General features: G+C 32.8%; 1 protein-coding gene across 1 annotated transcript; it reads right to left on the bottom strand.

Annotated features, from left to right (window-relative positions):
- Window positions 1–51,528: 51,528 nt before the first annotated feature.
- Window positions 51,529–54,854, bottom strand: LOC120076675 (adenine phosphoribosyltransferase 3-like). Its single transcript, XM_039030569.1, has 7 exons — window positions 54,548–54,854; window positions 54,142–54,249; window positions 53,881–53,991; window positions 53,687–53,779; window positions 52,947–53,096; window positions 52,150–52,208; window positions 51,529–51,973 (listed from the first exon to the last, which is right to left on the bottom strand). The coding sequence occupies exons 1-7, from the start codon at window positions 54,744–54,746 to the stop codon at window positions 51,917–51,919; spliced, it is 777 nt and encodes a 258-aa protein (XP_038886497.1). The 5' UTR covers window positions 54,747–54,854; the 3' UTR covers window positions 51,529–51,916.
- Window positions 54,855–72,089: the final 17,235 nt, after the last annotated feature.

Here is a 72,089-nt window from a genome sequence, read left to right as displayed (position 1 = left end):
GAAATTGACAAAATTATCAATGAAACATTTCATCAATAGTTTCAATCTCATGTGAGTTTTAAAGATTAGATATATCAATTTTACTTCTGTAGTCGTAGTGCTTGTTTAATTATAGATTTTTATGACAAGTTATGAAATTAGAAGATAACGTTGCAAACAAACTTAGATGGCTTGCACAAGGCCCAAAACAACGTGGTGAAAAAGTATGATGGATATAATATAAATGGGTTTGCTTTCCGTACAAAAGATAGAGATGCATGGAAGAAGACACAAAATAATGGAATTTCAGTGACTGCTCAAATAATGAATCATGCAAGCTCTCGAGATAGGAATCCGGTTATAGGAGAGGTTACCTACTACGAAATTTTGAAAGAAATTATCGAATTAAATTATTATGAACATTTCAAGGTTGTCTTATTCAAATGTGACTCGGAAAATCCAACTGAAAGTATTGGAAGAAAGATTAATACATGTAATTTTATTCGTTTAGTTCACATGGGTGAATTGTTGGGGCGTGAACCTTTTATCTTTGATTCTCAAGAAAAATTAGTTTATTTTATCCAAGATCTAATAGTGCCTGAATGGAATATAGTGGTTGATACTAAACCTCAAGATGTGTTTAACATGGGGATGTCTCAAAAGTGAGACCAATTTCAACAATGAATCATCCAATGCTCATCCCTTGGAAGATCTATTTGATGAAGCCTTAACAAATTTAAATTTAATTCGAGATGATGTTGAATGAGTTATTGTTAACCATATACTTAATACAAAAGTAGAGAAGAATATTAACAAAGAGAATAATGATTAGGACTTTTAAATTATATTTGTCAAGCACATGATGGAAGTTTTTTTTTTTATTATTTCACTTAATACAGAAGTAAAGGGGAATTTTAACGATGAAAATAATGATTAGTACTTTTAAATTATATTTGTCAAGACACATGATGTAAGTTTTTAATATTTTACTTCAACATCTTCGTTTTCTTTTTTTCTTTTTCTTTTCCCATTGTTAAAGTTAAGGTACTTATGTTGTGTTTTATTTTATTCAGGTGGAAAATGCATCATTCCAAACGCCTTCGTTGTAGAGTGGTCATAGTACCTTGTTCTGAAGCAAGCATAGAGAGTCAATCTCCTCCATTGAAATCTAGCCATGATCAAGAGGATATTAATAATGATACATAAATTAACTTGACTGTTAATGAAAATGTTGATGTGGAAGGTATGTATATATTTGTTTTAGAATAAAAATGCAATCTATACATTGCTTATCATACTTTTTTTATGAAAGTAATAGATTCATCTGTGATGTGTAGAACACGCGATAAGACACGCATGTCTGACGTGTGGAACTTATCTCAGGATCATAAGATAGTTGTTGAATTTAATAATGCAGACCAACCTATAAAGAGGGGCTCTGGTATATTAGGAATTGTTTTGAGAACAATTGAAAGAAATTGTCAACTATGCCCTTTGAATTATGATGACTGGAGAAGGTACCAAAGATGAAATTCGGGGTTTGTTACAAGTACGTAAAAAGTAATGTTTTGATATAATATTGTGTATCTATATTACAATTTCTTATTTCATTTACTTTTTACTAGTCAAAGTTTACACTTGGTGAGAAATATAAGAAATAGTGTTTATCATCATTGTCGAGAAAGTGAGGAGGTTATAAATGCAATTTAAGAGGGCATTATGTGACCAAATATGACACTAAGGATAGCGTCTACGACATAGGCCAGATAATATCCTAAGAAATCAGTGGGCTAGTTTGTATCTTTTTGGTATTCAATTGAAGGAATGGTAATTCATTTACTTCAAGTTCAAGTTAGCAATTAGTATTATGGGTGATCAAAAAATCCGATGATCCGAAAAAATCGATCAACCCAACCCAATCCGTGTGATTTGGGTTGGGTTATCAACTCATTTGGGTTGGATTGGGTTCAAATAAATGAAAATTTTATGGGTTGGGTTGGTTCATGGGTTCACCTAATATATCCCAAACCAACCCGAACCAACTCGAGTTTATTATTAACTTTAAAAAATATATATATATTATTACATATAAAACATTATTTATACATATATTGATTTTAATTTTATTTAATTCAAATATTTTCTTAATAATTTATTCTTTAACAAAAGTGGTTTTTTTGCACTTTAGAAAGGAAATTTTCAATATATAAATTGAGATTGAGTTGTTAATTTTAATTCAAAAATAATTATAAGATTTTTACATATTTATGTTATGCTTCTTTTTAGAAATTTTTTTTAAACAAATGACCCGATCAACCCGCACCAACCCAAATATTTCATGGTTAGGTTGGGTTGGGTTCATTTTTTAATAAGGGTTGTTTGGGTTGAAGAAATTTACAACCCCAACAATTGGGTTATGTTTAAAAAATCTTTCAACCCAACCCAACCTAACCCATAAACACCCCTAATTAGTAGTTTTTCTTGAAACTAGTGCTTTTCATCTTTGGTAAATTATATAACAGAAACGAAGTGTTAGAAATACGGAAATAAGAAAGAAACAAAAGTTCACTCATTCATGTGGTAGAAAAAATTTAGCTCGCAAAGCAAATGAGATGGTAAACATGTTTTCTTTCTTACAAAGTTATTTATATTTAATATTATTAATAAGTTTTTATATCATGATAGAAAGAAGCACTTGGATGAAATCCTACAATGATGGAATTGTTCATATCATCTCATACGCAAAAAGATGACATTTTCATAAATGATGAGGTTGCAACAATAATTGTATGTTTATCAATAAACTTAGACTTTTTATTTGTTTTATTTTTAAATATTTTTATTAAAATTTGATAGGAGAAATTGCAAGATCATGTTAATCAAAATCAAAATAGCTCTGAAGGCAATCTTTCTAAAAATGAAAATTTTGCTCAAGTTATGGGTCAAGAGCATTCAGGACGTATTCGTGGGATGGGGTTCGGACCTGTTCCCACTTAAATGTTCAAATATACATCATGTAAATTTGCTAGGATTGAGATTCGTAATGAGTATAATATGCAAAATGTAGATGAAAGCTTTAGACTTTCGTTTGTTGAGTCATATACAACTGAGATATTTTCAATTTTGAGACAATAGATCCATTGAAGCTAGTAGTACAAGCAAGACACATACAAATACTACTCCAATACAGATAAAAATTAGTTATGTATGTATTAAAGTTTTGTTATATCTTAATCAAAATTAGTTATTTATTATTATTTGAACTATCAAGAATCTAGAGTAAGTAGTGTAACTTCATATACTATTTTATTTATTGTGTTAGGATCTTGAAGATAACACACATGAAAATGATGCATCAAGTGTGTGAAGCTAAAGCAATCATTTTTATGATACTTACATTATCTCAATTTAGTGGCAAGTTAGTTCTATTTAGTTTGTGTTATTTCTTGTACGATATTGACATCTTGCAGAAATATTATTTTGTTTTGAATACTTTTTAGTTGAATTTTTATAAATTTTAGTGTTTGATTTTTTTTTAAACTTTATATATATTGTGTTTTAGATTCAATTTGGAATCATTTATATATCCTAGAAGTTCTAATTTATTGTGTATCTATCCAATTAGATTACATAAAAAAAAAACCATTGAAGTAACAAAACAATTTTAAAAAGCATTAACAAACATTTGATAAGAATTGTTACAAAAACACATATTAAAATGTTGCAATAATAAGCTAATTACCGCTTTATTAAAGATTATATTGAAGCAGTTATTCTTTTTTATTATTGCGGTTTTAAATGTTGATACTATTAATCTTGTAGCAATTTAAACTGTTCCACTATGTTGAGAAAAAAATGTTACATAAACTTGTAACCATTTTTAAATTGTTGCAATAGGACACATATTATCGATACTACTAAAGGCTATATTAAAACGGATTTTTATTGCAATTATGACATATTAACTAATTGCTACTATAGTCTTGTAGCATTATAAAATTGCTACAACAAGTAAAGGAAAACCATTGCAATATTTTGCAATGTATTTACAAATTGTTGCAATAGAATTATAGTACAGTTGTTATTAAAGCGGATATTGATGTGATTTCTAATTCAATTCCAATGATTCAAAATGTGTTGCTATTTTTCGTGCAACGGTTTTAAAAATGTTACAATAAGTTGCTCTCGACCGTGGCTATTGAAGTCGCTATTGCAACGGTTTTGACTTTTGATTTCAATGATTTTAAAAACCATTGCGATTAAGCTTTCAACACCGTCTTCCCAAGCACTTTCAAAATTGTTGCTATATCGGTTGCAGCAGTTGTGAATCGCCACTAAAGGTCATATAAACCACTGCAATAAGTAGTTTTTATATAGTGACATGTCTCAAAATATTGCTAAAATTCTGTTATAAAATATTATTAAATTTTACTATATTTGTGAGTTATTAGTTACGTAGTAGACTAATTTTCTAAATTTCTTTTGTGATAATTAGAGATGGAAGTAATATTGAAAGGATTATTTAAATTAAAATGAGCTAGAACCGTTAGATTTTATTTAAATTTAATATTATCATTAATATGACCCATGTATATTATCTACTATTTTACCTTTTAGGCTTATTATTTTATTGAGCCAATTAAGTAAAAGATAATCCCAATTTAATAAAAATAATTTCCTATATAAACACTTGATGAGCGATATCTATATAAATATAAAACACTAGGTATTGGTTCTAGGTATTGTCTTCTCTCTACTCATTAAGTAGTTCTTTTCTCCTCATCATGAAACCTAATTAAGTTCTAAAGGAAGGTCAAGAGAGAGAAACACGATCGACCATTATTACAGATCAAGGTATGTTATTCTAACTTATATTGTTTGTGAAAATCACATAGTTCTAAGATCTTGGCATTTATTGTCTTATACAATATTAAAATTTTATTGTATAAACATCAAATTAAAACTTATAGATGATATCAGAGTCTTGATTGAGAACTCGTGATTTTCTAGCATGTTTTAGTGTAGGATTGATATAATGTATGTGCATTCTCTTATTATTATTTTTTTCAATTCATATAATTTTAAGTTGATTTAAGTTTATCGATATTCATGTTTTTTAGTTTGAATGTTGATATTGATGTATCTATATTATATTTGTTTAATTTTATTATATTTTAAGGAAATATATTATGCTTTGATTTATTTATTATGAATGTTATAAATAAAGTTTGTTTTATCTTTGTAATTTAATTTAATACAATTTAGCTGTTGTATGAAGTTTTTGATAAAATTATTTGCAACATTAATAACGTTTTGCAATGTAAATTACTTGGATTATGTTTTTAATGATACCTTTATGAATAATTTGTTAGTCATCAAAGTGTCCAAATTAATAAGCTATATAAATATCAAATGAAAGTTAATTTGTGAAAACAAAGAATTCTATATAGATATCAAAATGAAATTTAATTTGTGAAAATAAAGAAGGTTTAGAAATGGAAGGAAAACTTTTATCTTCTTATTTAAAAAAAGATAATGATAATAAAAGATAATCACTATCAAGATTATAGTTTTCAAAATTTAAATTATTGCTTATCTTAAATTCAAATTTCTTAGATTAACGTTATGTAAGTTTAATTATGTTATCCATTAATGTTTATGTATTTTCATATGATTAGATTATTCTATTAAGTTCAGAAGATAATAAATTATGCATGTTTAAATTACTTAGAGTTTGCTTTAACAAATTATGTATTTGTTATCTTTTATGTGTTAGGTATATATCACAAGAATAATTTAAATTATGTATTTATCTGTCATTATTTTATAATGATATCTATAATATAAATAATTTGTTAGTCACCAAAGTGGTCAAATGTAAGTTCTATAGATATTAAATTAAAGTTAATTTAATTATGTAGAATTGGTATGACAACTCTAGAGAAGTGAATAATGTGTGATTAAACTAATTAAAACTTTTTTCTAATGTGGGTCCAATTAAACAAATTAATAAATATTTTGCTAACAAGTAATTTAAACAATAATTCATGCAAATAAATTCAATTTAAAATAGCCAAGTAAATAGAACTGACATTATTAAGTACTTTGTACTTTTGGAACTTTTTGCTAGTGTAAATCTTTTTAAATATTTTTTTATATTAAAAAATGCCCCTTAATTTCATGTAATAAAATATAACAACAAATTAATCGTAAAATTAAAGTAGGAGAGAGATAGAGAAATAAAAACCGAAAATTTTATAGTGGTTCAGCACAACCAACCTACATCCACTTCCCAAACTTCTCTTAGATACTTCACTAAAAGTCTTTCACTCTTTCCACACTTAGATTCGAACCACTATAATGTTCTTTTTCCGGGCGCAAGAACAAATTCGATTCTATCCACAGTTGAGGATCAAATCGTTAGAACGACTCTTTTTTGAAGATCAAGAACAATTCTTACAAAATGTTTATAAAAATAAATAGCACACTTGACAAACTCTCTACAAGAGCGAATTTACAAATTTTAGCTCACAATAAATTAATCTTCACAATACATAAGATATCTCTCTAAAAAATTCAATGAAAAGAAGAAAATTGAAGCTTAGAGGGAAAATAACAATGGTGGTTTTGAGTTATGGAGAAAGTGTAAAATTGTTGTTGTGATTTGGAGAAGAAGATAAGTTTAAATAGAAAGAAAAAATTGTTGAAAACCATATTTAATTTAAACCATTGGATCTTAGAAAGAAAAACCAATGGTGGAGATTTAAACTAAACTGGCCATAAAAAACAAACAAAATATAAGATTAAATTATTTTTCTTTTTAAATTCATTTTCTTTTTTAAAAATCCAACAAAAAGCAAAATACCACAATCTGTTTAAAACTAGTAGTTAGACACAAACATATAATAATATTAAATTCATTTTCCTTTTAAATTATTTTTCTTTTTAAACCAATCCAAAATCAAAAGCCCACCATGTGTCCCTCCTCCATTGCTCCAAGTGGCACATTTCAATTTGTTCACTTTGATGAGAAAACTTATGTCATGTCATCAACTCGGGATTTTTCCGTTAAGCTTGTTTTAGTCATATCTTTTTCGTTTGAACTCCGATTTGAGTAATTCAAATTGTAATGGAATCGTTGTTCCGAGCTCTACGAAGTGGAAACTTCAAAACATTCAAAATGTTAATAAATAATTTGTTAACAAGTTACTCATGTTTGGGATTTTTTTTTTATTGTGATATATCTATGTTATGAATAATTTGTTAGTCACCAAAGTGACCAAATTAGTAAGCCTTATAGATATTCTATTATGTTTTGCACATTAAGGTGATGAATTATTTATGATTATTTTATTATGATATCTATATTATGAATAATTTGTTAGCCACCAAGCCAAATTAGTAAGTTTAGATATCAAATTAAAGTTAATTCAATTACTCATATTTATGTGATGCTAATGAAGGAGATGATATCATGAAATACAAGAAATATTATCACAAGTATATTGATTTGCATTATCGGAAAAAGCAATTGGATGACTCTACACTCAAAATATGAGTGTTAAATGGAAAGTACTGGCAATCACTACAACAACAAAAATACTAACAAGAAGTAAACAAGTAAAGGTACACAAAATTTGGTAACCCAGTTGGGTGATAATCCACCTACGTTTGGGTGGTAGTGTGCCCAGGAAAGATTCCACTAATGTTAAAGAGTTATGCAATCAACAACGTAGTACTTATTTGTAAGACACGATCACTACAATTACTCACGTATAGCTCAACTCACTAACTACCTAGGCTCCTCCTAGATGTGAGACTCTCACTCAAGTGTACTTAGGTTCCCCTTAAGTTTGATAATATTAGTGTTAGACACTTCAACTTCTGACAGTGTGTGAGACTCCTCTCACTAAGATATCTTCCCCCTAGTCAGCGAACTCCCTTCACTGATGAATCGTAGGATATCCCTAAGATGGAGAACTCCTTCTCTAAAGTTGACTCTTAGGCTCCCACAAAGACTGAGAATCCATTCTCTGCCAGCAATGACTTATGCTCCCTATAAGACAGTAATTTACTTCAAAGTGTTGAACTTCAACAGATGAGGTACTTGCATACGGAATAGTAAGCAACAAGCAAGAAAACAACATTGAATAACAATGGCCATAGAATAGAACATGTCTTGTTTGATTAACAAAAGTTGCAATCCTAAATGATCAGCATAAATCTCCTTCAATAATCGAATCTATGAAAGGAAACAAATTCTCATTTGAATAAGATAAGTTGCACCTCAATAAAGAAAAATATTGGACAGAAAATACAGCCGGATATTTTCAGTTAAGAAAATTATTCTAGAGGAAAATAAACTGTTTTCTGAAATAGATGTTAAGACTTTATTTGAGACAACTACAGAAACCACTGTCTTAGATAATTATAAAGCAAACTAATCAAATCTCTAGAAAAACTCCTCATTTAGCTTATATATATATATATATATATATATATTTTTAAAAAATAGTTAGAACAAGAAACAAACACCTATTCAACAACAAAGATACAGATGTCCGAAATAAAGTCTTGGCAAGAAGAAAAAAGAACATCACCAGCACCAGCACAAATTTCACAGAACAAAATAATAGCTATACAAATCCAACTCAAAAACAACTTCAGCGCACAGCACCAAACTCTCCCCCTTTTTGCCTTAAAAGAAAAAGAAACATCAATTGATCCCTTGAGAAGTGGAAGCACCACCAGGTTGGAAATAATAGAGCACATCATCTTAAAAATATCATCAATCTTAGTCTTTATTTCCTTGAGCTTTTGTATCTAGGACTCAATATCACGAGAGTCATTAGATAGTAGTTGGAGAATACGACTACCAAAGGAAGACTCAATAAAAGCTTTTCCAGGCCCATGAATATGCTGAGTCGAGGTGGTAGTATCAATGTCAGGAACATAGTGTCCCTACAGAAGCTTGGGATGAATAACAAACAGACTTGGAAGAGAGCTAGAGGGTTCTATATGAGCAATCAGATTAGATTTTTTAGAAAGAAGAATACCACAAATTAACCTCAAGAAGCAGATGAGGAAACAAAGGGCTTTAGACCTAATGTATCACTTAATTTGATTCAACACAAATGCACCATAGTTGAATGGAGACCTAGTACCTATCTAATAGATCAAAGTAGTAAGGGAGCATTAGAGACCAGAATTGTGGGAAGAAGGACACCAATTAGAGATGTCTATCTTGTTGAGGGGTGCATATTTAACATTGAATACTACTGTGGGAAGTTGACCCTTTCTAGGCCAAGAAGATCGAGTACCCCCTGATAATTCAAATACAAGATCCCTTGAAAAAGGATGTTGTTCAGTCACATCCTTTGGCATATTTCTATGAAAAATTTATTTATAATAGCAAGAGATATAACGAAAGAATGATGTCTGATACGGACTTTCTAAAAGTCAAGGCTTGTTGGATCAACAAAATCAGATGTCAAGTTCACAATAATTCTCTAACGAGTTGGGTATAATAATGCCCAAACTCAACATAGTCTTCTCAAGTCTAGCATCAAGCAACAATTCCATAAGTTCTAAACACTTCTGAAGACGCTCTGACAATTCTTTTTCATCGACAATATTTCTCTTCACAACATATTTTCACAGACTAGCACTCTCTTAGTATGGAGTATTTGAATTAGCATGCAATTAGCGGAAGAAATTAGGATCTTAAGCACTCTAATTCCATCAATTTTAGCATTGAAACATGCAAGTTCATAAATTAAAAATAGGGTTTTAAAGATATACCTTTGAAGAATCCTTCAATATTCAAATCTAGCTTGAATCTTCACTCCAAATGCTTATAAACCACCACTTGATATTCTTTAGTATTCTCTAGGACCTTAGTTGAATTTAGAGAGCATAGGAGAGGAAATCTGGTTTGGTGTTCTTGGTGATGGAATGTAGAAGCATACAACGAAAGCAATCAGAATCAATAAGCACTCTAATTACACTTAATTTGAGTTCTAAATGCATGCAAAAACTATTTTTCAAAGGTGGATTAACCTACCAAATGCTCAAAGAATGTGGATTCTCCACTATTTCAAATAATTTTCAATTTTCAATTGATTTAATTCAAAATTGATTAAATACAAAATTCAATTTCTAAAGTTGAATTTAAAATTGAAAAGTAATTTTATTTTAAATTAATTAAAAAAATTTAATTAATTAAATAATAATTTAATATCAAAGATTAAATTAATTAAACACCTATATCATACAAGAATCCTATACATGTAATTAATTATTTAAATCAATATTTAAATATATTTTAAACTCTCGGATTACGTTTAATTTTGATAAATTAAATATTAATTAAATCGAATATAATTATCCAAACCCAAATTGAATTTGAACATTTCAAATTTGAAAACCCTAAATGAAAATTTGAACACTTCAAATTAAAACCCAAAATTTGATTTTGAACATTTCAAAATCACTCAATTTACTAATCCAAGATTTACGAGCTAGTAGAGGGACCTTATGGACCTACAGATCATGATCTCCAATGATTTTAGTCAATTTGGTAAACTCTTTAAACCGAATTAATCAATATTTGTTAACTACCGAGACACACCACTATAGCTCAGTAGTTGAACTTTCCTCACTGTAGATATATTTCTGTTCACTTGATTTAACCGTAATTAGTAAGTCGACTCTTGACACGTTGTTCATAATAACGACTGGGTAAAATGCTGTTTTGCCCCCGAAATTACATCTTGCTCTTTAAATCCCACTGATCTTTTAATGAACAATTACTTTACGATTCAATCACTAAGCTAAGTCCCTCTCAGGCCAATGAGAGGGTAGGGCCCCTTGTTCAAGACCTAAATTTAGTACTTAAGAGAACAACCTCTCTACTATCCCTAAATCGGGTAGGTGTGAATTTCGTCTTGCACCCTATGTCCTCAGCTATTTACCCGGTCTTACCCTTGAAATGGGAGACTTATTGAGTCAACGCTGTTGAGCTAACCCCCACCTACGTAAATATAAGAATAATCTCGTATAAACAGGAGTTCATAGTTAGCTCAGGATTAAGGTCGAGTTACCTAAGTCATCGATTTGAAATAGTCAGTCTTAAACAGTAAACAACGTTATAAAGTAAGAGTGACTTATTTCTTGGTTCGATCTTATGCAAACTCATTGCATAGGACGCCCCCGCTCCTCATGTCACTACATGAATGAATCAGGATCACTTCGTTTGTAGCACTTTACAACAAATTGTAATAACTACAGAGTGGGCCACATTCGATAGTGTTACCAGAATATGGTACCCAACCTTATTCATATACTATAGACCATTTTGGCTATTTCCTTGAACTTGATCCATCTTTATGTCACCACATAAAGTTCAAGTATTCATATAATAGCCATGGATATTTACTTTATTGGATTTAGTCTTTACAAATGCAATTCACGTATTCAACAACAGTTTTATTGAATGTCAATAACATCTTTATTGAAAATAGAGTATGTAAAACATTACAAAACCGTGGGTTTTAGGGCATACAACCCAACAAACTTCCATTTGGACTAAAACACCATTGGATTTTACATATATACAAATATATATACAATGTTGAGTAATGAGAGAATAAATACAATAAACTAGGGCATCAGATATCCAATATTTCTCCCACTTGCCTTAGTTCTATCTATCTCGCAGGTCTAATGCCACTAGGTGACCCTCGAACACTTTAGCCGGGAGGGCTTTTGCAAATGGATCAACTAAGTTATTTTCAGAGGCAATCTGCATAACAATCATGTCTCTTCGGTGTATGATCTCCCTAATGAGATGGTACTTGCGCTCAATGTGTTTCCTGCGCTTATGGCTTTTAGGTTCCTTTGAGTTAGCAACTTCTCCACTGCTATCATAATATAGGGTGATCGGCGGATGTACATTTGGAACTACTTCCAAATCAATCAGGAACTATCTGAGTCACACTGCTTCTTTAGTTGTTTTGCATGCAGTTACGTGCTCAGCTTCCATGGTGGAGTCAGTAATACAATTTTCCTTTATACTCCTCCATACTATAGCTCCTCCATCCAGAGTGAATACTGACGCCGAAGTAGATTTCCTAAAATCTATATCGATCTGAAAGTCAAAATTAGTGTACCTAGTAAGGATTATATCCTTAGTACCATACACAAGCATATAGTCTATCGTTCTCCGAAGATATTTGAGGGTGTTTTCAACAGCTGTCCAATGATCATATCCAGGATTGGACTTATATCTGCTGACGGTTCCAACTGCATAACATATGTCGGGACGATTACACGACATGACATACATTAAACTCCTTATAGCTGATGCATATGGAATTCATTTCATTACCTCAACCTCTTGAGGTGTCTTAGGACACTATTCCTTAGACAAACGAATTTTGTGCCTAAAAGATAACACACCTTTCTTAAAATTCTGCATTTTATATCTAGAAAACATCTTGTCTATGTAAGATGCTTGAGATAATGCTACAGTTTTGTTCTTGCTGTTTCGAACTATTTGGATCCCAAGAACATACTGTGATTCTACCAAATTGTTCACTTGGAATTGTGTTGCTAGCCATCTTTTAACGTCAGGAAAAAATTATACTTCATTTCCTATGAGTAGAATATCATCAAAATACAGAACTACAAAAACTATAGTTTTGTTGACAATCTTCTTATAAACACAAGGTTCGTCAACATTTTGTTCAAAGCCATAGAATTTGATCGCAATATCAAATCTCATATTTCAGGATCGAGATGCTTGTTTTAGCCTATAAATGGATCTATTAAGCTTACAAACTTTTTGCTCTCGACCCTGTTAAATACACCCCTCTGGTTGAGATATATAGATATTCTCTTCAAGATAGCCAATCAAAAAAGCTGTCTTGACTTCCATTTGTCAGATTTCATAATCATAAAAGGCGGCAATGGATAATAGTATCCTAATAGACTTAACCATGGCAACAAGAGAGAAGGTTTCTTCATAGTCTACCTCCTCTCTTTGGGTAAACCCTTTTATCACGAGTCTAGCTTTATAGGTCTATACCTTACCAGTTTGGTCTCGCTTTCTCTTATAGATCCACTTGCAACCAATGGGTTTTACCCCTTTTGGTTGATCTACAAGATCCCAGACTGAATTTAAGTACATTGACTCCATTTCGAGGTCTATGGCTTTTATCCACTGGTTGTTATCCACATCTTCCATTGCTTGTTTGAAAGTCAATGCATCCTAATCCATCATCAAATATGATGATTTAAGTCTCAGTTAAACTCATGTACTGGTAAGACTGTTGCATAACCCTCCCACTACGTCAAGGCATTCTCAACTCTTGAGAAAGATGTAAAGTATTAATTTGATGAACAACTTCTGATGAAGGTTCTACTCGATCAACAACTCTTTATGATCTATCTATAGTTTCTCTGGACATCTTGCTTAATACTAGCTTGCTGCGAGGTTGATGATTTTTAATGTGGTCTTCCTCTAGGAATGATACATTTGTCGATACAAACACTTTATCTTCCTGAGGATCATAAAACTAACAACATTTTGTCTCTTTAGGATAGTCTACAAATATATATAATTTTGCGACACATGTGTTAGGCATCCTCAGATCCTTAAGTGATGTAAACTACTTTTACATCATCTACATAACTCGTAAGGTGTTTCTGAAATACTTTTGAGGGAACCATATTCAATACATACACCAAAGTCTCTACTGCATGACCCTGAAAAGAACTTGGTAATTGAGCATAACTCATCATAGAACGAAACCATGTCTAACAGGGTTCTATTTCTCCTTTCTACTATACCATTCTGTTGAGATGTGCCAGATTCTGTGAGTTGTGATTGAATTTTGTGTTCTATCAAATACTTCTGGAATTTTAAGTCCATATACTCACCATCTCGATCTGATTGAAGTGTTTTAATCTTTTTACCTAATTGGTTCTCAACCTTTGGCTTATATTCCTTGAACTTTTCAAGTGTTTCGGACTTATGATGCATTAGGTAAATGTAGCCATATCTTGAATAATCATCGATGAAGCTGATGAGATATTCATACCTTCCTCTTACTTTAACATTCATTGGACCACAATGGTCTAAATGTACTAGTTCTAAGGGTTCTTTGGCTCTAAGGCATTTTCCAATAAAAGATCTTTTGGTCATCTTACCCTCAAGGCAAGATTCACATAGAGGTAAAGAGTTATCTTCTAACTGGTTTAAAAGTCCACTCTTAACCAAACTCTCAATCCTATTGAGATTGATGTGACCTAGTCTTAAGTGCCAAAGATAGGCATTTGGAGAAATTTTTCTTTTTTTGTTATGAGTTTCAGCTATTTTAAACATCTCTATATTCAAAACAGCTTTTACCTCAGTCGGTTCTAACTCGTATAAGTTATTTTCCAAATTTGCAGAACATATTTTAAGATCTTTCGAAATAATGAACACTTCATTATTTTCAAAAGAAACTTTATAATTATGTTCTAGAAAACACGAGACAGAAATTAAATTCATTTTCATAGAAGGAATATAATAAACATTTTCAAGTAAAATGTATCTATCTCTAACAAATAACTTCATATCTCACTACTTTTAGCTGAAACAATCTCCTAGGTCCCTACCTTAAAGGTTGCTTCGCCTTCTGTAAGCTGTCTCCAGGAACTAGTTTCCTTAGTGAAAGCACAGATATGATTAGCGGCACTTGAATCTATGATCAAAGTCTTTTTATCATTTTCCACTAAGCACGTCTCTATGACAAGTAAATCATATTTACTTTTTCGTCCTACTCTTATATCCTTATTTATGAAGTTCAAAACTTTTTTTTTTTTGAAGATGAGTTGGGAGATAGAGGACATTCCTCTGTTAAAACAAATTTAAAATTATCGTCTGCTAGTATATTTGATTTCCATGTTGAATAATTATTACCGTTAACAAAACTGAAAGCGTGTAATTTTGAAGAATTCGACGTGTTGAAATTTTAACCAAAATCTAATTAGTAAATTATTTTTAAATCCAAATTAATTTTAGCAAAAGTAATAATGTACCCGAAATTCAATATTTATTTGCAATGTTACTATAGTGAGTCAGAATAAGTGCTACCAAGAGCCAGTCAAATGCTCATTCACTAAAGTAAGACATTCTTGACTAAATACTATCTCCATAATAACTCTTATTCCTATAATCTCTTAGTTTCCATTTTCGGTCAAGAAGTTACTAACATTTAGTAATTCTGTAAGTGTAACCCTCCATTTTCAGACTTCAGAAGTCGGCTTCAACGATGCTATCGAATTGGAAAGTCAAGGTTGGGAATGGATCTAAGAAATCCATCCATTTCTGGAGTTTGAGTTGTTCTGAATTCTACGTTACAACTCTACGAGGGGATAGTTATGGTTAGCTACTAGCTAATGAGGCACAACATAGGAATTTCACAGTTCAATCTAATGGAAGAGACCGCAGGACACGTTGACACAAATTCTTCACCCACTTACTATGAACTACTTCCCCCATTCACCTTGCTATTAACTCATGCAAACACTTTCCGATGGAAACCGGTGACACGAAGATGGGTATGAATCTCACGGTGTGAATTCTTTAGAGACGTGAGAGTTAATGATTAATATATCATATATATTTAATTTTACTATGAACTACTTCCCCTATTAACCTTGATATTGACCCATGCAAACACTTTCCTATTGGAGGTCACTCCTAGGGTGACACGAAGCCAAGCATGAATCTCACGGTGTGAACTCTTAGGGACATGAGAGCTAAGAATAACATATCGTATATATTATTAACCTCCCAATGAAGGTTCTAACAACATATTATATATGTTACTCAACTCCCTCTGAAGTATTCTACTTGTTTGGGTATACTTTTACTTAGGTTTATTCCGACTAAATAAACATCCTAAGTCTATATGGTTTATCCAAGTATAATGTTTATAATTGGATTTAACGTACAATGTCTATGTGATAAACCAGTTTTAAAACCTCACACCGCTCACGCATGCTCATAAAACTGGTTAACAACACTCAATTATTCGGCTATAATCCCCAGGTAGGAGGCATTCCGTAGACCGTCAACTTAAGTACCTCCAGCCTTAGACAAGATTATATACCGGTTGAGTTTGTAACCTAAGTTTTATAAGATAATGACCTATTTTAACTATTGAAACAAGTGGTTAACCTACATGAGCATGCAACTTTATTTTGTTATGAATTTTAATGTCTAATCCAATTTGATAACAACTTATAAAATAATAGACATGCTTTGCATCCATAATATACATCAAAGGCATTCAAACTTTAATATAACATTTATATTAAACTTTAAAAACCCTAAACATGCATACTATATATTATAACTCTTTATAATATATTTTCAATGCATGTAACATGCTTCCTATGATAGGATTTTAAATCTACATGGTATACAATATGCACATACATGTTTCAATTCAAATATAACATATATCACATGCATAAATATTTAAACAACACTAATATGGTTCAACTTTGGCATCCTAAGCAAGCAAAATGACTAAATATTACATCAATAACTATAAAACAGCTTCAACTTGAATCTAGACCGCTTGAATTGACCTGAACTGGACTAAATTGCCCAAACCGGCTCTCCAAGGCTCCAAATGAGGTTGAATCGGACAAAAAACCAACAAAATTGGTCAAATCGGCTTCACCCACGTGAACCGGCTCACAAGCGCGCACCTTTCTGGGTTGAGATGAACATCCCAACATTGTAATGCCTCAGGCTCCAAGATGAACGGTGTCGTTACACTCTATGAACATCGATGTGACGTTGCGAGGGTAGTAGCTCTTTTCCAGTTTTAGTAACTGACCATGCTTGCTTTGATCTTCGATTACAACCTAATTTTAACTTTATTGACTCCAATAAAATTACAAACTTAAAAGTACACATATAATCTCATCAATCAAAAGCCAATTACAAAATAAACTTCATAATCAAAGAGAAATCTAATGCCAAAGTTGAATTTCAACCATATCAGTCAACTAAACATGCATCCATAGAAATGCACCCACCAACTCAAATTAATGATAATTTGAGTGGTTAAATCATGCTCTGATACCAATTGATGAAATGTACAAGCATACAACAGAAGCAATCAGAATTAATAAGAACTCTAATTACACTTAATTTGAGTTCTAAAAGCATACAAAAACTGTTTTTCAAAGAAGAGGGTTTCAAGAACACAATATCTTTGAAAAAGTCCATAAAAACCAAGCTGCTTTCCACGAATTTGAGCTTCAAATCAACAGTGGACTACCAAGAGATCTTCACTACTATTCTCCAACTTGGATTTGAGTGGTGGACTCACAATTTAGATCAATTAGGTGAAGAAGGTGAAGGTTTTTGGAGAGTTTTTAGAACTTCAGCAAAACAAAAAAATCTATCTCCAATTTCTAACAAATTGAAGTATTTAAGCACTTGATACATGCAAGCATTACCTCTGCAACAACTTTGACACTTCAAAGGGTACTTAATTGAAGAGCTTAGGTGTTCAAAGGTGGATTAATCCACCAAATGCTCAAAGAATGTGGATTTCTCCACTATGTCAAATTAATTTTCAATTTTCAATTGATTTAATTCAAAATTGATTAGATATAAAATTGATTAAATATAAAATTAAACTTAAAATTGAAAAGTAATTTTATTTTAATTAATTAAATAATAATTGAATATCAAATATTAAATTAATTAAACATCTATATGATACATGAATCCTATACATGTAATTAATTATTTAAATCCATCATTAAATATATTTTGAACTCTCCGATTACGTTAAATTTCGATAAACTAACGTTAATTATATTGAATATAATTATCCAAACCCTAAATTGAATTTGAACATTTCAAATTTCAAAACCCTATATGAAAATTTGAACACTTCAAATTGAAACCCAAATTTTGATTTTGAACATTTCAAAATCACTCAATTTACTAATCCAAGATTTACGAGCTAGTAGAGGGACCTTATGGACCTATAGATCATGAGCTCCAATGATTTGAGATTAATTGGCTAAACACTTTAAACCAAATTAATCAATATTTGTTAACTACCGAGACACACTACTATAGCGCAGTAGTTGCACTTTCCTCACTGTAGATATATTTCTAACTGGGTCCCCGATCGGAGACGAGGAGGGTATTCCCGCCCCGTCCCCATCTCCGACCTCGTCCTCGATTAATTTATTTTTATTTTTTAATATATATATATATAATGGGGATGGGTCCCGTAGGGAATCCCTATCCTCGTATTCTTCATATTAGAAAGGATGGGGGCGGGGATGGGGGAAATATACCCATGAGGACGGGGGATAGGGAGTCCCCTCCGCCTCCCCCCTTCACCCCGCCCCAGCCCGTTTTCCAATCTTAGTAATTAGTAAGTCGACCCTGAATGAATTCTTATTCAAGAGAGCCAGTGAGCAAAAGCAAGATCGTTCCAAAACCCATTGTGAAAGAACAAAGCATTTACAAACACACAACCACAATTATGCATCATAGAGTAAATTACAGCATGCTTTCATTTAAAACCAAAGCGAATCGAGTATCATACCATTGAAGAACTCTTCTTCAAGTATTCCCTCGATCTTCACCAGTCACGTGTCCTAGCAAACTCGATCATGAGCATGAATGCAACAAACAATCGGTGTAATTCCACAAACTGTCAGATCCTCGAACCCAATCGAGTAAGACTCAAACCTCGACCCTCGCATAGAAATACTTGACACTACCACTCGGTTGCCTTGGTATTCTTGGTGTGAGAATCCAGGAGGAGTAAGCTTTGTATGGATTTGGTAAAAGGAAGGAGGATGTATACGATCGAGTTGAATGATCGAGTAAGTGGGAGATTGAGAAATCTCTATCGTATAGAGTTAGATCCTCCATCGTGTAGTAAATGAGAGGTAGTTGTCTAGTAAACTTGCTCGTCGTTCACTCTCTCAAAGGCTATCGTATAGCTCTTTCTTTTCACTCAATCAAATACTAAACGATTATGAAAAATGAAAAACTTTTTCACTTTTATCCATCGGTTATCGAAACTGATGGTAACTTCCCACTTGCAACGGTTAAAAGAGAGAAAACCAACCAAGAAATATCATATAACTTTTTATTATAAATAAATATAATAACTAATTTATCATATTATATTTATAACATTGAGTTTTAATATCACATTATATATAATATATAAACCATAGTTTTGTTTTCCTTTATGACATTTAATATAAATCATATTTATATTAATTCCTCTAATCGATGTATCTAATACATCAAATCAATTATATCACATATAATTAAAATAATTTAATTAAATCATATATAATCAAATTCTCTCTTGTTAATTTGAACACTTCAAACTAACCCATAAACTGATTCAAACTTGATTTCATTGAGCTACCAAGGGGACCTTATGAACCTGTAGCTTGAAGCTCCAACGATACGTGAATAACTGACTAAACTCTTTAATCACAATATCCACCATCTATTAATTTTCGGACACTTCATTAAAGACTGACAGCTGCACTCTACGCACTATAGATATATTTCTTGTCCATTGGATATAACCAATCAACAGTACGATTGTTCGGATTGGTGTCCTAATTCTCTTGATAGTCTCGTAGTTTGATTTGTGTGTGTGAGAGTGACGAGATTGCCAACTCAATATGTCTACTATTTTCGGGATTTGTCTGATTAGGCAGCTGGAAACTCAGCTACACAAGATGGAATTCACTCCTACCCCGAAGCAGAGGTAAGTGGACAAATTGCTCCCTTAAGGGCGGATTCTGGGTCTTGAAAATAGTAGCCATACCCTCTCTTGGGAAGACACGACTCAGTTATAGTAGGACTATCACTTATTGTTCATTAGAGGAATTAATGATACTTAAGGAGTTAATTGTAACTACAGGGGCAAAATGGTAAATTGGCCCAACTGTACTTATGAGCGATTTGTGAACGGTCATCGCACTATTAACTGGTTTTATCCAACGGACACAGAAATATATCTGTAGTGCGAAAAGTGCAACTGTCGATCTTTACTGGAGTGACCAACAGTTAACGGATGGTGGATCTCATGATTAAAGAGTTTAGTCAGTTATTCACGTATCGTTAGAGCTTCAAGCTACAGTCCATAAGGTCCCCTTGGTAACTCAATGGGTTCAAGTTGAGAATCAGATTTTGGGTTAGTTTGAAGTGTTCAAATTAACAAGAGGAAATTTAATTATATGTGATATAATTAAATTAATTCAATTATATGTGATATAATTGATATGATGTATTAGATACATTAATTAGAGGAGTTAATATAAATATGATTTATGTTAAATACCATAACATAGAAAAAAAACTATCGTTTATATGTTTCATATGATGACCCTTCATAAATCGATCATAAGTATAGGTATGCCAATTTACCGTTTTGCCCCTGTAGTTACATCTAACTCCTTAAGTACCACTGAATCCTCTAATGAACAATACATCATAGTCCTACTATGAGTGAACACTTCTCGGGCCATGAGAAAGTATGGCGCCACATTGTTCAAGCCCCGGAATCAGCCCTTAAACGAGCAATCTATCTACTTACCTCTGCTTCTGGAAAGAAGTGAATTTCGTCTTGTGTGGCTGAGTTCCCAACTCCCTAATCTGACGAACACTCAAAATGGTAGGTTTGAATCGGCGATCTGGCCACTCGCACCTCTGCAAATCAAAGAACCGCCCTCATAGGCAGAAGTTCCCAACTCACTTAGGATTAAGGTCATGTTACCTATGATCATCCTAGAGAAATGAAAGTCTCTGTCATGAACGGCGTTATATAACGAGACTAAATATTTTTGGTCTAGTATTATACAAACTCTTTGTATAGGATACCGCCCCTTGCATGTCTCCACTTGAATTATCAGGATCAGACCATTTGTAGCACTTTACAACACTTATAACATCTACAAAGCGGGTCGTATTCGTAGTGTCACCAGGATAAGGTTTTCCTCCTTTATCCATATACTATAGACCATTTAGGTTATCACTTAAGGCATGATCCACTTGTATGTCTCCACATACATGCTTAAGTTACAATAATAACTAGGGATCTTAATTTACTAGTTTGTGGTTAATGCAACTAAAATATCTCATATTTCATAGACAATGGTGAAGAAAATATCTCATATTATTACCTCATAAATGTTTGTTCATACCGTGTTTACAAACTACAAGACCCTACGAGATTTAGAGCCTCAACCCCAACAATCTCCCATGTGTCCTAAACCTAGTGGAGTGTACAAGATAAATACAAGTACAAAACAATAAACTAGGGCACAAAGGCCGAGTACGAAATCTCCCATTTGCCCTAGTCCAGCCGCGGACGGTCCCATAGACCCACACTCTATAGATGACCCTAAAAAACTATAGTCGTGAGAGCCTTCGTAAACGGATCAGCAACGTTGTGCTCCGAAGCTATCTTCGTGACTATCATGTCCCCTCGATGCACAATCTCGCGGATGAGATTGTATTTCCGCTCTATATGCTTGTCGTGCTTGTGACTCTTAGGCTCCCTAGAATTTGCCACAGAACCACTATCACAATAAAGGGTGATAGGCCTAGACATGTCTAGAACAACTTTCAGATCAGTCAAGAACTTCCTAAGCCAAACAGCCTCCTTATCAGCTTCACAAGCCGCTACATACTCGGCCTCCATAATGGAGTCAGTGATGCACCTCTGCTTAGTGCTTCACCATATTACAGCCCATCCGTTAAGAGTGAACACTAATCCTGATGTGGATATTCGAGAATCCTTATAAGTCTAAAAATCAGAGTTCGTGTATCCAGTAACGATCAAATCCTTAAATCCATACACAAGCATGTAGTCCCTTGTTCTCCGAAGACACTTGAGGATGTTCTTGACTGCAGTCCAATGATCCTGTCCTAGATTAGACTGATATCTACTGACTATCCCCACAACATAGCAGATGTTAGGTCGAGTATATAACATCGCATACGTTCACACTGCCAACGGCAGATGCATAGGGGACCCGTCTCATTTCCTCAACCTTTTGAGGTGTCTTAGGAAACTGTTGCTTAGACAATGTAACTCTATGCCGAAAAGGCAGTAGGCCCCTTTTGAAGTTCTACATCGAGTACTTGATCAACATTTTGTCAATGTACGATACTTGAGACAGCGCTAACACTTTGTTCTTTCGATCTCAAAAGATCTGAATACCGAGAACAAACTAAGCCTCTCCTAAAACTTTCATTTGGAATTGGGTCGCTAGCCAGTTCTTAACTGAAGTCGGTAAACCTACATCATTCCCAATGAGTAGAATATCGTCTACATACAACCTAGGAAAACTATTGAACTGTTGATGATTTTCTTTTAGACACAAGGCTCATCAACGTTTTGGTCAAAGTCGTACAATTTGATCGCAGTATCAAACCGAATGTTCCAAGATCGCGATGCCTATTTCAGCCCATAAATGGACGGAATCCAAAAATTCTCCACTCTGATCTGATCGAAGTGTTTTAATCCGTTTATCTAATTCATTTTCAACTTTAGCCTTGAACTCTTTGAACTTTTCAAAGGATTCTGACTTATGTTGCATTAAATAAACATAACCATACCCCGAATAATCATCAGTAAAAGTGATGAAATACTCGTAGCCTCCCTGGCTCACACATTCATTGGATCACAAAAGTCTGAATGGACTAACTCTAGAGGATCTTTGGCTCGATAACGTTTTCCAGTAAAAGGTCTTTTAGTCATCTTGCCTTCAAGGCATGACCTGCACACAAGTAAAGAATTTTTCCCTAACTCGCTTAGAAGTCCAATCTTTACCAACCTCTCAATCCTATTAAGATTGATATGTCCTATCGAAGGTGCCAAATTTGAGCATTTTCCTTAGGAGAAACTTTAAGTCATTTATTTTGAGTTACGATAGTTTTATACATCTCTATGTTATGGAGGGAATTTTTTGCTAACGACCTTAGCACATACAAATTGTTTTCTAGTTTAGTTGAACATATCTCAGCACAATCTTTCAGAATAAACACTTTATTCACCAAGCACTTTGTAGAAATTAAGTTCCTCTTTAACTCGGGAACAACATATATATCATTCAAAATGATAAATCTATTCTGTAAAGTAAATTTAAGGCCTCACACTGCCACAACTGAGACAACGTGCCCGGTGCCTACTCGCATCGTCATCTCACCAGCCTCAAGCTTCCGCCAGGATCTAATGCCCTGAAAAGAAGAACAAACATGATTAGTGGCCCCAGAATCTATAATCCAGGCAGCATCATCATTCTCCATTAAACAAGTTTCCAAAACCAATATATCACATTTAACATGTTTGGCCTTGGCCTTGGTCTTCTGCTTCTATTTTAACCAATATGGACAGTTCCGCTTCTAGTGCCCATCCTGGTTGCAATGGAAACATTTTCCTTTTTCAACTAGCGTTGGTCGCCTACCCCACTGTGCGGCAGGTTGTGGGTTAACTGGTGCCTTCCCCTTCCCCTTACTACCCTTCTTATTTTTTCATTTATTAGTGGTAGAAGTAGAAGGTGCAGACTTAGTTCCTGAGGTCAAACCCCAATGGAACTTCTTAGATGATAAAGCAATATTTGCCTCACCAACCTTCTTCTCCTTGTTTTTAGCAAGGATTGAAATGTCTGCAACTCATTGAGGAGAGTTGTAAGAGTATAATCAACTTTGTTCAGCACAGCATTGCTGACAAATGGTACGAAGATTTCCGGCAACGTTTGCAGAATAATGCTAACTTGGCTACCCTCATCGATGCGGGCCCTGTTCATCTCCGACATATTAAAATGGACCATCATGTTCAGAACATCTTCTCGAATAGATGTACCCTCCTCTATTTTAGAATTGAGGAACACTTAAGAGCTTCGTGCATGAGCAGCCCGAACGGTTGTTCAAACATTCCCCTCAGGGACTCCATGATCTCACGCGTAGAGACCATGGGCACATGCTTCTTGGCCAAGACATCATTAAGACGGGTCAAGATATAAGCTCGGGCCTTCTCGTTCACCCGTGTCCATATCTCATATGCTTCTTGAACAGTTCGAATGGTAGTTTAAGTCAAAATAGGAGGACCTTCTCCATAAGGACGAACCTGAGGTCACGATAATCAGAATTGTATTAATCGTGTTTTTCCAACTAGCATAGTTTTTGCCATTTAGTTTATTGGCTGATAATAGGGCTAAAGTGGTGGTTGCCATTATAAAAGTTGTTAAAAAACACGAACAAACTTAATAAGTCTATGTGCACTATCACTTTTAATACCAATTTTAGGTTTTAGCAAAATAGTTCTAATGTACCCTAAGTGAAATGACATCTATTTTGTAAAGCGCCAACAAAGCAAGACAAAAATCACCGATGGGGTTATCAGGTGCCCCTTCACTGGGATGAGACATTTTCAACCATTAGACAGAAACAACTTTTGTAACTACTCTAACAGTCACCATTGTTCGGTCCAGAATATGTTAACCTTTAACAATTCCGCATAAGTGTAACCCCTCATTTTAGGCCCTCCTGCCCTAATGTGCCCATTGTAGGGAAAAAGCAGATTAGGACAAGAGACTAAAGCGACATTATCCTTTACAGGAGATTAGATAAAGAGTCGTACAAAACTACCATCCTTTAGGGGGACACTTTTAGGGTGTCTCGAGCTGATGCATAAAATGTTATCCAACCTAATGAGAGAGATTGTGGGATAGGTTGTCACACGTCCCGCTCTCACTTACTATAAACATTCTCTCCATTCACCTTGGTATTGACCTACCCAAACACCATTCTTTAGGGGGACACTCCCAGGGTGCCTCGAGGCCGAGGATAGAACTTACGGTGTGGACTTTAGGGAGAAACGTGTAGAGGTTTAAGTGAAGTATCATATACCCCAAGTACCTCTCATTGAATGCTCTACCTAGGGATTCATTAACTTAGACAATCTGGCTACTAATTTTATTTAAATGTGAGTTTTATTTGCTAAAAAACAACTCTTGCTTTTGATAATTAAACAAGTTCAAATCAAGTCCCATTAAACATTTTAACAGACTATTATCAAATTTGCATGCATACAACAAATCTATCTAATTTATCTTTCCAGGTAGGTTCGTAGGTAGGGGTTTTTCGTTTTCGTTAGCTTAACTACCCCAGCCTATATAGAATCTGACTTAGACAAAAGGTCCCTTATAGATAGATTTGGTACATATTTAATCTTTTATTAGTCAATTTAATTCTATTAAACTGATTAAAAGATTAAACTTAGGTTTCTAATCTCATTAGAACCGTGATCTTAGGTCTATCTCAATCAAATTTTAAAATTCTTTTAAAACATGATTTAAGCCTAAGTTTGCATGCATGTCTTTCTTATTGATTTTAGTTCTAATTTCTATTATAACTCTTATAAAAGGAAATAACTAAAACCATCCATATGCTAAGCTAGACTAGGTATTTATAACTCTTATAAATTTTAACCTGCGTGTCATGCTTCATGGAATGTTCATTCATTACTGTATATAACTCTTATATAATTTGTAATGAACCAAGCATACATGCTTTCATACACCTTTATACTATAACACTTATAATATAAAGATGATGCATGAATATGCTTAATCCATGCATATATTATAACTCTTATATTATATGATGCATGAGCATGCCTTAAAGTAATTCAATCATGCAAGATACTATATTATAACTCTTATAATATAAAGATGATGCATGAATAAATACATAACCTATGGTGGGATTTAAAACTATATGGCATACTTTATGACATATAATTTAAACATACATCTCATGTACATTAAATAAAGTCAACCGGTCCAAACAGGGAAACCGAAAATTAAATCTATCTATTACATAAATCATCGAGTCAACTGGTTCAAACAGGGAAATCGGGTCTTGAATCACCCGGGCGAAGTGTAAAACTTAAACCCTAATTATCTTAAGTAAGGAATTGTAAGTTATGTGATGTCTTCCAATGAGTTGTAATGAGATTATGTTTTGGTTAGGAGTGATGGAGAAAGAAAGCAAACTAAAGAGCAAGAGAACTTTTGGATGGCTATGTAGGAGAGAATGGTCATGCTATCCAAGAGGAGGTCATGCTATCCTATGAGATTTAATGCTAAAGTGTGCTGTGAGTGGAGTGGGAAGAAAGTGGCTTAATCAAATCTCAGCCATTAGTCTTCATTTAGGGGCTAAATGATCGAAGGAGATTTCATGCAAGCAGTTTGACGGTAGCATAGGAAGGAAAGCCAACTTCATTTGAATGGTTTGGACAAATTACTCAGGTTATTTGTGTAATTCCAGTGACATTCAAAAGCTTGGTATGTCTTCTTTCTATGGTTGTGCTGCTGGAGGGAAAACTCGTCGGAATAAGACCAGAGGAGAAAAATAAGGACAAATAGTTCGTTTCTCGGGTGAATCTAGGCCATCAGTGAAGAATTAAAGCTCCAGGACGAATCACGAAGAGTTTTTAGCTAAAACATTGAGGTAGCTACTTGAATTGGAGCCAATGATGAAGGTTTGAATCTTCAGATAAAACAATGGGGAATTTTGAGCTGAAATTTTAAGGTAGTGTTGCTAACTTGATTCTAAGCAAGTTTGTAGAAGGAAGTTACTTGAGATAAGTTCTGGAAATTTAGTTATGAATTGTTGAAATTGAATCTGGAGTTTAATGCTCCAAAATTTTTCTAAGTGTGGGGAGTGTGGACGATCAAAGGGTGCATTCTTTTGGCACCCAAGCCCTCCAAATTGGCCAAGTGTCTGACCCTCAAAGTGAATGGTATGAGGCACAATGTGATGGTTTGGCATGTGAGCTTGATTTATTGAGTAGGCCTAAAAGGAAGGCTAATGTAAACTATAAGTAGTATGCTTATACATGTAGGTTCAACGCCCATTGGAGAAGCTTATCAAGCCTTAAAGAAGAAAACTTGAAGGGCCTGTGAGTGACTATAAATGATTTATAAATATTTTAATAATCCATGTTTTATTGACAGTTACTTTTATGCTAGTTATTTTACAAGAAGTTCCAAGCAACGCATTTCCCTAAAGTTTATAAACACATGCTAGTTACAAAGTTTATGAAATATACTTTGGTACAATGGTTGAACCATGGTAGTTCTTAAAAGAAGATTCTATGACATGTTTAAGTTACAAGTATTTGTATTATTTTTTAAAGCATATGTGCTCTTAATGTTGTTGAGCATGCGTTAGCAAATGCTATTCTTATGAAAACTACGTTTTATGAGATCAAGCTTTCAGTAAGCTTGTTTTATGAAAATGTTTTCCTATCAGGTATTTTCAGCTCAATACTGAAGTACAAGGAGAAGGTATCCGAGTTGTACTACCTAGTTTTAGTTATGTTATGATTCTGGTACTGAAGTACTTAGAGAAGGTATCAGAATAAGTCACTCAGTTCAGTGATAAGCAGTGGTACTTTGCCTCAGTTATGATCCCTGACATCAGGATCCAATTTGCTATACGTGCACGTATGACAGTTAATCAGTTCAATAGGATTGAACCATGAGGGTTCTTTACTAAACAAAAGGGTTTTCACCCCAGCCCAAGCTTATGTTTGAGAGTTTGAGCAAAAGAGTTCTCTCTTAAACAAGGATATTCAACATTGAGAGATCAAACAAAAAGGTTCTCTCTCAACCAGGAATCAGTTCAGTTATGTTTTCAGATACAATGGTTTTAAAAGTTTTATGTACACGTTTGCTTGGCATGTTTTTAGTTCCAGTATTCAATTTTCTAGCTTTCAGTTTAAGCATGAGATTTATGTTTTTATTAAGTCACTCACTAGGCTAGTAGCTTACCTTGTTTTTAAATGTTTTCCTTTCCTAGGTAGCGGTCAACTCCCAGAAGCTAATTTTGTTGTTGCTCTATCACTCAAAGACTCAAGGCTAAAAGAAGACTAGGTGTTTATTCTATAACACATGTTTTGTTTGTATAAGGACTAAATTTAGTCATGGGCTCACTGGATTTTATAGTTGTACGTAGTTGTGAATGTGAATGATAGCTATGGAACCCTGTTGATGTAAGAATGTTAAGTTTTGGTTAATCTATTCCGTACGTTTAGTATGTTAAGCTCTGAGGTTGTGAATATTATCGTTATCAAGTCATAAATGCATATCAGGGTTCTAAAGAAGGTTTTAAATGTAAGTTAGGCAATAAGTGTCGACGAGAGTGTCGGTAACTGTTGTCGTCACATGCCCTCTTAGGTTAAGAAGGTAATCTGGGAGGGGGTGTGACACGAAACCTCGCTCCCTGATCGTGTAGCTTTTCCTTGTGATTGTTGAGCAACATTGGTCGAGTGGCCACGATCGTGCAGCATGGATGGGTGCCTTTGACTATATGATGAAGCATGAAGGCCACTAGATCGTGCAACACACCGAGTATTAACACTTGCCTAAACGATCGAGTAGATGACAACTATGCGATGAAGCATGTTCGTCTAAACGATCGAGGAGCAAACGTTGAGTAACACTTACCGAGTGATCGAGTAGACAGTAACTATGCGATGAAGCATGTTGGCCTACTCAATCGTTTAGTGCGCATGCCTACCATGCAACGAGTATCCCATACTCTGTAATCATTTACCCCATTTCCACGATCGAATAGCCAATGCAACATGATCGAGTAAACTTTTTACTCGATCGCTAGCATCAGCCATATGGTCATTTAGCAAATGCTAGATGATCGAGTAGAACTTTTCTACACGATCGTCTAGCCAAATCTAAACGATCATTTAGCCTAGGCTATACGATCTGACCAACCTTTGGTCTTCTTCTTCCTTGAAGCTTCATCACGAGCGACTCTTACAGACTCAAACACTTTGAATACATACTCGATAGCAAGTTAATATGCCCAAAAACACATGGGCCCTTACAAATTAGCTTTGAAATGTAAAAGAAAGCAATAAACAGAGGCAATCATCCCAAAAACATCCATTAACTCACATCCACAAATACATCTAACACTTACACATAATGTAGACATGCTTAAAACTCACTAAGCATGTACATGCAATTCAATACATCAATGAAATTTGGAATATCAGAACAACCTGGCTCTCATGCCAAATAAAATAATTCTTATAAAAGAGAACCATTGAGCGAAAGCAAGATCATTCAAACCCATTGTGGAAGAAAAAAGCATTTACAAACATACAAAAATAGTTATGCATTATATAAGAAACTACAATATGATTTTTAGTTAAAAACAAAGGGAATCGAGTAGCATACCTTTGAAGAACTCTTCTTCGAGTATTCCCTCGATCTACACTAGTCACGCATCCCAGTAAACTCGATCACGAGCACAAATGCAATGAACAACCAGTGCAATTCCACGAACTGTTTAATTCTCGAGCCCAATCGAGTAAGACTCGATCCTCGACCCTCGGATAACAACACTCGACACTATCACTCGGTTGCCTTGGTATTCTCAGTGTGAGAATCCAGGAGGTGTGGGCTCTCTGTGGATTTGGTAGAGGGAAGAAGGAAGTATACGATCAAGCTAAACGATCGAGTAAGTGGGAGAGGGTGAAAACTCTATCGTATAGAGATGGAAACTCGATGGTTTAGCAAAGAGAAGCTATCGTCTAGTAAACATGCTCATCGTTCACTTTCTCAAAGGCTATCATATAACTCTTTCCTTCACTCAATCAAATTTTAAGCGATTCTTAAAAACCAAAAACCTTTTTCACTTTTATCTATCAGTTATCAAAACTGATGGTAACTTCCCACTTGCAACGGTTAAAGGAGAGAATAACCAATCAAACAATTATCTCATAATTGTTTTTATTGTAAATAAATATAATAACTAATTTATCATATTATATTTATAACCTATAATTTTAATATCACATCATATGTAATATTTATACCATAGTTCTTTTCTCCTTTATGACATTTAATATAAATCATATTTATATTAATTCCTCCATTTAATGTATCTAATACATCAAATCAATTATATCACATATATTTGAATCAATTTAATTATATTATCTATAAACAAATTCTCTCTTGTTAATTTGAAAACTTCAAATTAACACAACAATTGATTCTCAATATGAATCATTGAGCTCCCAATAGGACCTTATGGACCTGTAGCTTGAAGCTCCAACGGTATGTGAATAACTGAATAGACTCTTTAATCACGATATCCACCATCCGTTAACTGTTGGGCATTCCACTAAAGACCGACAGCTGCACTCTTCGCACTACAGATATATTTCTGTGTCCATTGGATATAACCAATCAACAGTACGATGACCCTTCACAAATCGCTCGTAAGTACAGCTTGGTCAATATACCGTTTTGCCCTTGTAGTTACATCTAACTTCTTAAGTACCACCAATCCTCTAATGAACATTTGGTTTCCGATCCAATCACTAAATCGAGTCCCTTTCAAGCAAATGAAAGGGTAGAGCCCCTTGTTCAAGACCTAGATTCAATACTTAAGAGAACAACCACTCTACTATCCCTAAATCGAGTAGGTGTGAATTCCATCTTGCATCCTATGTCCCTAGTTATCTACCCAGTCTTACCCTTGAAATGAGAAGATTATTGAGCCGACACTGTTGAGCCAACCCTCACCTATGCAAATCTAAGGATAATCTCAAATAAACAGGAGTTCATAGTTAGCTCAGGATTAAGGTCAAGTTACCTAGGTCATCAATTTGAAATAGTTAGTCATAAACAGTAAACATCGTTATAAAGTAAGAGTAACTTATTTCTTAATCTGATTGATAGCACTGAAAATGTGTTATTTTTCTCTTCTTAATTTTAGGTCGTTACTATGTTTAATGTATTTATTTGATGATTTTGTAGGTGTTGAGCATCTTGAAGGTAAAATCTGACATTACGAGCTATTCGAGGTTAATTTGGAGTAGTTAGGGGCTAATTTGAGCAACCGGGCTTCAAAAGGACGTGAACGGATGAAAACACCCCTAGATGGAGCGTTGCAATATTACGAATTAAAGACGAAAGTGTGCTGCAAGGTAGAGTAGCATTGCAACGCTTATCTTTGTAGCATTGCAACGCTCATCTGTGTAGCGTTGCAACGCTGCGACACTACCCTATATATATGTTTCTTCACTTTACTTTAGATGCGAACGCCCACCTTTGGCCTCCAGCCAAATTGCCCCTATTTTTTCTTTTTCACTTTGTATTTTAGGCATTTCTTTAATAATTTATCAAGTAGATGTACGATTGTAGTCTCTCCATCTCCATGGGAAGGTAAGATTTTGGTTTCTTAGCTTAGGGATTCGGAGGAACTCGATATAATTTTGTGAGATTTTGATTTATTAATGTAAACAAACTTGTCATGGGTTTTAATCTGAATTCACGTTTATGAATTGCATGATTTTAATTGCTGATTGACGCCCAATAATTTTGTTGTGTGATTATAATGCTTGGAAATAACTTGTAATATGTGACATATAATTATAAGTTAACCCCCAATGGAAGCAATAGATTAGTTAGGCAAAAAGGATTGTTCCTATCAACCTAGAGAAAAACCATCTTAATTGTTTAATTAGACGTTGGAAGTTAAACACCCATCTTAGTGTAATCCCTAGAACTTAATGTGATTTGTTAGTTTGTATGGAGCGGATTCTTTTCCTGTGCATTTTGATTAATTGGTTGGGATTCCAATCAATTGAGCTAAGCATAAATAAGAATTTTAAGTCATAAATTGGTCAATGATCTAAATTACATTGGGTGAATTCCTCTAAACCAAGATATCTCGATTAATTGCGCTTCTATCCTTATTTTATGCAATTTCATTTATTAATTCACACCAACNAAAAAGAGTTTCGATGAAGTAATCTTTCGTAGTTCCCTAAGGTTTGACCCCGGACTTGCCACTTGTACTATTAGTTAGTATAAGTAGTTCGTTCGGTGATTTATAAATATTATTTGTGTAGTCAGGGTTTATGGGCGACAGTAAACTCAACCCTGCCACCGATCTTATGCAAACTCATTGCATAGGACGCCCCCACTCTTTATGTCACTACATGAACAAATCAGGATCACTTCGTTTGTAGCACTTTACAACAAATTGTAACAACTACAGAGTGGGTAGTATCCAATAGTATTACCAGAATAAGGCACCCAATCTTATTCATATATTATAGACCATTTTGGCTATTTACTTGAACTTGATTCATCCTTATGTCACCACATAAAGTTCAAGTATTCATATTATAGCCATGTATCTTTAGTTTATTGGATTTGGTCTTTACAAATGCAATTTACATATTCAACAACGGTTTTATTGAATAAATAATAACATCTTAAAAATTGATTCAGAATAAACTTTTATTTGAATTTTAAATAAAATTCAATTAAATAAATTTTTAATTTTTAATTTAATTTTTCAAAAACCAAATTAAACAAAATTGATTTATATATTTGAATTTTCACAAAAAAAAAAATATAATTTATTTTTAATTTATTTTTTTAATGTTTAATAAAATTAATTCAAATAATTAATTTTAATTTTAAATAAAATTTAATTAAATAAATAATGACACAATTTAATTAATTAAAATAATTTAATATCCAATATTAAATTATAATACCAAATTCCTTCTTCATGAATCCCTATTCATGTAAATTATATTTAAATCAAATTTAAATATTTTTTAATTCTCCAATTTCATTTAATTCGATAATTAAACGTGTAATTATATCGTATATAATTACTGATTCCCTTGGTTCGAATTTGAACGCTTCAAATTTACTCATCACGATATTCTAAGGTTTAATCTGTTTGTGAGCTAGTAGGGGGATCTAGTGGACCTACCGATCATGGGCTCTGACGATCCGAGATTAATTGGCTAAATCTTTAAACTAAATTAATCAACAAATTAATCAACATTCGTTAACTATAGGGTCACTCCACTAAAGCCCAATAGTTGCATTCCCCTCATTATAGACATATTTTTGTCCACTTGATATAACCATAATTAGTAAGTCAACCCTCCATAGGTTGTGCATAATAACGGCTGGGTCAAAAGTTGTTTTACCCCCGAGTTTACATCTTGCTTCTTAAATCCCATTGATCCTCTAATGAATAATTGGTTTGTGATCCAATCACTAAACCGAGTCTTTCTTAGGCCAATGAGAGAGTGGTGCCCCTTGTTCAAGACCCAGAGTCAGTACTTAAGGGAACAACCTCTCTACTATCCCTAAAAGCGAATAGGTGTGAATTCCATCTTGCACCTTATGTCTCTAGCTATCTACCCAGTCTTACCCCTGAAATGGAAGGTTTATTGAGCCGACACTGTTGAGCCAACCCTCACTCATGAAAATCTAAGGAAATTTCGAATAAACAGGAGTTCATAGTTAGCTCAGGATTAAGGTTAAGTACCTAGGTCACCAATTTGAAATAGTCAGTCTTAAACAGTAAACAACGTTATAAAGTAAGAGTGACTTATTTCTTGGTCTGGTCTTATACAAACTCTTTACAAAGGATGCCCCCACCCGTATGTCTTTATATGAACGATTCAGGATCACATCGTCTGTACAGAGTACAAAGTGGACTACATTCGATAGTGTTTCTAGAATAAGGTGCCCAACCTTATCCATATACTTATAGGGCATTTTGGCTATCTACTCGAACTTGATCCACTCTTATATCTCTAGATAAAGTCCAAGTACTCTATAATAGTCATGGATCTTAGTTTATTGGATTTAATGCAATTTACATATTCAATAACAGTTTTATTGAACAAAACCTCAATAACATCGTTATTGAAAATAGAATATGTTTAATCTTACAAACTGCGAGTTTGAGAACATACAACCCAAAAAAAAGTACACTTCACCTAAAGGAACATAAGGAACATTAGACCCAATAGCCTGTTCCCTTACCTGTAGGTGTTGCACGATGATACGGACAGTACCAGCATCCTCATTATCAAAGTTATTTTGTAGACCCTAGTTAGAATCCTCCTCAGAAAAAGACTTTTTAAAAGAATTTTCGAGTGTCTCATGTGATGCCTCAACATCATATTCAACAACACCCGCACAAACCTCCTCACTTTTCTTCAATTTGAGCTCAGCGAGAGGAACATTGTCATCAATGCCTTGATCAAAAATATGGATAGAGCTAGGATAATATTCAAGATTTTCTAGATTTTGATCAAACATTTCAGGGTCAACGCCAGAAGTGTTTGCATCCTTCAATTTCTCACCATTCTCAGCAAACAAAGGGTCATTAAAGGCAGATCATCATTTCGGAGTCAACTACAGATATATTATGTTCCATCTTAACCAATCAGTAATGCGACAACCCTTCATAGATCGCTCACAAGTACAGCTCGACCAATAACCGTTATGCCTGTATAATTACATCTAACTACTTAACTACCACTGATCTCTCTAATGAACATAAGTCATAGTCCTACTATGACTGAGTTCTCCTCCAAATAGAAGTTGTGGCCACCATTTTTAATCCCCGAAATCAGCCCATAAGGGAACAATCTTTCTACTTATCCCTGCTTCAGGAAAGAAGTTAATTCCATCTTGTGGATTGAGTTCCCAGCTCCCAGATTAGACAAGTCCCCAAAAAGATAGGCATGTTCAGTTGGCAATCTGGCCACTCTCACCCATACTAATCAAAGGACCACCCTCAAAGGCAGGACTTCCCAAAACATTCAGAATTGAGGCTGTGTCACCTATGGTTGTTTAGGTGAGATGTAAGACTCTAGTATCAAACGTTATATATAGAGTCTAGTCATCTCGTGGTCTGGTCTTATATAAACTCTTTGTATAGGACATACCCGCTCGCATGTCTCCACATGAATGGTCAAGATCTACCATTTGTAGTAGTTTACAACACTTGCAAACCTTTACAAAGCAGGTCGTATTCGTAGTGTCACCAAGATCAGGTATCCCACCTTAATCCTCATACTACAGACCTATTTATGTTATTACTTAAGGTATGATCCACTTATGTATCACATATACATGTTTAAGTTTACACAAGATAACCATGGAGCTTTGTTTCGACTACGAGTAAATGCTAGAATGAAATAACTATTATTTTATTCATCAAACAATGTGTATCATTACAAACAACAAGACTCCGGGAGCATTAGGACACCAATCCCAATAACTTCTATACAGATTCTCATTAACATGAGTTCCACCTGAGTCTTTTGATGTATTCACGTGAGTAAGAATAGAAGTTCTTTTAAAACTGGTATTTTCAAGCTCAAATTTCTTCATAATATTCTTAGCATATTTGCTTTGAGAGATAAAGATTTCCTCACTCAATTGCTTGATTTGAAACCCTAAAAGTTATGACAATCCTCGTACCATGCTCATCTCAAATATCTCTTGCATTTATTTCACAAAGAGCTCAACCATCCCATATGACATCCCATAAAAAACAATGTCTCGACATAGATTTGGACAATCAAAAAATTCAATTGAGATTTTTTTAACAAAAAGAGTTTTATCAACTCCTCATCATCTATACCCATTTTTTTCAAGGAACTGGGTAAAACGTTCATACCATGCCCTAGTTGCCTGTTTGAGCTTATAGAGGGCCTTTTTGAGTTTATACATATAATCAAAATGAGAAGGATTTGCAAATCCTTTGGGCTACTCAACATACACTTTCTCATTCAGATGGTCATTCAAGAATGCACTCTTTGCATTTATTTGGTATAATTTGAATTTCATAAGACAAGAAAAACTAAGAAAAGTCTGATAACTTAAAGTCTTGCAACTGGAGTGAAGGTTTCATCATAATCTACATCTTTTGTTCGAGTGTACCTTAAGCCACTAATCTGGCCTTATTTCTGGTGACATTTCCATTCTCTTCAGTCTTATTTTTTGAAAATTCACTTTGTGCCAGTTAAATAAATAGATCCAGGCCTGGAACAAGAGTCCAGACATCGTTTCTCATAAATTGCTCAAGCTCTTCTTGCATTGCATTGACCCAACATTCATCTCCAAAAGCTTTATTTTTGGTGACATTTCCATTCTCTTCGGTCTTGTTTTTTAAAATACACTTTGTGCCAGTTAAATAAATAGATTTTGGCCTGGGAACAAGAGTCCAGACATCGTTTCTCACAAATTACTCAAGCTCTTCTTGCATTGCATTAAATATTCATCTCCAAAAACTTCTTTGACATTTCTTAGTTCAACAAGGGAAGTGAAGCAAATATTACTGATCATCTCCAGGTAATTAACTTTATCTTTTCTTCTTGTTGTCACTCAGTCTTCAAGATCACCAATTATGTTACTAGACAGATGATTTTTACACACCTCAATTGGAAGATTGCTTGTTACTAGCTTCAGCCTGCTCAGAAGCATTCTGATTATCCTCTACAGGGATTTTTGTATTCATGTCAGAAGACATGTTAGACGAGATGTTAAGGACATTAGGACTGACAAGCGGAGTAATGTTTGAATTTTCTTCTTCCATAGAAGTAGAGCCAAAAGAGCCTGTTTCATCATTGATCACAACATTAATAGATTCCATTACAATACGAGTTCGTTTATTGTAAACATGGTAAGCTCAACTATTTATGGAATATCCAAGAAAAATCCCTTCATCCGATTTGGAATCTTATTTCCGTCTAGCCTCTCTATCAACAATGATGTGGCAAGTACTTCCGAAGATGTGGAAGTATTTCACAGTTGGTTTTCTCCCTCCCAATATTTCATAAATTGTACTCGAGGTACCTGGTCGTAAAACAACTCTATTGTGGATATGACATGGTGTGTTTAATGCTTCTGCCTGAAATTAGAATGGCAAATATTTTGCAGGTAATATCGCTCGAGCCATCTCCTAAAGTGTCCGATTTTTCCTCTCCACAACTCTGTTCTACTAGAGAGTAGTAAGGGTTGAGAATTCATGGTGAATTCCAGCTAACTAGCAGAACTCCGTAAATTAAGAGTTCTTAAACTTCCTACGATGATCACTTCTAATTCGTATCACACTCAAATCTTTCTCTCGTTGTAATTGAAGGCAAAAAGCTTTAAAACTAGTAAATATGTCTAATTTTTCATGAAGAAAATGAACCCCTGTGTATCTGGAGAAGTCATCAACAACAACTAAAGCATATTATTTGCCTCTCAGACTCTCTGATTGTATGTGACCCATAAGGTCAATATGTAGAAGTTCTAGTATATGTATTGACCCTAAGTCACCTACCTGCTTGTATGAAGTTTGAGTTTGTTTTTCTGACTGAAAATCTCCACAAGTCCAGTGGAGGCAGGTAATGAGAGAAGTACAGATACAACATTTTTGGTAAGTTATAGTCTTCATGCTCACATTCCCAAGGCATTTATGCCATAGGATAGGTTCATCTTGTCTAGAGCGATGAAAAACCTGCGTAGTATTATCAGAACTCCACAGATAACAATTATCAGAAGCACACATACATGTCATGACAAGAGCTTTGACATCGTCTGTGATAATACATTTTTGTCTTTGGTAAAACTCACGTTCAGACCTTGATCACATAGTTGATTGATGCTAATAAGATTGACAAATCTTCAATCAACATTACATTATTCAATGGTGGAAGACTCGGGTGATTCAGGTTCCCCTCCCAATGATCTTACCCCAAGAACTATTTTCAAAAGTGACCTTTTCTTAGCTGACAAATTTTGAGCCCATACAAATAACATTGGAAAAAGAAGAAGAGCTACTTTTCTGACCTCAAATCACGTAGTTCGAGAAAGGTCACTTTTGGAGATAATGCTTCTGGAAAGATCATTGGTAAAGGAAAACTTAATTATCCTAATATTCATTCCTTGAATGATGTAATGTTGGTTGAATGACTCACTGCCAATCTTAATAGCATCAGTAAGTTATGTGATCAAGGTCTGAACATGAGTTTTACTAAAGATAAGTGTGTTGTCACTGAAGATGTCAAAACTCTTGTTATTACGTGTATACGTTCATCTAATGATTGTTACCTATGGAGTCATAATAATGCTTCAATGGTCTATCATCTCTCTTGATGAGATGAAGAAAGCCTCTGGCATAAACACCTCGGCCATGTGAGCATGAAGGCTATTTAAAAGACACTAGACAAAAAATGCTATATCTAGTCTTCCATCATTACCTAGTTCTATTGGAATTATTTTTGGAGATTGTCAATCAGGTAAACAAACCCATACTCCCCATAAACAGATATCACACTCTGGCTCAACACGTATCTTAGAGCTTCTCCACCTAAACCTTATGGGCCTTATGCAATCAGAGAGTCTGGGAGGTAAATGGTATGTTTTAGTTGATCTTGAAGACTTCTTCAGATACACCTAGGTGCATTTTGTTCATGAAAAATCATATGCATTTACTTCTTTTCAAGCTCTTTGATGTCAATTAGAATGACAGAAAGGTTTGAATATGATAAAAACTGAGAGTGATCATGGTAGGGGGTTTGAAAACTCTCAATTGTTGCCTTCTGTAATTCTACTGGAATACATCATGAATTTTCTACTCTAATCACTCCCAGTAAAACGAGGCTGTGGAAAGAAAAAATCAAACACTTCAGAAGACGACACGAGCTATGTTACATCCAAAACATCTACCCTTTCATTTTTTTAGTAGAGGCTTTAAATACAGCATGTCATATTCACAACAGAGTTGCTTTACGTCCTGGGTTCTCAAGCACAAATTATGAAATATACAAAGGGAGAAAACTGAATGTGAAATACTTTCGTATCTTTGACAGCTCTTGTTACATCCTGCTGGATAGAGAAGCTAGATGAAAATGGGATTCTAAATCGAATGAAGGCATATTTCTTAGATATTTCACAAATATTCAAGCTTACGAACTCGTCGTGTAATGGAATCTATTAACATTTTGATTGATGATGTTGGAGATCCATCAAGCTCCCCTACTGTGGAAGAAAAAGATTCCAACACACTTCTACTTGTTAATACAGATGCCCTAACATCTCCCCAGACATGTTGTCTAACATAAATTTTAAAACATCAGTGGAGAAAAATTAGTTAGTTGTTGAGTAGGCTAAAGCTAGTAACAAGCAACCATCAGCATTGTTTGTAAGGATCATCTCTCTAGTAACATAATTGGTGATCTTGAAGAAGGCATGACAACTAGAAGGAAAGATAAAGTTAACTTTTTGGAGATGATCAGTAATATTTGCTTCACCTCCCCTGTTAAACCAAAAACTGTCAAATGAGCTCTTGATGATTAATATTGGTCGATGCTATGCAAGAAGAGTTTAGACAATTTTTGTGAAACAATGTCTAAACTCTTGTTCCCAGGCCGAAATCTGTTAATGTAATTGACACAAAATGGATATTCAAGAACAAGTCTGATGAGAATGGCAATGTCACTAGAAATAAAGTCAAATTAGTGGCTCAAAGGTATACCCAAATAGAATGTGTGGATTTTAATGAAACCTTCACTCCTATTGCAAGACTTGAAACTACTAGACTTTTGCTTGGAATATCTTGTCTTCTGAAATTCAAATTGGATGTAAAGAGTGCTTTCCTGAATAGATGTATGATTGAGGAAGTGTATGTTGAGCAGCCCAAAGGATTTATGAATCTTTCTCATCCTGATTATGTGTACAAACTCATTAAAACACTTTATGGACTCAAACAAGCACCTAGAGCCTGGTATGAATGTTTGACCAAATTCTTTGTCAACAATGGGTACATTCAAGGGGAAGTTGATAAAACTCTCTTTGTTGAAAAATCTCAAGATAATTTTTTTATTGTCCATATTTATGTTGACAACATTGTCTTTGATGTGATGTCACAGGAGATGGTTAAGCTCTTTATGAAACAAATGCAGCAAGAATTCGAGATAAGCATGGTAGGTGACCTGTCTTATTTTCTGGGGTTTTAGATTAAATAATTGAATGAGGGAACTTTTATCTCTCAAAGTAAATATGCCAAGAACATTGTGAAGAATTTTGGTCTTCAAAAGGCTAGTATTAAAAGAACCTCTGCTCCAACTCATGTGAAAGTGTCAAAGACTCGAGAGGAACTCAAGTTGATGAGAGTCTATATAGAAGTATCATTGGAAGCTTGCACTATTTAACAGTCAACAGACCTGACATTGCATTTTCTATTGGTGTTTGTGCCAAATATCAGTCCTTCCAAGATCAGTCACTTGATAGTGCTAAAAAAATAATCAAATATATCAATACACGAGTGATTATGGTTTATTATACATGTATGATACAAGTAGCTCTCTTGTGGACTATTGTGATGCTGATTGGGCTGGAAGTTTTGAAGACGAGAAAAGTACATTTGAAGGTTGTTTCTTTCTTAGGAATAACTTGATTTCGTGGTTTAGCAAGAAACAAAACTGTGTTTCTTTGTCAACAGTTGGAACTGAATACATTGCAGCAGGAAGTAGTTGTACCCAGTTAATATGGATGAATCAAATGTTACAAGAGTATGATGTCACACAAGACGTCATGACTCTTTACTGTGACAACATGAGTGCGATTAATATATCCAAGAATCTTGTTCAGTACAACTGTACTAAGCACATCTACATCAAACATCACTTTATTTAAGATTTGGTGGAGAGCAAACAAATTACGTTGGAGCATATTAGTACAAAAAAATCAAATAGTTGACATTTTTACCAAGGCTTTAGCTGCAGTTCGTTTTGAGGTCCTGAGAGTAGCTTTGGGCCTTTGTGTTCTAAAGGCATAGGAATTATTTAAATGACCCGAACTGGGATGTCACTTGGCTCATCAAGCTTGGAAGCCAAACAGTTTATTAATGTTTAAATCATATTAATTACAGCTGGTAAAGGCGTGAGGAAGTTTAATTGGTGCTTAATTTCAAATTTTCTTTTGAACTTAAATTTCTTTCAGTTGAAGAGTGACAGGTTTTTGCTTGAAATCATGGTTGTTTCTTGCTCTTAACTATTCTGAAATAGTCCCTTGCTTACGATCTCTATGATTTCCCTTCAAATGGTTAGCACTAGACAAGAAACACACACTTCCAATAGCAAAATGATGAGATACAAAGAAAAGGCTAAAAGGAAGATGCATGTTGAAGAAGATTTTCCTCCGACTACAAGAAACAAATATGGAGCTCGTGAGTGTGGTCTTCCTACCACAAAGAAAGAAATTGGAATTCCTCCTCATTTGGCAAAAATAAGACAATTTGGAACTAGTCAGTTTGTTGAAACGAATGGAAAATAAAAGGTGAGTACTTCATCTCTCACTTTGACTGATCTTGTTGGTTTAGGAGTCGAAATTTTTCCAGAAAAAGAAAAATTCACCTCTGGTGATCCTTCGAGTCACTTGCATGAGTTTATTGCTTTACCTAGAAACCCTAGATATAATGTTGTTTCATCCAATTCTGCACAAAAAGAAGTTAGGATTCTTGAGGGTAGCACAGTGGCTGATGATAATCTTGCATCTATTTTCGGCAATGTTGAGTCTGATTTACCTGGCTCTAGTACGATAAATGAAGAGAAAGTTGTTGTTCTTGGTTCTTCTGAGTTGGAAAATAGGAGTTTGTTTGAGACTGGTGAGAATGTTGTACATGATTTTGTTGACATAGTAGTTTCTGGAATGATTGCTTCTTTATCAACACTGTCTGTAATTAGTCCTTCTAAAAATACTGCTAAGAATGTTAATCTTGATGTTTCTCCTAAAATCTTGCAACATGGTCAAGACAATGCCAATAATTCTCTTGAAACAAACACTATGACTGACCAAGGAAATGTAAATGATGAATTTGTTGATAACCCCTTAGCTACAAAGAATAATGAGAATTTAAAGGATGTTGTATTGTCAGATGTTGACCTTGGTCCGAGTGAACAAACTGCTGAAATTTTCCCTGAATCTGCTCATGCTTGTGATGAAGCCATCAATGTTGATACTCATCATATTGATCTACATTCAAAGAAAACTAAGGATGTTGGTGCTAGTGTGGTTACTGGTTTTGTTGCTGATAATGGAGTTGTTGTTGGATCAGACGTTGATGCTTCACATGGTCTACAAAATAGCTTTAATAATGAGGACTCTGGTAATATCTATGTCACTCGTGCAATAGCTAAAGGCAAGGGAAAGTAGGCTACCAGGTATAATGTACCTCATGTTCCCTTGGATGTAGTATCCTTCCATATCGAGGAGAGTGTTAGTTTGTTGAACTATGTTGTGAAAAGAAATATTGTCGATGAAAAAAAGTTGTTTGAGTATCTTCAAGTGTGTCTAGCTCTTATGAAATTGTTACTTGGTGTCGGGCTTGAAAGGACTGTGTTGAAATTAGGGTTCTATTATCCTCAAATTGTTTGAGAATTTGTTGTGAACTTGACCTTTGATTTTGTTGATTCAACTAGCCTTGATTTTCAGAAAGTCCATATCAGACATCATTCTTTTGTTATATCTCCCGCAATCATCATTTTTAGAAAGTCCATATCAGACATCATTCACAGAAATGTTCTAGAGAATGTGATTGGACAACACCCATCTTTAAAGGACCTTGTGTCTAAATTATGAGGGGGTGCTCGGTCTTCATGCCCAAGGAAGGGACGGCTTCCCGCAGCAATGCTCAGTGTCAAATATGCCCTCCTTCACACAATAGGCATCTCAAATTAATGTCCTTCTTCCCACAAGTCTGGCTTCTCAGTCTCTCTTGCTACTTTGATCTATCATATTGAAACTGGGTCTCAATTCAACTATGGTGCATTTTTGTTGAATGAAATTAAGTGGCATATTGGGTCTAAAGCCTTTCATTTACCCATTTCCTACCCAAGGTTAATTTGTGGGATTCTTCTTCTCAAAAACCTGATCCTATTATACTTACTGAACCCTCTGGCTCACCACCTAGTCATTTTATCATACATCCCAAACTCCTACAAGGACATCATATTTCTGATATATATATTTTCACCACGACCTCTCATATTAACGGTCCAAATCAATCTTTCATTGATTCTTCTTTTGGTAGTCATGTTCTACAAGTATTATCTAATGAGTCTCGAGACATTGAGACTTTGATGTAGAGTCTACAGGCACAAAAGTCTGAAGTTGATGGGTGTTGCAGGTCATGTGGGCTATATTGTCTAGGCCTTGAGGGGTTTCTTCTTCCCAAAGGCGTGCTTGATTTTTTTTTTCACCCAAAAAGGGGAGAATCAGTGTTGTGTTAGCAGTGTATTGATCTGATCTAAAAGGAGGTTGTTAAGCTTGCTTTTGGTTTTGCTGGTTTTGGTGATTGTTTTGGTTGATTAATTGTTTGTTGTTGTTTGGTTTTGTGATTGACTGACAAATTGACTTTGTTTGTTTATTTTATGTTGTAAAATCTTCTGCTTTTCCAGTTGTTACTGACGATGTAACATCTTTATTTCTGACATTCATTTTTTTGTTGGTTGGTTGTTAAATATTCTTCTTTAAAAATAATATCAGCCAAAGGGAGAGCTTGTTGAAGATTTGTTGATTGTCTTTATATTTTTCCTAAGGCGGTTTTTGGGGGTTTTCATAGTTGTCTTAAATGAAGTCTTAACATCTTCCTCAAACAAGTCATATTTCCTGCATAATATTTTTCTTTCCTAATCTAAAATTTATATACATATATTTTTATTTCCAAATCTGTTAAATCTCAGCAGATGTATATTTATCGATATTTTCCTTTTCTATGATAGATTTTATTTTGACAAAAGAAAGGAAAATATTTTTCTGAAAATTCTTTCTTTATTTGGCTTGCTTTTAAAAGAAGAAGTATAACCCTAATTTAGGGTTGCCGATTTTGTTATTTGAGCAAGACGTTTTCTAGTCTGTAGTCAGATTGTCCAATATACTCTTTGCTTACTATGTTCTGTTATGCAAGTTCCTCATCCATTGAGTGCAACGCGTTGAAGATAATAACGGTCTTAAGGGGAGCTTAAGCCATCACTGTCGAGAAGGGATTCACACGATCTTAAAAGGAGCCTAATCCATGGTTACGGAGAAGGAGTTCTTCATCTTAGAGGGATCCTAAGATTCGTCAGTGAAGGGAGTTCGCTGACTTGAAGGAAAGATAACAATGTTGAGAGGAGTCTCACACACTATCGAAAGCTGAAGTGCTCAATACTAATATTATCAAACTTAAGGAGAACCTAAGTGTTTGAGAGGTAGTCTCGCATCTAGGGAAAGCCTAGGTGATTATTGAGTTGAGCTCTGCGTGAGTCATTGTAGTGGTCGTGTATTACAGATCAGTAATACACTGTAAACTGATTAACTTATTAATATTTGTGGATTATCTTTCCAGGCACACTGCCTTCCAGGTGTAGGTGAATTTTACCAAACTGGTTTACCAACTTCTGTGTGTCTTTATCTATTTACTTGTTATTGGTATCTTTTGTTACAGTTGTTGTCTATGCTTTTCATTTAACATCCGTAATTTGAGTAACGAGTCGCTAACACTTTTTCAGGTATCTTAAGTTTAGGGTTTAGGGTTTAAGTTATACTACCACGTTTTATAAATTTAAAGAAATCGTCGTTGATTGGTATATATATTTAAAGATCAGTAGGAGTAAATTTATAATTCTTGTTTTGTATGTTGAACATTTTGCTTGTTAGTAATGACTTTAGTTTATCATGTCAAACCAAAGAATTTCTCTCTAAGAACTCTGAAATGAAATATATGAGATGCATCCTATGTGATTGGAATTGAAATATCTCATGATTGAGCATATGGATGGTTAAGGTTGTCTCAAAAGCATATATTAATAAAGTTTTAGAGAGATTTAAGATGAATAAATGCTCTTCTAGGATAGTTCCAATTTAGAAGGGAGATAAGTTTAGTCTCATGCAAAGTCTAAATGATGAATTGGAACAAAATCAAATGGAAATCATTCCTTATGCTTCTATTATCGGAAGCTTAATGTATGCACAAACTTGTACCAGACTAGACATTATTTTTGTTGTCAATATGTCGGACAAGTATCAAAGTAATCCAAGAATGAATATTTGGAAAGTTACAAAGAATGTGTTAAGGTATCAACAAGGAATGGAGGATGCTAACTTACCGAACATCTGATCTTCTCGAGGTGATTGGATATTCAGATTCAAACTTTGCCAGGTATGCAGATACATGAAAAATCCACATTTGGGTATTTGTTCCTATTATGTGGAGGAGCAATCTCATGGAAGAGTGCGAAATAGTTTATCATTGTTGCATCCACTATGAAAGTTAAATTTGTAGCATGCTTTGAGATTACAGTTCATGTATGATTTATGGTTGTGGTACTTTATTTCAGGACTTGGAATTGTCGATAGTATTGCGAAGATGTTGAAAATTTATTGTGATAATTCCAAAGTAGTCTTCTTCTCTAAAATCGACAAGTATTCTAAAGATTCTAAATAAATGAAATTAAATACTTTGTTGTTAAAGAAGATGTTCAGAAACAAAGGGTATCAATCGAGCACATTAGCACTCAATTTATGATTGTGGATTCACTTACTAAAGGATTGCCACCAAAGACATTTAATGAACTTGTCAAATGTATGAACATTAGTGGAGACCATTATTGATATTATGATTATGTGATTTGACTCTTCGAGCTTATTTATTTATTGTTTCTGATTTTATCTTACAATCATGTTTCTTATGATTTGTATATACATAAATGAATTACGTAAATTAAATAGGACACTATCTTTAATAAAGACACTTATTGTTTAACCATTATTGATTATCTTTATTATAGACCATGTTAGATGAAGAACTAATTTTGTGATTCATGGAAGGGAGTACATTAATGCAATGATGTATGACCGCCATGATATTTTAGTAGTTTCTTTGACTTGACATTAATATCATGATATGAAGATAATTTTTTGTTATCTTCTCTATGCATTACGTTTATGAGCTTATGTGGCAAATAATGTCAAATGGGCCAAGTGGGAGAATGTTAGATTTTATTTAAATTTAATATTGTCGTTAATGTGACTCATATGTATTATTTGCTATTTTATCTTTTAGGACTAGTATTTTATTGGACCAATTAAGTAAAAGATAATTCCAATTTAATAAAGATAATTCCCTAATTAAATAACTTGATGGGCGATGTCTATATAAAGATGAAACCCTGAGATTTGTCATCTCTCTGTTTTTTTAAGTGGTTCTTTTCTTCTCATCAAGAAACCTAATTAAGTTCTAAAGGAAGGACAAGAGATAGAAACACAATCCTTTAGAAAACCATTATCATAGATCAAGGTATGTTATTTTAATTTATATTATTTGTGAAAATCATCTTGTTCTAAGCTCTTAACATTTATTATCTTATACAATATTAAGATTTTATTATACAATCATGAAATTAAAACTTACAAGAACAACAAATAAAGGAAAGTCCTTGAGTTAAAAAAACATCTCACGGGAAAATAGATTTAATTCATTTTGAGCCAAGCATAAGACATATTCTTTCATTCAAATAAGTACCAAGACAAATTAAAAGCATAGTCTAACGAAATGTCAAGCGCCATGGAGAGATAATGTTGCAATCTAAAAAATATGCATTAAATGAGAGATTTTGATTAATTATACCGTTGTAATATTATGATTATCAAATGGAGTTTTAGCTAATAATTTTTAGTTTTCATATCATAAACGGTTATGGTTATCAAATGGTTCATTTATTTTTCAATATTTAAGAGTTTATTATAACAATAATTTTATAAGTTTGGAAAGGTAGTAGATAATTTGAAAGTTTGATGGTGTGTGATTATAACCACCTTTGTAATTCAAGTGTGGGCTTTGGGAATTTTTTTTTTTTTTCCTCAAATGGAAGCATTTGAAATTATATTTGTATTAAAGAAAACAATAAACCAATATGTCCATGAATTAAACGGTACCTTTACATAAATAGTTTAAAGTAAATAGGGTGAAATTCTATGATACTTTGAATATTGAGAGTCATTATATAATTTAAACTACAAACTAAAAATAGTATCGATTAAAAACTTAAATTTGAATTGATTTAGACACTTTAGAAAGATTTCATTTTATAATTTGTTAATAAATCTTCTTTAAATACATAGATTATGTATTTTTAAAGAGATATAGTAGCGATTTTTTAGATATAATAGCGATTTTTTCTTTGATATGAATTATTTTTCATTTTCTCTTTTTTCTCTATCTTTTGACTTATTTAAGAATAATGATGTCATAAATTTTTTATACTTTACAAGATCTTGGAATAATACTACTTTTATTGGGTGATTTTGAGTCAATCTTTAATGGTATAAAGTGAACAAATGGTGTGTTGATTCAATTAAAAAAATTTAGAATTTAAATTGATGTCATTATGAATTTGATATTTAACTAATAGTTACAAAAGTTTGAGAGTATAAATTGATTTTTTTTTCTTTAAATATAACAAAAATAGGATAATATAAATCAAACTCAAATTGAACCCACCTAAGAAAAGTCACACTCATGCCATAGTTAAACAAGAAAAGTCAATGATATTTATAGAATATGTGCTGTGAAATCTCTCAATTATAAATGTTTCTTGAGAATCGATTTTATTATTGTCGTTGCTAATTATTTCATAGAAAATCATTTTCAAAAGAAGTTTTTTAAATAATATTTTTTAAGAGCCAACAATTTATCATTATTTAATAAAATATTTTAGATTATTTTTAAATCAACTATTTCATAATTTGTCAAAATATAATTTTTAAACCATTTTCTTATCCTAACCACTTATTTTTTTAAAAACAATAATAATAACTATATTATTTTCATTTTTAAAGGAAAAAAACCTAGGTGTAGCTATTATCAATGAAAAATTGTCATGTGACAATTTTTTTTAAAAAAAAACATTAGATTAATATTGATTTTTAAGGTAAATATCAATTTATATCCCTGAACTTTGGGTGTTTGTATCAATTTTAATTGATTTTTGGGTTGTATCAATTTTAATTCTGAACTTTGGGAGTTGTATCAATTTAAACGTTAAACTAATAATTGTATCAATTTATACCCTAAACTTTTACAAGTTTATCAATTTAAACCCTGAACATGTGATTGGATCAACTTAAACCCTCCATTATGTTTTATTTGGATACACTTATGAATATTTAAGGTTTAAATTGATATATTCATGAAAGTTTAAAATGTCTAAATTGATACAATTATGAAAGTTGTGAGTTTAAATTAATACAATTACTAATTTGGAGTTTAAATTGATACAACTCCCAAAACTTAGGATTAAAATTGATATAACTCCTAAAGTATAGGGGTTTAAATTGATACAATTCTTAGTTTAAATCGATACAATTCCCAAAGTTTAGGGGTATAGATTAATATTTGCCCTAATTTTTACTATCTTACAAAAGGAAACATGATATAGATGTGACTTAAGTTACCTAATCATTATCTTTTTTAAATCCACACATGTGATGAAATATTCAACTAAGTTTGTCTTCAACTGTTCAATATATTATCTTTACTCAAGAAAAAAAAATCAAAAATTTTCCTTTTTCTTTTTCTTAAGAAAATTATAAAAGAATTCAAAAGTGTGCGAAGGATTTGGCACCAAATATATTATTGGCAAATTATAAATTTAATTCTTAAACTTTCGTCCTTAAATTTCTAAAAAGTAAATTGAATATGTTGTTTAACCTACTAATATTTCATTGATTTTATGTACAAAGTTACCTTTTATATTAGATTTCAAATAATAATAATAAGATGATTTTATACTTAATTATACAAAACATAATTATTAGCATATATAACGACATATTAAAAGTAAATTGAATATATTGCTAGAATACTAAAAAAAAATTGGAATATATTTCAATGTGTTTTCTACTTTGAAAATTTTTCATTTTTTAAACTTTTAAATAATTATTAGCATATATAACGACATTTATAACTAAATTTCAACTATATTAAATATTAAAATCATTATTATCATTCACTTCATCTCAAATGATTTAATTGATATTATTTAGAACATCTCAATAAAATTCATTTATATACCTTCAGCTACCATATCAATTTACATAAATATTCATATAAATGATGTCATGTATTCATTTTAATTTTTACACCGTGGTTATCACACCAATTTTTATTCATTTTAATAGAAAATCTGTAAATGTTCTTTCCAAACAATTTTCAGAGTTTTTTTTATTAAAATGAAACTTTTTAAAGTTTAAAAATAATATTAAGCATAACTTAATGTTTAAAAATAGAGTATAATTTAGACTTTAGCCTACATAAAATATGAAATAAACAGGTAAGTTTTGTAAATTACAATTTTACCGATGCTTGAACTATTATAATCAATCCTTTTTTTTACATATACTCCACAACAATTTTTTTTAGTATTTGAGCAATATATTTTTATTATTCAAATCACATATTCTTATATCATACATACAAACGAATAAAATTTTGAATCTAATATTCAAATGAGATATAAATTTTTAGGTTAGAGTTTTGATTCTCCTATCCTACACGAAAAAAATTGAAAATATTTTTTATTAAATCAAATTAAGGATGATATATAAAGTTAAGAATATATCTCTTATAAAAAGTTAGAAATTACTCGTTGTTGAAAAAATTTCCATTGAGCAGTGGGTAAAAAAAATTTGTCAAACCTAAGTGACAGACAATCACCCGTGTATAAAATTAAAGAATCTCAATTAATTTATAAATAGCATTCCTCATGCATGCTTTGGACTTCCAACACATACATATATTTCTCTGTTTTTTTAAATTGCAATGTTGTAATTTTCTTATTTAAAAAAATAATCATTAATTAAAGCTACGGTATTTCAAAATAATAATAATAATAATAATACGCCAGGTGTGCATTAATTGACATTTGAATTATCTTATGTTTGTAAATCGTTTAAAATAACGTATAACACTTTATTTTAGGATAATTTAATTTTATTAATAAGTTGTCCCTGATTATTAAAAAATGATATGGGCATGGAAGAAAGTTGAATAAATATTATTATAATTTTTTTAAAAATGTATTAATTGTTAATTGCATACCTAAATTATTCCTCTATGTTAATTAATGGTTTTTTTAATGATATGGGCATGGAAAAAAACTATATGAAGATAATATCATGGCTCTTATTTGTTTTTGTTTTAGAGAAAGGCTCAGATTTGTTAACTTTTTAGAGAGCGTCTGGGGAAGGGTTATCATCAAAATATAATAATCACCTCTTACTACAGTAAAAAATATTTCAAAACCAATTAGCTACCGTTAACATTATTTCAAAACTCTCATTTGCTAAAGTATTTATTATTTACTCTTTACTACAGTTTTTACTATTTTACATTTATCACTTTTTTATTATTTGTTAAAGTGTTTACTATTTTCTTCTCAAACTAAAATAGTTTACACCTCAAACACATACTATTATAACCCAAACTAAAATAATCTACACCCCAACGTAAAGTATCATAATCCAACTATAATAACCTAAAACTATAATAACTACCCCAAATATCTCCTTAGTGTTTTTATTTGATTTTGGATCACTTGAAAACGACAGAAGAGAAAGTTATGAAACACGTCCATGTCATTTATAACATTTATAACATTTTACATGTAGGATAAAAGTAATCGAATGTTGAGTTTTTAGTCGAAGTAGAATAATTTCAAAGTTAACTATGAATGCAATAGAAGTACTTTAGAAGATAAAATAGAAATTACCTTATCCATTATGAGCATTTTGCATAGTTTAATTGAATAAACTGGGAGACTCACGTATATTATATATAAGAGACATTAAAAAGGTTTAAAATACTATTTTCGTCACTTTTAATTTTAAACTTGTTCAATTTTAATACACATACTTTCAAATATCCATTTTTAGTCTAGTATTTTCTAAATCCCCTTTTGATTTTTTTTCAAGAACTTTTTATTGCTTATTTACATTTTTAATATAAATTTGGAAAATATGCTCTCATATTGTATTTTATTGTATGACAATTTTGACCAATTTTGACCAAAGGTTAAAAATCACTTTTAGTCCCTCAACTTTTATAAAAGTAACAAATTGGTCCCTAAAGTTTAGTTTATAACAATTTAATCCATATACTTTAAATTTTATAACAATTTAATTCCTGAACTTTACTATGTAAAAAAAATTTAGTCCATGTACTTTAAAATTTGTAACAATTTAATTCCTAATATAAAAATTAATGATAAAGTTACATAAATGAATCGTTACACTAATTAGGGATACAATATCTTTGCAAAATATAAAATCTACATCATAAAACATTAAAAATTGACATGATTTTGATATTAAAAAAAATTACATGAGTAATTAAATTGTTACAATTTTTAAAATACAAAGATTAAATTGTTATATATTATAATTCAAGTACCAAATTGTTACAAAATTAAAAGTAAATGGATTAAATTATAACTTTTAACAAACTTCGATAAAAACTAGATGAATTGGACAAAGTCCAACATAATAAGGCACATTCAGAAAAAGGCATACAAAAACTAATGTTGCATTGGGATGTGGGGGTAGTAGGCATTTTTATTGGATATAAAAACTAATAAACTGGAAAATAAAGAAGTTTCTGCAAATATTCAAAATTAACTTCAACCATCTCTCTTTTTCCTTCCCATCTTCAACAGCTAGGCAGAAATGAGAAAGCAGAACAAATACATTACCACCACAGAATAATCAAAAGCTAATACAGTCCCTACAGACCTTTTTTTCTTCTATTGTTTAATCTCTTCAACTCTCAAACTAATACCAACCCTTTTATTTCTAGCCAGACTCTCCGCTTCAAAATTATGTAACACTTTGAAACTTCGACTTTTAGCAGTGATACAATCTCAGTATCATCATTTCCAAACATGGCATATGCATAAAAAGGCTACGATCATCCCACTGCATTAACTAGAACGAATAGAGGTTTGCCTCCCAATCGTTCACGGCCCTGATAAAATACCAAAGGAAAAATGGCAGAAGTTCATTTCAAATTTCCAAGACTACAGAAATGAGAATCAAAATCACTTCATAAACATAAAACTAGACAAAAGCCATGGGAAGATCTGTAACTAGCATGCATAGTAAAAGGTTCTGATTTGTTCTCAGATTTTTGCAAATGCATACCTTTAGTCCATCCAGCTCGATCACACATGCACACTCGACCACCTCAACGCCAACTCGCTCTGTCGTTTGCAGTTCACAACCAATTAATATAAACAAACACAAGATTATGAAAAGATCATGCTCATTAAGAAAAAAAAAGAGAAGGATCCATCTACAGAGCAGCCACAAAGGGTTGAGTCTAACAAAGAATTATCATTTCTCAGCAGATTCTTAGTAACTTTAAGTTATGAAACTGTTCAAATTTTGTTTAGAAACTGCAGAATGATAGTTCCCGAAATCTTATATTCACTATTTTGGCAAAAGCCAATGGAGATCGAGATCTCCCCCTTCTCCACAATGCCCAAAAGAACTACAAAACAAATATGCCAAAAGATGAAAACGATACCCTCCGCTCACTGCCTATAAAAGGATTGTTCCCTAACTAACAGAATCATAAAGGGCCCTACACAATCAGGAAAACACTAACAAAATGCTCACGCCCACATAACAACTTTTATTCCTTACTCATTACATCATTTTGCTTACTCCCTTTCTCTTTCCTATTTCTCTGGGTATATACCCTTGTAATCCAGAGTCTATCACAGCACTCATAATTGAATTGGCCAGATTCAAAGAATAATCTGAGGCCTATAACTTAGCAAGTTTTGGATACCACAGCCAAGATAGGCAGTGTCATTGTGCAAAAAACCGAGAGAAAACAAAGATGCTTCATTGTTTTATTTAGCTGGTCAGTGCATGTTCAACTAATAAGTAATATATCACTGAAACAAAAAACATCGGCTTTAAAAGTACCCTACCAAGTAGCCTTATTGCTGCACACAAGGTTCCCCCAGTTGCAATGAGATCATCTATCACAAGAGCACGTTCTCCAGCTTCAACAGCTCCTACATGCATCTCAATTTTATCGGTTCCATACTCTAAAGAGTACTCTTCTGAAATGACTTCACCTGTGAAAATCATCAAATGAATGCATTTCAGATACAGAATCATGATTTTACATTATTTGAAGATGAAAGAAACATGTTAATCCAACACAATAGCCCAGACTCTACTAATATCAAGTTTCCTAAGACCCGATTACATAACCAATTCATTTTTAGTTTTTGGGTTTTGAAAAAATGTGCTTGTTTTCTCCCAATTTCTTTACAATAGTTTTCATCTTTCGTAGGAAATTTTTGAATTCATAGTCAAAATTCAAAAACAAAAACTACTCTTATTGGTTTTATAAACGTGGCTTGGATTTCAAAACCAAAATACAAACCAAAGGGTTATCAAACTATGCCTAAGTGATCAAGATACAGGAATAAATTTGAACATCGATTAAAACTTGAAGTTTCTTCATCGGAAATGAGATTAACCATCGAAGACATGCAGATTGCTCACTTCTTTACCATCGGATTATAGATAGCAAACTTCAAATGTAATAGCATGTGCTTGAAGAATTTTTGTCAGATGCAGAAACATTATGCTCGGTAGCTGAAACTATACATAGATACAGAAGGGTAAAAACAAAGGTGAGTCCAGCACAAAATTGTACCAGGCAACTTCTTGGGTTTTCTCATGGGAACAAATTTTGCACCAATAGCCAGAGCTATCGGAGGGCCAAAAATGAAACCCCTCGCCTCAATTCCTGCAGAACAAAAAAGATCAATCAATGGTTCAAACTTCATGTTAAACCACAAAATAACTACCCGTCCTGATGTAAATGATCCTTTTGAAGCTAGAATTTACCAGCAACGACAGAGATATTCTTCCCTCTGTACCTCTCCACGAACAAATCGATAGCGTCCTTGAAGGCCTTTGTATCAAGAAGCAAAGTTGTAATGTCCTGAAACAAAATCCCTACCCAAAAGAAGAAGAGGGTGTTGTTTATTCAAAGAAATTTGCAACAAAAGAATCTGTTCGGCTCAAAACTCAATACCAAACAATACCCCATCTCAGCCTAGAAATGGCCATTCGAGGTTCTCGAGGTTCCAATGAAAAGATGAGTACCTGGTTTAGGAAAATCTGGGATAACTCGAATGGCCTTGGAGATTTTGGCTATGCGTGGGTCTTGTTCATCGGTTGACGCCATTTCTTGATCCGGCACCGTCTCCCTCACTGCCAAGCAGCCGCCGGACAGTCGATCAACACAGTTTCACGGAGGTAAAACCAGAGAGAGAGCGAGGGGCAGCGGCCAATACGGAAAGCAAAAGCATAGGTTTAATTTATTATTTATTGTACAAAAAGTTGGGGGGAGAGATCGTTTCACAATCACAACAGAGAATCCAAATGACCAAAATGCCCCGCCATTATAAAAATTCTTACCCCCGTTACCAGAATTCCCGCACACAGTAGTTCAATTTTGACCTGTGTCGACGAATATTGACTAACACAAGAGATCGGAAATTCGAATTACCATTGCATCGCAGAGGCGAAAACGAAGATCGATGCTGTGGAAAGAGAGTCAAATGTGTACGACACGACGAGCAAGCGCCGCCGACGGCTGTTGACGAAGAAGCGATCCGTCGACGAGGAGTGAAGACGGCGGTGGTCCTGTAGTGCGACTGTGACGGCGAAAGAGAGAGTGAAGAACTGAGATTGAAGACTGCTTTCATCGCCGGCTCTGATCTCAATTAGAAACCAAAACGAAATAAGGAGAAAAAATTTGTAATAATTGTTGATAAATTCTGGAGGGCAATTTGGTTCGAAGAAATTTGGGGGTCTTTCGAGTGTAAGCCACGTGGAGAGTGAGAAAGTTAAAAAAATATAAAAGTGGAGGGTTTTTCTTTCGGTAAGTTGTCAACTAGCACGTTCCTTTAGAACCCGTTAAAATAGTTTTTTCCTTTTTTTTTTTTTTTTTTTTTTTTTTTTTTTTTTTCTTTCCAACTTAGATTCACTATCAAGATTTGTATAAAAAGTTAGTTTTTTTAATTTATATTGAAACTATCGGTTCTTCTGAAATTTTTGGTAGAATCTTGACAAGGATAATAATCGAGATTCACATCATTTTTTCAAATCTTTCTAATTTATAAACCAATTACATACTTTTTTTCAAATCTTTCTAATTAGTAAACCAATTTGAAAATGAAAACATAAACGGACATAAGATTTATTTGAAAAGAACATAGGAAAATTTTGAAAAGATGTAAGAGTTGGTATAAATTTGGAAAGATTGCATAATATTTAAAAAATAATGAGGATGTAGATGTTCATTCCGGACAAAACTTCATCGAGAAAACTTGGTCTTAGTGTTCATTTGGACCAAAATTGTATTGAGAAAACCCAAATATAATATTTTGTTATAGTGTTACTATGAAAATATTATAAAATTAGAATTGGTAACATTTTATACTAATGGTAATAATTATTTGTCATTAGTGTTTGATGTCAAAATACACCTGGATGCCATAAAAATGTGATCATAGAAAAAAAAAATTCTTCTTAAAGCTCATCATAAATGAATGTAATTAAGGCTCAAAAATTTTAAATCAATATATTAGATATGACATTTTTCTATATTTCGGATATGCTCCTGCAGTAGAAATATCAAGAGAATATTTTAAAAGCATTATGCACTCATTTAAACAAGTTATTGATAAAAAGTCATAAATCTCGACTAACTAAAACAACCGTTCCTTGAAGTGAATGTTGTGAATGTTAATAATTGTGGTCGAGGTCGTGGTTGCAGTGGAGGTCGTGATCGTGGCAGAGGAAGAAATAATTATTATTTTTGTGATGTTTGTTTAAATCATTCAAATTTCAAAAGAACCACACAACATAATGATCATAAAGGAAAAGTTCCACAAGATAAGAGTTCAAAAAGTATTGAAAATAAATGCTTTTAATGTGGAATGATTGGGTATTGGTAAGTACCTATCGTACATCAAAACACTTAGTTGATCTCTATTAATAGGGTTGACAAAAATCTTCGCGAAATCGAGTCCCCGAAGGTACCCGCTCCGATCAGGGCGAGGAAACCCCGATTTGACCAAGGACAGTGTCAAACCGGGGACCCAACAGGGATGGGGAGCATATCCCTGCTCTGTCCTTGACCTTGACCCCGCCCCGAATACATATATAACAGTAACTTTAAGTTTAAGCCACTATTTTTATTATTTTTTTTTATTTTATTTTATAATAGTGTTATATATATATAACAGTAGCTTCATTTTTTTTACTTTTTTTTTCATAATATAATTAATTTTAACCTTTTATTAAATTTTAAAATAAAGAAATGTTAAATTATTTTTTATTTTTAAATTAAATAAATAAAATTAATAATAAAATTAACTTGTTACCTAAAAAGTGTATCATTTCAATAGAAATACAAAAAAATTGATTTTAAATAAAAAAAAATAAAAAGAAAAACTAATGAGCGGGAATTTTTTCCTGCGGGGACCCGATCTCCGAATAGGGATTCCCCGACCCCGACTCCTCAAAATGGGGAATGGGACAAGGACGAGGACTAAAAATCCCACAGGGACAGGGACGGGGAGTACATCCCTGACTCCGTCCCGCCCCATTGTCAACTCTATCTATCATGCATTCTTGAAGGAAAATGAGAAAAATGTGGAAGTAAATTTTGCATACCAGGATAATAACTTACTTGACCCATCCCATATGATAATTTTTGATGTGACACATTTTTTCGAATCTCTTGAAGAGAAAATTGGCACAATCGATGGCATAACACGCGATTCTTTTGATTTTGGGAATATTTAGTATTAATATTGTCCTTTTTTTATTTTCATTTTTTTTCTTTGGTTAATATTAAATTTTGTATATTCCAAATGTTATTTTTCTTATTGTAATTATTTTCTTTTAATGAAGAAACATGGATCATTTTCATATGTTGGGTGACTGAAAAATGTGTAAAGAAGATTTATGTCTACAAACAGTGCAACTACACATACAATACTTACAAATAGAAAATATTTTTTCAAACTGACAATTCTGAAAGGAAAAGTCAATACAATATCAGGTTTGCAGGTTTTGCAAACCTGATTGAAATATTTGAAAAAGAAAAATATTATTTTGCCTAGAGGAACAAAATTTACGATTGACAATGCATTGTTCTCCAATCAAAGAGAAATCTACTTAGTTTAAAGATATACGTTGTAACGGTTATCATATTGAGACTAATAGAAAGAATAATATGATGTATCTTTATACATATCTACTGTCTCATATGAAAAACGTATATTGGAAGAGTTGTCTGCTTTATCTTCTGGATTATATTATACTCATATACGAGTAATTGAAACATATGCAACAATGAACTTAAAGTTCATGAATCTATACATATTTACAATTTAGCATGACAGATTAGGTCATCTAGGATTTATAATAATGAGAAGAATTATTGAGAATTTAAATGGACACCCATTGAAGAGCCAAAAGATTATTCAATCTAATGAATTATCGATGCTTGCTCTTAAGGAAAATTGATAATGAAACCATCACAGTCAAAGTGGGGACTGAACCACCTATATTTTTAGAATGAATTCTTGGTGATATATATGGATCTATTAACCCACCAATTGGACCATTTAGATATTTTATGGTATTAATAGACGCATTTAGTAGATGGTCACACATGTGCTTATTATCAAGTTGAAATCTTGCATTTGCAAGATTACTTGCTCAAATAATTAAGTTAATAGTACAATTTCCTAATTAAACAATTAAGACCATCTGTCTTGATAATGTTGGTGAATTTACATCCCAAGCTTTTGATAATTATTGTATGTCAATTGGGATAAGTGTTGAACATCCTGTAACTCATCTTCATACACAAAATGGTTTAGCATAATCATTCATAAAATATTTGCAGTTAATTGCTAGACCATTGCTTATGAGAGCTAAGCTTCCTGCATTTGTATAGGAGCATGCTATTTTGCATACAATGTCACTTGTACGCATTAGACCACTTATCATAAGTACACGTCATTACAAATAGCTTATGACCATGAGCCAAATATTTCCTGTATGAGAATTTTTTTATATGCAGTATAGAGACGTCCAAGTTCCCCCGGCCCTGCCCCGTTCCCCTTCCTCACCCCGATTAGCTTTTACATATTTATTTAGTATAGTTATCTAATGTTATGTTATTATTATTATTATATAAATATTACATTTAAATTTCAAACTTGATTATTTATTGGGAAAGATAATGAATATGTTTAAATTGAATGTTTAAATTTAGATTCTATATGTGAATAATTTGATTTATATTTATTTATTTCTACTAAAAACATTAATTAGCTTTTTTAGGCCAAAATTTGAGTAATTTATCTTTAAATTCAAATTGTCATATAAAACTAACCATACTAAACAATTTAGTGATAAAGTTAATATTTAATTAAAATTTGCTCACATTAGTGATTTAAATTAATTGGTTTTTTACCAAAACAAAAAAAGGTAAAAGAGAAAAATTCCCAGCGGGGAATCCCCGCCTCGATCCTAGTGGGGAATTTCACGGGGATAGGAAATGAAATGGGAAGGGGGGACGGGGATGGAGAATGGCATCCCCAACCCCGTCCCACCCTGTGGACATCTTTAGTGTAGTATACGTTACAGTTGCTCCAACACAACATACTAAGATGGGTCCTCAAAGAAGGTTGGGAATATATATTGGATATGATTCCCCATCAATTATTAAATTTCTTGAACCTCTAACGAGTGATGTATTTACTGCACCATTTGCTGATTGTCATTTTAATGAAACAAATTTTTCAACATTAGGAGGAGGAATTAAAAAGTTGGAAAAAGATTACATGGAATGCATTGCTATTGTCTCATTAGATCTCCGTACAGATCAATATGAACTTGAAGTTCATAAGATAATTCATTTGCAAAATATAGCAAATCAATTACTAGATGCATTTAAAAATGCTAAGAAAATGACTAAATCACATATACCACCTGCAAATGCTCCAGTAAATGCAATAAGTTGTCATTAATCAGTTTAGGACACGCCAGAAGCACGATAGACCATTCGGTTTTAAAGATAAAAATCCTCGAAAAGAAATATTCTATAAATGACTCAGTTAAGAACATGGATGTTGTAGAAGAAATCCTAGATATGACTACTTATAAGGATATTGAAGTAAATGAGGATAATAATGGGATCTCAATAAATTATGAAACCATATAAGTTGACAACATCTTTTTCATACAATGTTACTCACGATATTATTTACGAAAGTGAGTATGAAAAATATTGACATAGAAAGGATTGACTTATGTGGAAAGAAATAATCCAATATATTCGTGTATTTTTATAAAGAAATCACGATCAACTGTATATGTTGATGACTTAAATATAATTGGAACTCCTAAAGAGCTTAAAGGCAATAGAATATCTTAAGAAAGGATTTGAGATGAAAAATCTCGAAAAAATAACAGGAAAATTTTTCAAAAGATTTTATATGGACGAAGCACATCCATTGAATATTCTAGTGGAAGTTCGTTCACTAGATGTGAAGAAAGATATATGTCAACCTCGAGATAATAATGAAGAACTTCTTGGTCCTGAAGTACCATATCTTAGTGCAATTGGTGCACTTGTGTATCTTGCTAATAATATAAGACCAGATATTGCATTTTCAATAAATTTATTAGTAAGATATAGTTCTTCTCCAATAAAAAGACATTGGAATAGAATTAAACATATACTCCGCTATCTCCGAGGAACGATCGACATGGGTTTGTTTTATTCAAATAAATCAAATTTTGATCTAGTTGGTTATGCAGATTCTGGATATTTATCTAATCCACACAAAGCTAGATCTCAAATAGGTTATATGTTCACCTATGAATGAACTGCTATATCATGACAATCGTTGAAACATACTATAACAACCACTTCCTCAAATCATGATAAAATTATTGCAATTCACAAGACTAGTCGAGAATGTGTATGGCTAAGTTCAATGACTCAGCACATTTATGGAACATATAGTTTGTCTTTTACTAAAAATCTTCTAACGATATTATACGAGGACAACATAGCATATAAATCCTAAATCGAAGGAGGATATGTTCAATAAGATAGAACAAAACATATTTCACCAAAAACTATTCAACATTCATGATCTTGAAGAAAATAGTGACATCACTATATAACAAATTTGTTCGAATGATAACCTAGCAGACTTATTTACATTACCAACCGCAACCTTTGAGAAATTAGTGCACAATATTGCAATGCAGCGATTCATAGATCTCAAGTGATGTTTTCATAAGGGGGAGTAAATATATGAAATATGTACTTTTTTTTCCTTCAATAGGATTTTTTTTCTAATGGGTTTTTTCTAGTAAAGTTTTAAAGAGACATATTTCACATATATAATAGACATCTAAGGGGGAGTATTACAAATATTATGATAATAGATGCTCATGCTTAGTGTCCATTGACCATGTGTCATGCCCTTATTTCCCAAAGTGTTGTCCATGTGTCTCGACATTACACATTATTATTGGAGAAATTGATACTTTTTATTTTATTTACTTTTGTTATTTATTTATTTCATGCATTTATATATTATGTTTAACTTATTTTAATATTTATTTATCTTATTATTATATTATATTATATTTTACTGGTATCCATGTTCATGTTATGCTCCATAAGTTCACAACATATTTTACATTAGTATTGATATTATCTATTTTAGATTTTCTTGTTTTTGGACACTCTAGGCTAACAAATATGTTTCCATTTTTTAGAGGTTTTGTGGTTCAAATTTTTAGACCTATTAAAAAATATATTTTTAAACTAAAATTAACCATATATTTTTTGGGGAATTTGTAAGGATGGCCCTTAGTTAAGGTTCCACTCGAAATTTTGCCTCACTTTAAAAAACGCTCGAAATTTAGTTTTTGTTGACATCATCCACATGTGAAAGTGCCCATTTGACCTCAAAACACATGCGAGGGCCTGTTTCTAGCTCCTCACTTTGGCTTCTGCTCCTTGCTCTCGCTTCTCACTCCTTCATCTTAATCCTAGTAAGATACAACTGCAATTTTTTCTTCAATTTTTCTTTTCACTTGTTCATATTCTTCCCCTCATTTTCTCGCTCCCGCTCCTCGCTCTTCGCTCCTCTCTCCTTCATCTTGTTTTTCATTAGACACACCTAAAACTTTTTTTCTTCAGGAAAAAATTGTAGAAAGAAGAAGAAAAAGAGAAAAAAAAAAGGTGACATAAACAAAAATCGTCGAAGAAGAAAAAAGGGAAATCGGCCAGAGGGCAGCATAAAATGAAAGAAACCATAGAAACGAAAAAAGGAAAAAAAAAAAGTAATGAGAAGAAAAAAGAAAAAAAATGTTGCAAAAGAGAGGAGGAATGAGGAAGAAGAAAGAAATGTTAAAGTGGTAAATTAAACCGTGATGACATTAGCAGAAAGTGAAAGCCACGTTTACATGGGGGAATGAAATATCGTGTAATTTAGGTTGATTTGAATTGGACCATCAATCAAACTGGACCTCAATTGTAAATCAGTGTGACTGTTGAAGGAATCGAATTCATGTAGAAGCGTGTGAACGTCTTGCATTTAGAAATTCGTTTCTATGGAAACAAAAATAGTAAAATAAAACATGCATTTGTAGGATAAACATTCAAACAAAACTATAAGTATGTTAGAAAAGAGGAAGAAGAGGATAAATCAAAACTCGCCTTTGTTGATTTTTCTAGCTTTCCTCTTCCACCATTATCAACGATCCCAAACTTTTCCAATGAAGAAGGACACTACCAACAAGGTTACCCCATTATTCTCTATGATTTCAAAGAACTTGGAACAGTGGTCTCCAAGAACTTTTGATGAAGAAAATGGTAGAGAACTTTTAGAGAGAAGTTAGAGAAGGTAAAGGTTTGAAGGCTAGGTTTTTTTAGTGTAAAAAACCTCTTACCCTAAATGGGTGGGCTATAAGAATATATTTATATGGAGAAGGGTTAACCCCTTCTACAAGAATTTTTCTTTATATCCTTAATGCTAATTAATTAAATAACATTTATTTAATTAATTGGCACATTAATTAAATAACCATATATTAAATTCTTTTTAATATATATTTAATTAATTATCATAAATATCATATATTTATACTAACCTCCAATCTCCATTATTTCTTAATCAATTAATTAACCATCAATTAATCAATTAAATAACTATGTTAAATCATATTTAATATAAAGTTAATTAATATCACATATTTATGAGTAGATCTCTTTATGAATCAAATTCATATAAATCTAATATTTGAATCTTATTTAGATACATCTGTCTTACATAATTTGGATTATATATCATATCTATAATTAACCATTATATATTAATCTTATTAATATAAAATTTTCTCATTTCATTTGAACAATTTAAATCATTCCTCGATCAGTTAGTGAGCAAACAAGGGGACTTTATGGACCAAAAGCTCTAATGATATGAGATTAATTAATTAAAATATTTTAGTCCAATTAATCAATATTCATTAACTACTTACCACTCCATTAAAGATCAATAGGTGCATTATTCGAACTGTAGATATATGTCTGTATCAATGGATATAACCAATCAACAGAGCGATGACCATTCACAAATGCTCATAACTACAACTAGGTCAAAATATCGTTTTACCTCTGTAGTTACATCTAACTCCTTAAGTACCATTGATTCCTCTAATGAACAAATAGTTTATATTCCAACTATAAACTAACATCTACTGGGCCAGTGAGAGATTGAGGTCTCATTGTTCAAGACTCGGAACTAATTATTAAGGGACCAATTTATCTATTTTTTCAAGGAATGAGAATGAGTGAATTTCATCTTGTGTAGTTGCGTTCCTAGGTCCCTAATCAAGCAAATTTCCAAAATGGTAGGCTTATGAGTCATGACCACTCTCAGCTATACAGATAAAGGATTGTCGTCATAAACAAGAATTCACAACTCACACAGGATTAAGATTAAGTCTCTCATGGTCATGCTAGTGAAATATTAATTTCTTCAAGTAACTGTGTTATAAAGAGAAACTAATTATCTCGTGGTTCGGTCTATGTATAAACTCCTTTATATAGGATACTCCCACTCACATGTCTTTACATGAACAATATGGTTCATATTGTTTGTAACACTTACATCTCATGTAACAATTACAAAATGGGTCGTATCTGTCATGTTACCAAAATAAGGCACCAACCTTTATCTATTTACTTCAGATCTTTTAGGTTATTACTTGAACATGAACCACTTGTATGTCAACCACATACTGTTCAAGTGACATGATATACTTTGGTTCTTAGTTTATTGGATTGAATTAATGTTGTCTAAATGTCAAATAAAACATCTCTGATTTTATTAGATAAATAATTTGTATTAACGAAATTACAAACTACGAGATACACTAGATTTAGGACATCAATCCCAACAATTGTGATTGTTGGTATTTACTCATCTAATTTTTTAAAAGCAATATGATTGTGATTGAGACGGTTTATTTCAAACTATTAATTCAAAGGTGGAACGAAAATGACAAAACTACCCTCATCACAAGTTTTTTTTTTTATGAGTAGCGAATCCCGACTCATTAACTCTCTTTTGTATGATCATCCACTAGTTTTGTGGTAACTTTTTTTTCTATAAATGGAATGAATATTTTTCTTTTGACTGTCTGCTATTTTTTCTTTCTTTTGTTCATCAATATCTGGTTTGTCGGATTGCATGAGTATGAAGGAACTGGTCAATCCATATGCATGAGACTTAATCGGACAACCATGTTAAAGTTTTCCTAGTGATGGAACATTATAGCAGTAGATTGATAATGGTAGCATGAACGTGGTTATGACAAAAATTTAAAAGTCCAACGCTCGGATCGATGAAACAAAATAAAATTGATAAAATCATCAGGATCTTAACCGCTATTGACTTCACTATAATAACAAATAAATCGGTAAGATGAAAAATGGGGTTATAAAATTGTTCAAGTAGTCGAAATCACTACTGATACTTTGAATAACTGTAGATCAGTAAGACCAAGAAAAGGAGGTTATAAAACTGTTAAAGCGGCTGAAATCACTATTGATATTTCCATTTGTAAAGTGGTATCGCCTAATTTCAAAGGGAAAATGACAAAAATTGACATAAAAATATTCTTACCAAATATGTGGTTCCACTACATATTCAAATGTAATTAGATTGAGAACCTTCCCAAACTCAATCAGATTACGTTCATTACGACTGTTACAATAAACCACATTTTTAATTACGATTACGGATCAACGTGTAAACAAAATCTAAATAATTTGATGGGACTCACAAAATAAAATGTGATTGATTTATACCCATTCTCCCATGTAAATGTGGCCTAAATTTTATTATTTTTTTTAAATTGTGAGCCCCTATCCATGTAAATTTCTCATACTTTTTTCTATGAAAGGAAATTGTATTTTAGAAATACATTGAGCAAATGTTTCTATCAATCTAGAAGAATATTGTCGCTTGCTTTAGAATCAAAGGCGCTAGCATCTTCGAGGTATGATTCTATTTTCATGGGTTTTTTTAATTAAGTTGACCATTCATCCACTAAAAAAGTGAAATTTCCTTGTAAATGTGGCCTAGCATCTTTTTCACAATTTGTTTTTATTCTTTCAAGTAGAACTTTCTGATTTTTTTAAAATAATGTTATTGTAATATATATTAACAAAAATAGGGTAGGGTTGAAAAGATTGACAAAAATAGGTTTTTTAATCGTGTATCTGGTACACGATTACTCTTGAATCGTGTACTCGGTACACGAGTGCCTGTTGATCTAGCACGCGCAGACTGCCATTGTGGCTGTCATGCAGTGTTGACTGAGGTAATCATGTACCCGGTACACGACTTCCTTCTCCGTTAAACCGCTGCGACCCTTCTTCTTCCTCCATCTGAAACCTTCTTCCTCCAAAAACTTCAATCATCCTCCATCTTCCTCCGTCCAAACATCGTATGAAAACCTCCGCTTTTCCTTATTTTCTCTTGTTGTTGCCACCGTGAGTCGATCTACCGAAGGATTTTCCTCATCCGAAGCATTTTCTTTGACTGAGGTAAAGTTTTTCTTTATTTTTTCCCAATATATGTATTTGTTTATAAAAATGAGGATCAAGTTCGAAAATGTATAGTTTATGGATCCATAATTTATTTTTGGATATATAAACTTAGAAATTAGATTTTGTTGGGTTGATTTTGTTGGATTATTTTTTTGGATGATTACTAAGGGTGTTCAAAAAAACCGATGACCTGAAAAAATCGATCAACCCAACCCAACCCGTGCGGTTTGGGTTAGGTTATCAACTCATTTGGGTTGGGTTGGGTTCAAATAAATGAAAATTTTATGGGTTGGGTTGGTTCATGAGTTCACCTAATATAGCCTAAACCAACTTGAACCAACCCGAATTTATTATTAACTTTAAAATATATTTTTTCCTTACTTATAACACAATTATTTATACATATATTGATTTTAATTTTATTTAATTCTAATATTTTTTGAATAATTTATTCTTCAACAGCTCTTAGAAATAGTTTCTTTATACTTTAGAAAGAAAATTTTCACTATATAAATTGAAATTGAGTTGTTAATCTTAATTCAATATATGAAAATAATTAAATTACACTTTTACATATTTACGTTTTGCTTCTTTTTAGAATAGAATTTTAAATAAATGATCCGATTAACCTGAACCAACCCAACCCAAATATTTAATGGTTGGGTTGGGTTGGGTTCATTTTTTAATAAAGGTTATTTGGGTTGAAAAAATTTATAACTCGAACAATTGGATTGGGTCTAAAAAGTCTTTCAACTCAACCCAACCCATGAACACCCATAGTAGACATTATAGTCTTACTTATGAATTTTGTAGACATTTGAAAACATTGTTGCCTATATTTTGAATTTTGTAGACTTTATGGTATTTCTTGTGAAATTTAGATACTTGTTTTGTTATAATAGATTTTGGATATAGATTATGGAATCTTATGTGTTTTTTGTTGGTGATTCCAAGTTTTTTTTAAGGGAACCGATGGAATCGAATTAACCCAACCTATTTTTTATGGGTTGGTTTGGTTCGGGTTCATAATTTAACCAGGGTTAGTTTGGGTTAGAAAAATACACAAACCGAACCATAGAGTTGTACCTAAAATATCCCTAAACCCAACCCAACCCACAAACACCCCTAATGATTACGTTGGCTTATTTGTTGGGCTATTTTTTTTATGATTAATTTGTTGGATGATTATGTATTTGTTGGGTTGAACAAAGAAATATCTGAATATGTTTATAAAAATGAATATTACTTCATATATATATTATGTTGTTTGTATTTGGGCTAAATTAAATGTATGATTCATGGATATACTATTTTGTTTTTATTTGGGCTGATTTAAATGTATAGTTTAAGAATCTTAGATTTGGGCTTATTTAAATGTATAGTTTATGGATCTTAGATTTGGGTTAATTTAAATCTATAATATTTAGATCTTATATGTTGAACTTAGAAATTGGATTTTGTTGGGTTGACAACATATTTTTTGTCAACTATAACAGTGGAAAAAATCATAATAAATATGTCGTTGCGTCCTGAATATTTAGATGGAGACAGTGATATTGATGTTGAAGTTGATGAATTATTTGGAAACGATAGTAGTGGGGAACATGATCTTGAGTCGGAAATGTTCATCCAAATAGATTAGAAAATTACAAATTCAATGTGTGAACTAGGGTTTACTTTGGAAGAAAGGAGTATAGGTGTAGATAATTGTAGTTTAATACAGAAAGGAATGTTGTTTAATACTAAAGAAGATTTACGGCTTGCTGTAAAAAAATATTGTGTGACAGAATACTACGAGATTATTGTAATGAAATCAAATCAAGATCTTTGGTATGTCAAATGTAAATCATGGAGAGATGGTTGTGATTGGAGATTACGAGCATGTCGGCGTAGAACTCATGGGATGTTCGAAATCATCAAACTTCAAGGGGAACACTCATGTTTGTTTTCAGAATTGATACAGGATCATTCACAGCTTGATTCAAATTTTATGATTATCGAAATCTAAATTTTGGTGAGAGCTGATCTTGGGGTACCTGTGGCCCTACTACAAGAAGCAATTAAAAAACAATCAATACAGCTGAATGCAATCGCATGACGGTGGGTACTGCTATGGGTGGATGACAAGCAATGCAACTGAATGCATGAATGGTGTTTTCAAAGGTGCCAAAATGTTACCAATTACTTCTTTGGTTAGGCTAACATTTTATCGCATAATACTATATTTTGAATGTCAAAGACAAGAAATTAGTGAAGTACTCGATCGTGGGGACATGTATATAGAATATGCCCTGAGAAAACTTAAGAGGTGGGAAAAACGAGCATCTGCGCATACGGTGACATCTATTGACAGGGAAAGTCAAACTTTTGAAGTATAAACTGGCATAAGTATGATTTCTTCCTATAAATGACAACATACACCAGTTTTGAGCTTGAAAGAAGGAACATGTTCTTGTAATAAGTGGCAGAAAGAACATGTTCTTGTAATAAGTGACAGTCATTCAAGATTCCATGCTCTCATGTAATTGCAGTTTGTAATTACATGTGTTTGACATACATACCACTTATTGATGAATGCTACAAATTGTCCAATTTCAAGCAATGTTATGAAGGTCGCTTCCATCCAATAGAACACCCAGATTATTGGTTGGAATTATCATTTAAAGAAGTTCGTCCGAGTGCGGACTTACTAAGAGAACAAAGTTGGCCAAAAAGTACGCGCATTCATAATGAAATGGATTGGAGAGAGGCAAGCCAAATAGTTCGATGTACAATTTGCAAGAGAGAAGGACATAACAGACGTACTTGTCCACAACGTACATTAGGTGCTTCGTCTTTAGGTCATTAGGTGTATCTTTTATGTCCTTATATTTTTTTATGTAATTATATATTTTATGTACTTGTATTTTTCATGTAATGGTATCTTTTATGTACTTATATTTTTTTATGTAATTGTATATTTTATGTACTTGTATTTTTAATGTAATTGTATCTTCTATGTACTTATATATTTTATGTAATAGTTTCATTGTATGTAATTGTACTTTTTATGTAATGAATTTATTTTTCATATAATTGTATCTTGTCATGTACTTTTTATGTATCTTTTATGTGATGGATTTGATTATATAATGTATTTGAACTTCTTAGATAATAGAGTCTGGTCCTTTTAATCATGTACAACTATGTCAACAAAATACACATCGTTCACAATCGGTATGAGATAGTTCTTCTACAGTAGTTTTGAGTTGTCGAAGAAAGGAGGCATCTGCACAACATACTATCCCATTTGACCGCATTATTCCCTACGTTGAACAAGCGAGTTTTTTTGGGGTTGCACAAATCAGATTATGATTGACACCTCATTACTGCTCTAGTTGAGCGTGGAGACCAGAAACCCACACATTTCACCTACCTTGTGGGAAATGTACAATCACGCTGCAGGATGTTGCCATATAGTTTGGGTTACGAGTGGACTAACAATCATTGACAGATTCACTATAATATGATTGGAAGAATATTTGTGAAGAGCTCTTAGGCGTTCTACTAGATGATCTGAAAGGCTCAAGATAGAGTATCCCCTGGTCGGCGTTCCAGTTTTCAGAATTACCTCCTGATGCCAACGACATCAACGTACGTAGGTATGCACGAGCATACATTATGCAGCTTATTGGAGAATTTTTGTTTGCTGACAAGTCAAATACTTTAGTGCAACTCATGTTCCTCTTGCTACTGTCTAATTTAGAGCATGCTGATACGTACTCGTGGGGTGGTGCATGTCTTGCATGGCTGTATGGAGAATTTTATTGGGCTACCAATGCACAAACGTTGGAAATAGCGAGACCACTGATACTACTACAGGTATGGGCTTATGATAGATATCCAATTATAGCACCATAAGTCCAGTTATAGGTCCCAGATCATTGTCCACTTAGTGTTAGGTATTATTTCATTTATATATTTATTTCATTATCATTTTATGTAAGAATGTAAATGAATTGTATTTTTTATAATTTTAGATGGAGTGGTATATTAGCTGCCTCTGAACAGTCAACAAATATGTTGCTCGTATATCGAAAAAATATTTGATAGACTGATGCACAATCAGGTAACAAATGTATATATAAATGAACATTTAAAATATTTTGGATGTATACTTATCTTTTTTTTTTTTTTGTCAGATTAATTGGACACTATACACACAACAAATTTGGTCATCACTACCTGATTACTGTCGTGATGGTGAAGACATCTGGTTGAACGTTAGCCCTCTTATATGCTTCCATCTAGTAGAGTGGCATCATCTAGTGTGTTGAGACAGTCCGGTTTGCGACAAACGTTACCTTTGTTGTCCTATACACTCCTAGCACTACACCAGATTGATTTGAAAGGTAAGGCTGACCAAGACTGGCATCGAATCCACGCAGAATATATATCCTACTGGCATGGATGACATGATCATTGTAAGGGAGAATTAACAAATGGGCTTGTTGTATCAGATGATTACTTTTCCTGGTACGATTCAATCACGAGGCGATTTATTACACCTGACGGCACTTACTATTACTGCATGGTAAGAGATTTAAAATCAGACATTTTCCATATATATGATATGAATATTGTTTAATATTTATTTTTTTCATTGTACAGAATAATTTTATCGGAGATGTACAACAATATTCAATCCAGCACAACTTACCAAAGTTGGGTTCAACGTGTCAGCAAACATTGGTCAACATATAAGGTATTACCATGAAGGGTAAGGGCCAAAGGGTCGTCTTTAAATTTCATGTAAACTTTTATTTTCAAATTAAAGAACTAATTGTAAATCTTCTTTAATATCATGACATTTTTTTAAAATATGAGTGCAGAATAATTATGTTTTTATTGTAGATTAAATATATAATTAATTTTAATAATGAAGGAATTTGTTGACCTGGTCCTAAAGTCTTAATATTCTTGTACATCTCAAATTAAAAAAATAATAATTAGTCCATCTATTTAAAAAAAAAAAAATAAATCGTGGACCCGATCCACGAGTTTCCATGCGTCCGATCAACCAAGCCAGCCAATGTGGTTCTAACTGAATTAAACGCTAATCATGTACCCCGTACACGATTTTACCACATGGTAATCGTGTACCCCATACACGATTTCACTACCCTACTTTTGTCAATACTTTCCACTCCCACTTATTTTTAAAAATACTTTCCCATATATCTCATTTTTGTCAATAGTTTGAAAAAATACTATATTTTTGAACTTTTCCCCAATTTTCTTTTTATGCATTTTGAGTTTCGAGTTGTACCCATCTTTATATAGTTTATATAGTTGTCCAATCAAAATTTATTAATGACAAGAAAGAATTTATTAATGACAAGAAAGAATTTTTTGACATTTGAATTTATATAAAAGAATATGCTACCAAAAGAAAAAAACCTAAATTTGTATTTTATGTATTTGGGTTGTGGGTCATACAGTATAAAATATATGGATAAGAAAGAAAGCATTGGAACGAATATTTTTAGTCCACAAGAAATGAAGAGTCAGTAGTGACTCTCCAATTCTACTTGAACGTTGAACAAGTTTAAAGTATGAATTAGTTAAGAGATTATCGGGTTGTTTATTTGTTTATTTATTCGTTGAGTTTCAATAATGGCATAATATAAATCAAACCATTAACATTTTAGATGATAATTTGTGCATTTAATTATGCAGCTAGCTATTTTGAATTGGTATTGAGGATAGTTGTTAACATAAACTTGGTTTTGGAAAGAGAAGTTAGATTAATATGGGATTGAAGTTGGATTATTTCGGACCTTTAATATTAATATTGTTGTTTTCAAAACTTATTAGAGAAATATTGTTTTTTTGAAACTTATTAGAGAAATATTGTTGTTTTGGAAGTTCGAGGCTAGAGGTCGAACGTTGAGAACTCGACGAATAAAGAAAAACTTGGAAACAATACATAGGCCGAAACTTCAACCTCGACAAGGGAAATCTCGCGAATCTCGCTTAGGTTGTCGAAGGTTGAAGTTTCGACACACATCCATCCTCGAGATTGCAGGTTTATTACTTTTCTTTTTCCCTCATAGAGGAAATAAAGTAATGAGATGGTATACTATATGTATCTGTGTACTCGAGCTGTTTCTAACAACCTATGCATTTTTTATCATTTCGAATTAGACGGAGGCTTGTGGGATTGACGTGAGGGGGTGGGGATGGCTATATTTCTGGGAGCGAACTCCAGGCAAATATGAAGCGCATGAATACAAGTTATGCCTTGGAATGAAAGACAATTCCAAATTAGCTTTGTCTACGAACAAAATTTTGTATAGTAGGTTGTCGAAGATCACACACATGTTGAAACTTCAAAGCGATTAAAGAGATAAGTGGGCTGAAGCAAATTAAGGAGAGAGCGAGATTCAAAGCGAGATAGTAGGAAAGAGCGAGATGTTGAACGAGATTTTAAGTGAGAGCGAGATTCAAAGCGAGATTTTAGGAGAGAGCGAGATTCAAATCGAGAATGTTGGAGAGAGCGAGATGACTAATCTGACTAACATTGAACTTGGTAAAATGAAATGGTTGAATAATTGAAAAATGAGATTATTCAGGAATACACATTGAATGCTAAGATTACATATTGAGTTTCTGGTAGTTGATCCATAATAAAAAAAGTGTTTGTGATTGTTCCAGAAGAAATGAAAGATAGTAATCATTAATGGAAAAATAACAACAATAATAGAGAGAGCGAGATCTTAGGAAAGAGCGATACTGAGAGAGCGAGATCTTAGGAGAGAGCGAGACTAAGAGAGCGAGATCTTAGGAGATAGAGAGAGTCTTCACTTTATTTGAACTTTCCATAGAAATATATATAAAA

This window comes from Benincasa hispida, chromosome 4, assembly GCF_009727055.1.
Source record: "Benincasa hispida cultivar B227 chromosome 4, ASM972705v1, whole genome shotgun sequence".
In the NCBI taxonomy this organism is placed as follows: Eukaryota; Viridiplantae; Streptophyta; class Magnoliopsida; order Cucurbitales; family Cucurbitaceae; genus Benincasa; species Benincasa hispida.
The sequence above is the reverse complement of the archived record's forward strand: the minus strand, read 5'-3'. Positions and strand labels throughout refer to the sequence as shown.

Bases quoted from the DNA above. Each gene is read 5' to 3' on its own strand.
- LOC120076675 (XM_039030569.1), bottom strand. From the start codon at position 54,746: ATGAAAGCAGTCTTCAATCTCAGTTCTTCACTCTCTCTTTCGCCGTCA. The intron at 52,209-52,946 runs GTAGGGTACTTT...TGCAAACGACAG, and splicing joins TGCAGCAATAAGGCTACTTG to AGCGAGTTGGCGTTGAGGTG. The intron at 51,974-52,149 runs GTATGCATTTGC...GTATTTTATCAG, and splicing joins TCGAGCTGGATGGACTAAAG to GGCCGTGAACGATTGGGAGG.